The sequence below is a fragment of the Hibiscus syriacus genome, unplaced genomic scaffold, assembly GCF_006381635.1.
Source record: "Hibiscus syriacus cultivar Baekdansim isolate YM2019G1 unplaced genomic scaffold, ASM638163v2 tig00110678_pilon, whole genome shotgun sequence".
Taxonomy (NCBI): Eukaryota; Viridiplantae; Streptophyta; class Magnoliopsida; order Malvales; family Malvaceae; genus Hibiscus; species Hibiscus syriacus.
The window spans coordinates 2,387,739-2,459,827 of NW_024062822.1; the positions used below are offsets into that span (position 1 = coordinate 2,387,739).

Genomic DNA, 72,089 nt, shown 5'->3' on the forward strand with positions numbered 1-72,089 from the left:
CCAAATGCAACTGAACCTCATTTTACGACGTCGAGAGTCGGGTGCGACAATGCGGTACCGAGACACGGAATTCATGGATTGTACAGGTTTTATAGTATAAATGTGCCTGGAAATAAATTTCAGAGAGGGGAAAACACCATATTTCTTACACAGACAAGAAGCAAAGATCCATTCGAAGCTGTCATGTATGATTATATTCGATTAGAAGGACCAGCAGTTTAATGAAACAAGAAATAGGAAGTTGGTCCATATTCTTTCTGGTAGTAATTCATATTCACAGGCTTTGGATAAAACTAGAGAATAGAATAGTTATTAATTATATTTGCTCATCGGCTTGCTTTGAATTATTTGATTTTGGCAATCCCCCAAGTGCAAGCTAGATTTAGAACCTCACATGCAATATGCTTAGGAACATCAAGTATGCAAGAGCTGTTTTTAAAAATTATTATGTTTATTTTATATAAAAATTATATATTATGGTAAGTTGACATTATAAATTTTTAAAAATTACTATTTAATTTTTTATTCTTCAAATTCATTCCGAACTTGTTTTTATAATTATATCTTAATTTTGCTTTACTCAATTACATTTTTAAACTTAAAAACAATTTGAGGAATCAAATTAAAGGTTAATAGATGAATGATGGTTTGGTTATATATGCGTTCGAAAAGATAATTTTAACGATATCAATAAAGAAAAAATAATCTAACGATTTAGAAAGAAAAAAAAATTATAGACAGTGATTAAAAAAAGAGAAAATCGCCTCAGTGACCAAAAAAAAGTTATAATATACGATTTTAACCAACTTTTTTTGGATTTGCCAAAATGACCAACAAATTCGCAACGCGAAATAAAAATCGCAACGCGATCCCCAGAATCGCAAATCAGTTTCCAAAATCGCAACGCGATTCTTGAAAATCGCGATGCGATAGTACATATTCGCATTGCGATTTTCCATAATCGCAACGCGAATATGAAAATCGCAACGCGAACACATAAATCGCAACGCGTATCCGTAAATCGCAACGTGTATCCGTAAATCGCAACGCGTATGGGTAAATCGCAATGCGTATCCGTATATCGCAACGCGTATCCGTAAATCGCAACGCGTATCCGTAAACCGCAACGTGTATCCGTAAATCGCAACGCGTATCCGTAAATCGCAATGCGTATCCGTAAATCGCAACGCGTATCCGTAAATCGCAACGATAATCCGTAAATCGCAACGCGTATCCGTAAATCGCAACGATAATCCGTAAATCGCAACGAGAATCTGTAAATCGCAACGATAATCCGTAAATCGCAACGAGAATCTGTAAATCACAACACTGAAATTTTGGGTATATAACACTGAAATCATAAACTAAATCCCTAAATCGCAACTCATTCCATCTCCATCTATCACTCTCTCCGGCAACATCCGTTCCTATATCCAACGACATCCTTCCCAATCCGGCAACAGGTTTTAGTTTCGCAGCTCGTCTGTTTAGTAAATTAATTTACAACCATGAAATCATCTAATGTTGATCATGTTTGGATAGATTTGTGTTTTGGAGGGTCATGGGATAATGTTCATGGTGTTTTACAATATATGCCTTTACCCATGAATCTTCAACTAAAATTGTCTTTACAAAAGTTAACTTATGAAACTCTAATGCTACGTGTTTCAAATAAATTGAATTTAGAGCCCCTAAGTGGATTTAGGCTATCTTATCAGAGAAATGGTAAAGTTTATTTGTTAACCGACAATGAAGATGTTGAACGATTCATTGCTTACATTAGTGTTTCACAAGATGATGTTACATTGTATGTTGTTGAACCTAGAAGTAGTATTGTTGGGTCAGTAGCGGGTAGTAATCAACTAAGTTTTTCTCAAAACCCACAACCTTTCTCTAATCCAAATCCCAATCAACTTTCAGCACCAAATTCCGGTTTTCGTATTGACCAGTTAGACGATGATGAGCCAACAGAAAAAATTGTGAGTACTAGTCAGTATTCGAAATTTGGTCTTGGTCAATATCCGGACTTTGATATTGGTCAATACACGGATTTTGATGATGTTTCAGAAGAAGAAACAGACCATGCGTGTAATGATATTGATATTGGTCAATACCCGAATTTTGATGATGAAACAGCAGTTGCCGAAGAATGTAATGTTGATGATAATGAGGAGGAAGTTACGACTGTGAATGAACATGTTGAACATCCATTCTGTAATTCATATAATCCTGAAGAAGAAAAAGAAGAAGAAAAAGTCCCCGAAGAAAAGAAAATGCCACGGGCGTATAACTGGAATATGCCAGAATTACTTCAGATACCGGAAGAAGAGTTGATAAAGAAAGCAGTTGATTGTTACACAAAAGTTATTCGTATCAAGAAAGATGATTGTTTTGATACAAAGGAAGACTTGAAGATAGCTTTATATACGAAATGTGTGGAAGATGGCTATCAACTAAAAGTTAACAAATCAAGCAAAGATCGTTTCGAAACAAGGTGTATGATTGACAAAAACTGTACGTGGCGTATGATTGCAAAGAGAATAAAAGATTGCAAAATGTTTCAAGTTAGGACTTTTATTGATAAACATACATGTTCAAGAACCCAAGTTTTTCCTCACCATAGACAGGCAAACAAAAAGGTGTTGGGTGGTTTTCTGGCTGAGTTAATGTTTTTGAATGGCAGGGTATATCGGAGACATGAAATTATGACTGACATGAATGCTCGGTTCAAGATTAGTATATCATATTCTCAAGCTTGGAGAGCCAAATGTTATGCCTTGGAATTGTTGAGGGGGTCGCCAGAAGCATCGTTTGCCCAACTGCCGGCTTATTGTCACAATTTAAAGCTGAAAAATCCTGGGTCGGTAACTCATATCAAAACAGATAGAGATGGACGCTTTGAGTTGCTGTTTATCGCCATTGGTGCTACGGTTAGTAAATCAATATAATTTTGTTGACTCATTTTTGTTAGTTACATGCATTTCACATTTAAATGATTATATTTCTTGTGTATATTATTTTGTAGATTCGTTCGTTTATTACTTGCATGCGCCCAGTTATTATAGTTGACGGAGCACATTTGAAAGGTCGATACCTTGGAGTAAACTTATTAGCAGTAGCCATGGATGCTAACAATGGGATATTGCCAATAGCTTACGGGGTTGGCAAATCTGAAACCTCTGATTCATGGACATGGTTTATGGGGCATCTTAGGGATTGCATAGGTCCTATTAGCAATCTGACAATCATATCCGATAGGGCAAACTCAATTGACAACGCTGTTAGAAGGTGTTTCCCAGATGCTTTTCATGGACTTTGTGGTGTTCATTTGTATAGAAATCTAAAATCAAGGTCTGCTGGTATAAAAAAGCAAAAATGGACATACTGGAAGGCTGTAAAAGCTTATCGGGAAGTGGATTTCAATAAGCATATAAATTGTTTAAGACGTGTTTTGCCTCAGTGTGCTCAAACACTAGAAGATGTCGGGTTTGAAAGATGGTCAAGAGTACATCAACTTGGAGCAAGATATGGTTTCATGACGTCTAATAGTGCAGAATCAATCAACGCTCTAAGTCGTCATTCCCGGAAATTACCCATTACTATGTTAATGGAGTTTTTTCGAGCCTCTATTCAACAGTGGTACTACAAGAAAAGAAACCATGCAGGTATTATTTCTTTGAATTCGTAACTTATCATATTTATATATTTACTAAGTATTGTTTATTTAAATTTACAGGAACATTGGAACATCGTGTTACACCATGGACTGAAAAAAAGATAACGAAACGTGTTGTGAAGTCAACGTCATGGAGAGTTGAACCATGTTCAAACACTTTGTTTCAAGTACTGGATAATAACTTAAATGGGCTAGTCGATCTAAATGCAAAGACGTGTAGTTGTATGAAATGGCAAACATCTGGTTATCCGTGTGGCCATGTTATAAAAGTTGCTCTTCATTTAAACCAAGATGATTCAAGCGCATACGCTATGGATTGCTACACTACAGAAGTTTGTCGACAGACTTATGCCGAGATTGTCTACCCTATTCCACATCCTTCTGAGTGGGACATACCAGATGACTTACAAACAGTTTTGCCACCAGCCATGGACAGAAGGCTACCTGGCCGACCAAAAAGTCACGATCGTATACCGTCTAAGGGTGAAGAGAAGAAGAGATCGACATGTAGTCGGTGCAAGGAAAGTGGTCATACAAGGTTGACATGTGGATCACCAGTGCCATCAAAATCATCTTTTCCTCTACCAAAATATGGATCCTCATCAAAATCCAAAGCTCATATGGTGTCAAGCAAAAGGCAATCATCTTTAAAATCCCAATCACGATTGGCTTCACCTTTTGAGACTGTTAACTTAGGTGATTTTTAAATGCAAACGTTGTATTATGTGGATTTTATGTGTGAACTTTTAACATTTTCAGTTGAATTAATGACTCAGGCCAACCATTTTGACTTAACCAACTCTTGTTATTCAGTTGTTATCACTATTAGGCATGCATTTGACTATCGCAACACGGAAAATACAATCGCAACGCGAAATGAAAATCCCAACATGAAAATCGCAATGCGGAAATGAAAATCGCAACGAGAGAATCGCAATGCGAAATGAAAATCGCAATGCGAAATGAAAATCGCAACGAGAGAATCGCAATGCGAAATGAAAATCGCAATGCGAAATGAAAATCGCAACGACAGAATCGCAATGCGAAATTAAAATCGCAATGCGAAATGAAAATCGCAATGCGAAATGAAAATCGCAATGCGAAATGAAAATCGCAACGAAAGAATCGCAATGCGAAATGAAAATCGCAATGCGAAATGAAAATCGCAACGAGATAATCGCAATGCGAAATTATAAACGCATTGCGATTTTCATTTCCGCATTGCGATTTTCATTTCGCATTGCGATTCTCTCGTTGCGATTTTCATTTCGCATTGCGATTTTCATTTCGCATTGCGATTTTCATTTCGCATTGCGATAGTCATTTTTGCCTTCAACATAATGCAGATTGAAATCAACAAAATCAACCATTACATTTCAATCAATTAAACAAGCACAAATAAGAATTATGTTCGCATCAATTACACAAATCAACTTTTACAAATCATCTTTTACAAATCAATTAAACAATCAAAAAATAAGCAATAATTCTTATTTCCGATCATCTACTATTGAATCAACTTTTACAAATCAATTAAACAATCAAAAAACAATCAATTAAACTATTGAATCAACTTTTGCAGCTCGACATCATTTTCACGCAGTTCACTTCTGAGATTAACCTGCAGAAACCAAACATTTGTTCAAACAACACTTTCTACACATCTAAAACCTACAAACAGCAAATTATTGAATTCTAGTTACTTAACCAAACATTTTCAAACCAAAAGTATATAAACTTACCAATTGTTTATGGACATTTTTATAACGCGGATGCAGGTAGGCAGCGTCTCGTATATATCGATTTAGCCATATAATGCCGAAACCACAAGCCTACTGCAGCTTTATCTCTATCGGTGGGAGGTAGATACTTGATGCTTCCCGTCGTCAAACGCTCCAACGCCAAGCATACGAGAGGACCACAATCTCCTCTGGCTCCGCTCGTTTGTTGTGGCGCGGTCTCGTCTCTAATAACTGTAATATTGAGCTTCTTTGGCTTCTTGTTTCCAGAACGAGTCCAATAATTGATCGCATCCAAGAATTTAGCCAAATGAGAGCTCCATCCCTTAATAACATCTCTTAAATCAGCCAATGATATGTAATTTATCATGCTGTCATACACTATTGTCTTAAGGGATGGGAGCTGAAGCTCGACGAGAATCCAATGTTTACGTTCCAAAACAGGGATAAACACCTGCAATCATAAGTAATAATTCATTCATTTGCGCACTTATTTCATAAAACCTTTAAACTCAATCTAAAATAAATACTAACCTTATCGACCTCCCACCATGCAGGATAAAGTTTAGCTTGTCCATTGCCCAAATCAAATGATTCATCTCGTGCATTCTTCAAGTGAACGGCGTGAAAAGACGTCGGCATTATTGTATATCGTATATTTTTATTTTTCTTAAGTTTTCTTATTATTAGAAGACGTGTCACCCACGCATCGATATGCTGTTTTACAAAAAAGACATATATTAGTGACTTACATAAATTTAAAAAAAAAATTAATCAAATTGAAATATAAGAAAAATATAAGACTTACCCCCCCATCGAAATAGCCATTGTCTTCGACCCCTAATAATACGCCCCACCAAGGCCGTTCAAGCAACAAAAAGATATCATCGGTGAGCTTGCATATGTCAGTGAAACACCCCTTGCTCCGCTCATGTAGATAAAAATCAACTGCGGTCTTAGCCCAAAGGGTGTTATCCAAAATTGTGTCCGGTAGTTGTTCCCTCTCCTCTTCAGATACCGGTATGGTACTGGCCGGTAACTCATACGAGAGCCAACTTGAATCCATCATGTCCGGCACGTCAGAGGGTTTCTCAAGAAGCCTACATATGACGCCATGTGAATCGGGCTCTTGAATGGTGGGAGGGACCTCTTCAATGATGACAGTGGCCTCTTGAACGGTGGGAGGGGACTCTCGAGGAATGATATGGGGGGCCTCTTCAACGATAGGAGTGGACTCTTGAGGGATGACAGGCGAGTCGGGCTTCTTCTTGCGGTGTCTTCGCACTATTGGGGTGTACGGAGACTTAATAGCACGTGCACGCTGTCTGATGCGTGAACTCCGTCGTGCAAGCATAACCCGACGTAAAGCATCCACTCTATCGGGCCGCTAAATAATTAAATACAAAAATCAGTAAATAAACAGACATGATATTTAAACAGTGAAAACAAAGACAAATATGTTTCAAACTTGCATTGTATTCACCCAAGTCATTATTCTATCATAGTTCACAAAATGCATCAGATAACAAAGAAAAATATGTTTCAAACTAATACCCTGAAGTTAGTATTTGTCTTTGTTTTGTCTATTGGTTGAAGTAATGCAATCCATTCAAGTTTCAATTTGCAGAAGAAGAAATAGTTTACTTTCGCAACACGAAACTTAAAATCGCAACGCGAAACCAAAATCGCAACGCGAAATTAAAATCGCAACGACAGAATCGCAATGCGAAATGAAAATCGCAACGAAAGAATCGCAACCAACATGAAAATCGCAATGCGATTTTGGTTTCGCGTTGCGATCTTGTCGTTGCGATTTTGGTTTCGCGTTGCGATTCTGTCGTTGCGATTTTCATTTCGCGTTGCGATTTTGGTTTCGCGTTGCGATTTTAAGTTTCGTGTTGCGAAAGTAAACTATTTCTTCTTCTGCAAATTGAAACTTGAATGGATAAATTTACTTTCAACCAAAAGACAAAACAAAGACAAATACTATTTCACAGTGTTAAAGAATACACAGTTTAGCAGAATTGGCAGCAACCGAACAAATTTACTTTCAACCAAAAGACAAAACAAAGACAAATACTATTTCACAGTGTTAAAGAATACACAGTTTAGCAGAATTGGCAGCAACCGAACAAATTTACTTTCAACCAAAAGACAAAACAAAGACAAATATATTTCACAGTGTTAAAGAATACACAGTTTAGCAGAATTGGCAGCAACCGAACAAATTTACTTTCAACCAAAAGACAAAACAAAGACAAATATATTTCACAGTGTTAAAGAATACACAGTTTAGCAGAATTGGCAGCAACCGAACAAATTTACTTTCAACCAAAAGACAAAACAAAGACAAATACTATTTCACAGTGTTAAAGAATACACAGTTTAGCAGAATTGGCAGCAACCGAATAAATTTACTAAGCAATCTAAGTGAAATGGCTAATCTAAGTGAAATTACGAGTAAATTTATCATTAAGTTAAATATGGAAAATCTTAAACTTACCTCGTTGCGTAGAGTATGAACCTCATTCTGCAACGATACTATCATCTCACGTAGAGCGGCAACCTCACCACGTAAAGTTGACACCTCCACACGCCATGCACCATCGTTATCGCGTAGAGTACCGATCTCCTCACGCAAGGCATTGACCTCATCACGTAACTCCCTTGACTCATCCCGTTGAGGTGGAGGTGGAGAACAGGGAGATAGGAGTCGTGGCATCTTTGCCGGTCGCCTATCATGAGGTGATGGTGGAGAAGAGGCTCGATGATGTGACGGGATAGGTGATGGCTCTCGTTCTAGAGGTGTATAGTCGGGTCGATCGGGTGATGGCTCTAGGTGAGGTGATGGCTCTCGAATTGGAGGAAGTGGATGCTGCTCATCATCCGTGCCATCAAAAAAATTCTGACTAGCTTGCCACCAATCAGTGGCAAGCTCTTCCTCCGTGGGTGTCAGTCTTTGTAATGGAATGTTGGCCTCCTAAAATATAAAAACTCAAACAAAGTTAAACGTCTACTATTAATAACTTGTTTATATATTATATGAAAGTATGTGTGTTAACTTACATTATTTATTGTGGCATATGGTATTAAGTCTTCCCAATCCAACAGAGTTTTCCTCTTCCAGGAAATAGCCCTGGGAATATCATTTGACGTTTTTATTGCATATGTACGCATGCTGGGGAAAGCCTCGAATATCCAAATCTACAAACAATATAATAACAAAATTAGTAATTGTTAAATAATTAATTATAATTTTAGAAACATTATATAGAAATTCTTACCTTAAAGGCCCAAACAAAGCCTGACAAAGTGTATTTGGACCCATCGCCCCGCAAACTTTTGCGGTCATCAAAGGCAGACGACAACTTAGTCCAGGTAGCTTTCCATATATACGAACCCCACGGAAACAGATTCCATGCATTCAGGTCCTCTACCAATATTATTAGCTCCCGATGAATAGGTTGTCTGGCCTCTCTGCCTAAAAAGCCGGCATACACAAGTAGTAGAAGGCATACTCGGACAACATCGACGTCTTCCATCCGAGTGAAACCAGCTTTCTTATTAAATAATTTCTTCAGGTCGTCGACATGTAGGTTCGGCTTCTCCATTGACTCATCCGGAAAAACCCGGGATAACCATGATGGGCGGGCGATATGACGAGTGTACCGGCCTACATCATCGTGTCCGAATCGTAGACCAGTGATTAAGCAGAACTCCTTCCGCCCAAAGCAAGTATACGCTGGTGGAAAATGAAACCATATCTCTTCCTCACCACGTTGTATACTGTCGGGTAGATTTGATGTCATGGTCTGAAGCCACAAATGGGTCAAATTAGCATCTCCACCCGGATGCTGTACTCTCAGCCATGGCCCGAAGCAGGTTTCCTCAAACAATTGTCTTTGAGCAGGTGAAAGCTTCTTTGCAATTGTAGTGGCCAGGCTGACTTTATTTCTCAAGGTCAATTGAGCCGAAAAAAATTTCTACAAAAACAATAAACATACCAAGTTAGATATACCAAAAACTACACTGTGAAGATATACCAAAAACAATAAACATAAAAAGTAGTAGTTTATTCTTGAAACTAAAATTTGCAACACTGTTTTGTCTTTTGGTTGAAATGAAAATCGCAACGAGAGAATCGCAACGCGAGATGACAATCGCAACGAGAGAATCGCAACGCGAAATGAAAATCGCAACGAGAGAATCGCAACGCGAAATTAAAATCGCAATGCGATTTTGGTTTCGCGTTGCGATTCTCTCGTTGCGATTTTCATTTCGCGTTGCGATTCTCTCGTTGCGACAGTCATTCTCTCGTTGCGATTTTCATTTATCTCGTTGCGACTCTTCTGCAAATTGAAACTTGAATGGATTGCATTACTTCAACCAAAAGACAGAACAAAGACAAAGACAAATACTAACTTGAAAATCGCAACGAGAGAATAGCAACGCGAAATGAAAATCGCAACGACAGAATCGTAACGCGAAATGAAATCTAAGTGAAATGGTTAATCTATTATTGAAATGACCAGTAAACTTATCATCAGTTTCAATATGAAAAACCTACAATAATGCAAACATTTCAAAATAAAAATAATTAAAAAACTAACCCTCGGAGGTTGATTTTCCATTTCTGAATATTGTGAGGGATTTCTGACCGTGAATGGTTGTGAGGGATTTCGCCGGAGATGGGGACGGAAATCTTCGGAGATGGGGACGGATTTCTTCGCCGTAGAGAGTGAGAGATGGAGATGGGACTGAGTTGTGATTTTAGGTTTTAGGTTATGAGTTGCGATTACGGGATTTTGTCTTAATATTCTTTTTGTAATTTGAAAATAAAATACGCGTAGCGATTATAATGGCGCTTTAAATATCGCGTTGCGATTTACGGATACGCGTTGCGATTTTATGTATTATCGTTGCGATTTACGGATACGCGTTGCGATATACGGATACGCATTGCGATTTACCCATACGCGTTGCGATTTACGGATACACGTTGCGATTTACGGATACGCGTTGCGATTTATGTGTTCGCGTTGCGATTTTCATATTCGCGTTGCGATTATGGAAAATCGCAATGCGAATTTCTACTATCGCATCGCGATTTTCAAGAATCGCGTTGCGATTTTGGAAACTGATTTGCGATTCTGGAAACTGATTTGCGATTCTGGGGATCGCGTTGCGATTTTTATTTCGCGTTGCGATTTTGTTGGTCATTTTGGCAAATCCAAAAAAAGTTGGTTAAAATCGTATATTATAACTTTTTTTTGGTCACTGAGGCGATTTTCTCTTAAAAAAAAGGATAGATTAAAATTTATTTGATGTTTTTTTTATTTACTACTTTAATATATTTGCAAGTCTTCTTACATTTAATCACAGTTATAGACTGATACTATTATGCTAATGTTGTCATACACCAATTTATATGACCTTTTAGACTTTAACTTTCTAGAATTTAACACGACAATCTATATTTTTTTATTCCGTCTTACACATGAAACTTTAATTTAAAATTACTTAATATAAAAATAAATATTTAAACTATATCCAAAATTAATTTTAGATGTGTAAATTTTTTCCATTAATAATAGGTGTTTAACGTTTCTAATGATATCATTTTAGGTGCCCAGACCGTAATCACTGTTAAAAAATTCTATTAAGTGATACGTGTCATGTTCTGACAATTTTAAGAATTTTTATTGAAAATAAAAAATATAATTAGAAAAACTAAAATTTTCTCAAATCTTAAAAAAGAACTCAAAACTTTGTATAAACTATAATTTTAATTCCTATACACATGTCAACCGTCGCCATTTGTTATCATTGTTGCCATCGACTAGATCTAATCCCAACCACGCCTCCACTCGACGGTCAACCACCTGACGAACAACCATCGATGAGCCTCAAATCACGATTTAAACACAACACTGACAAGGAAAAAAGACTACCTTTACGTGACTTCACAGGGCCCGACGGTGCAATCGACAACAAGAAAGACGATGGTCAAGAAAGGAGATGACAATGTCGATGCCGGCGTCGGTGGCAGGGGAGAAATAAGTGTTATTTTAGGCTTAGGAATTTGGGATAATTTTAGGGATTTGAGTTTTTGTTGTTGTAATTTTAGATAAATTAAGGTTTTTTATAAATATAATAATTTTTTAATATATTTTTTAAAATTATCAGAATGTGACATGTGTCCCTTAACAAAAAATTTTAATAACGGTGGTTACGGTCTGAATACCTAAAATGACAACGTTTATAATATTACACACCTATTTTTAATAAAAAAATCTTTAGATACCTGAAGTTAATTTTAAATATAATTTGAACACTTATTTTTTTTAAACCATTTAAATTTAAATAGTCTTATTTACAAGATAAAAATATGAATTTATTTTTAAAATGAAAATTATATTTCTTTATTGTATATAATTTTATAAGTTTAAAGTAGCATTATGATAAATAATTATTAAAAGGGTTAACTACAAAGATGATCATTTATGTTTGTGTTTTTGATCCACTTTTGATCACTGATTTCAAAAAATATATGATATGATCACTTTCGTTTTTATTTAATTAAGACGTGGTCACCCCGATTTAGATGTAGCTAACAACATTTAAATATTTTGATATAATCACACATTTGGTCCTATTATTTACATATTCTCTCAAACCAGTCCTATTTTTAATAAATTAAAATAAATTTAATATTCCAATCGAATGATGCCATGTGTCACCATTCGATTGGAGGACTAACTTTATTTTAATTTAGTATATTTATTTTCACCAATTAAATAGTGACATGTGTCACCCTTTGGTTGAAAGAAAACAATGGAAAGCAAATTGGGGCAAAAAATATTCAAACCTTGATCACTTAGGAAACTAAACATGTATTCAACCTAAGTTAAGATCATTGTTTGGTCTAAAGTAGACAACATGATGTATATATTTTGTATCTTAGTGTATAAATACTTAAATTCATAATATTTTATATATATTAACTTAAAAAAATATTTTTATATTAACTTATTAAATGTATTTTATTATTAACTTAATTTAAAAATATTTTATTTTTATTTTGATTTAAATATATATATATATATATATTATTAAAATTTATTTAAAAGTATGACTAAATTGAGAGAATATGTAAATAATAAGGACCAAATGTGTGATTATACCAACTATCACGTCACATATTCTGCTAATTGTTAGTAGCTGTTAACCCGTGATGACTACATCTTAATTAAATAAAAACGAAACTGATAGTATCTTAATCAAATAAAAACAGAAGTGATAATATCTTATATTTTTTGAAATCAATAACCAAAAGTAGACAAAACACAAACATAAAAAGATGATAGAATGATTGGTTTTGTAGCAAAATAGGCATCCAAGTAACAGAAAGAGAAAAAACAAGCCATGTTAGATTTAATATGTTCAAACAGTCGTGTATGAACACAAAATTGAATGCAACCGACCAGTTTTTGTTGTTAAAACAACATTTTCTAAATGAAATTTAAGCTATTTAATATCGAGATAACACGTTTTTTTTTTGTTATCCTCTAGTTTCAAGCTTAGCTCTAATTAATTTAGATTGATCCAGGTCGTATACATAGTTTTGGTGGGTGAGTATCTCAGCGGAGATTTTTTACATATACAAAGACTCGAATCTAAGACCTTATTTAAACGATATCAATATCCTTACAAGTTGAACTAACCGGTTGATGAGAGAACACGTATTTGTCGATACTTACAAAACACTAACAGTTTGAATGCAAATAATGTTTGAAATATTTTGTGTACCGTCAAACACGAGAAAAGTGAAAGGTGTGGTGGATGAAGCCCACAAAACCGGGAAATGAGGATGTAGATAAGCAAGTAAATGTTTGGTAGAAATAAAGGGCTTTTTATTAAAATAACCCTATTTTATTAATTTATTAAGAAAATGACCTCATGAAGAATCATTTAAAAAAATACATTCAAATCGTCCACGTAAGAATACATCGAGTTACGCAAAAAGCGTTTAAGTACCTCGCGTTCTACAGGGCGTTAGATCTATCCAACGTGGAAGAACTTTTCAGATAACTCAATTTAATATTTGGATAAAAGACTTCGCATTCTGCAAAACGCAAGATCCCCGAAAAATTGAATTGTCTCAAGAATTATCGTGGGAATGAAAAGCCACGTCAATTTAAAAGACCTCGCGCCTACATATACTGAGGTCCTAAATTTTTTAAAAAATTAATAAATCAAAAAATAGATGGACATTAAAAATAATATATTTTTAAAAAGGTCCTAATTGTTATATTTTAAAGTAATAAATAAAACTCAAAAATATAACATTCGAATAAAAAAAGAAAAAAAAATTTAAAAATCCTGGACCTCGCTATTTGCAGAGCTCAAGGTCCCCTCCGGCACGTCCGCGTCTTTTCAACAGACCTTGTATTATGTAGAACGCGAGGTTCTTTGATTCCTCATTTTAGAGGGGTGCAATAACACTTATAAATAGGGCTCATTTCCATATTTTCCCCACACTTCTCTTGGAATTCCTCTTTTTTTCTATTTGTCTACTTTATTTTCTTAGTTATGCATATAGTGAGGTTTTAAAATTCTAAGAAAATTAATAAATATAAAAATATATGGAAATTTAAAAATAATATATTTTTAAAACAGATCCTAGTTATTAGATTTTAAAGGAATAAAAAAATAAAAAATATAACATTCGAATAAAATGAGAAAAAATAAATTTAAATTTAATTTAAAAATCCTGGGATCTCACTTTTTGCAGAGCATGAGGTCCCTTCTGACATATCTGTGTCTTTTCAATGGACCTCACGTTTTGCATACGAGGTTCTTTGATTCCTCATTTCGAAGGGAGTGCGAGAACACTTATAAATAGGACCCATTTCCATCTTTTTCCTACACGTCTCTTTGAATTCCCTTTATTTCCTACTTGTCTACTTATTTTCTTAATTTGAGAGTTTCAATATTCGTGATATTATGGCAGGATTACTAAGACTAGATCAGGTACATGTTTTCGACGATTTACAGACAAATCTTGAGGTAAAATCTTATTGATTTTTACTTAGTGAATTAATTTTTTAGTAATTGCTATTTATTTATTTATTTATTTATTTATTATTTTTCAGTTTTAATTTGAATGGATATGAACGTTTGTTGTATTGTTATCTCAACCGTATCACTTCACCACCTCATAAGGATATTGTTCCATATTTTCATGAGATTGGTTTTGGCTACATCAGCATGTTGCACCCTCAATTGATAAATGCCTTGGTAGAAATATGGAGGTCGGAGGCAAACATGTTGCATCTTTCGTGTGGGGATATTATTATTACCCTTCAAGATGTTGCATTTCATCTTGGTATGTCAGTTGACAGAGCGGTTATAACCGGTGTTGCTAAAGCAAACTGGTACAACTTGTGTGAGGAACTACTTAGAATTCCTACAGACTATTTGGATAGTGGTAAAATAAAGATCAATTTTTTGGATCGAAATTTCACAGAGCTACCTGAATGCAAATGAAGAAATTAAACATGTTAATATAATTTTAATTTTAATTTATAATTTTGACATTTTATTTTATTTTTTATTATTAATTATTATTTTTGAAGCGGTTTGTTCGTGCCCATATTTTACGAGTTATTGGGAGAATCTTGATGCCAGGCAAATCACGTAACATTAAATTCTCTTTCATTTGGTGTTAATATTTCATTGTTTTCTTCCATGAATGGTTGAATTGGTGAATACGGTGGATGAAGGGGAAATTAGAATTTAATGAAATAAGGTTAGTTTTTGATGTTGAGTGCTATGGAACCATATACAAGCATGAAAGTTGATTAAAAATAATTGATTAAAAATCGTTAGAGGGGCTTATAGAGAAATTCAACCTGTAACACCCTCAACCCATATCCGACCCGGATACGAGTCCAGGATGTCACATTGACTATACAAAACAAAATAAAAAAACGATAAAAACATTTGAACTAATATTATTAAAATACAATAATATACATTTGTTGATACAAGTTTATCAAAATATTCAGAGCATACACGACTTGACTCTTTGATTACATGCCAACATTCATTTACATAACAAAAGGACCTACTGATCAAGTTGCCTCTGATCTGATAGTTGCAGGAGTAATTTTGTCCAGCTGCTTAACCTGTCTCGTCTACTTTCTTGAATCCTACGTGTGAAACACTCACACGCTAAGTCATCGACTTAGTGAGGCAATATAATAATAATAACAACAAAGAACTCTAATGGAAATGCCATAATGAAATGGAATGAGATAAAATCAAATGTTTAACCATGCAGTTTATATCACTATGTTATTTACCTGTAAGCATAATGTATTAACATTCATGAATTTATATTAATAAGATTATTGGCCCATGATACCATACTGAGAACCTAAGGTATGTGAGTACTGTGAGGTTGTGCACTATATTGTCACCACAACTCGTATAAATGCGCCGAAGTGCCACGTAGAATTGCACCGAAGTGCCGCGTAGAATTGCACCGTAGTGCCATATAAGGTTGTCCCTAAGGACCACGTAGATAATTCCTTAAGAATCATATACATATGCCAAGGATCAAGTATGTGTCTTAAAAGACCTCACACATGTTCCAAAGAATACATATATGTCCCGAAGGACCGCGTAGACACTCTACTCTTGGCATGCCAACTATACCTATAGTTCTCATCTACATAACATTGGTTTTTCTCAATTCACGTAATATACCAAATAGACATATCATTTCCTTACCTTCATCACATGGCTCATATGACTTTGCATACATATTCATTTAAAACATGTTACACAATGCACATAGTATGAATTCATATCATGCTTCACAATATGAAATGAATCATGCATCAATATATTGAATCTAGAATTCTCACAAGTCTAGAACTAAATATATATTGTTATAATCATATTATGCATATGCACTCACCTATATTTCCTTGCTTTTTCCTCGATCGATCTTACTAGGCAATTGTTCTGGAACTTGTTTAGGCTCTGTATCTACATAGTAATTAATTGATACAAATCAGTATACTAATTAATATATTCTAAACTATCATTTCTTGGGAAAGCCATTTTCATCTTTTAATGAAGGTATGCATCGATGCACCACACCCTGCATCGATGCATAAATCCTATTAGATGTTTACATTTAATGATGGTATTCGATGTTCGTATTTTAAAAGAGTGCATCGATGCACTTCAGGTGCATCGATACACCTTGAACAATTTCTGGGATTTATCCTTGATGCATCGGTGCACATTGAATGTGCATCGATGCACATAGCCCAGAAATGTTATTTTAGCACGAAAAATCTCTTTATAAACCTCTCAACACTTTATATTTCACCTCCTTTTATATCCCTAACTTGCATACACTTACTTAAACTAATTATTATCCATTCAATACATCTAAAACTTAGAAATCCAATTTTCCATATGGAATTTAAGAATCTCACTCAAATTTCAACATGTTCCAATTTTAATTCTAACACTTCTTATTCCTTAATTAGCTTGATAACAAGTCAAATCTCACTTTCAATTCTTATTATGAACTCTATTCCAAGATTTCACTTTTCTACTTCCTTTCTTTAATCCTTCATGTATTCCTCATCTTATTGTTTTAAGATAATCTAAGCTTTCCTTAAGCTTAGTTATCATCTAATGATCAATAAGCAACCTTAAATTCATCAAGAATTTGCTCAACAAGAAAACTCACCTTTAGCTTGGTCTCACAGGGAAGAAGAAGAATGAAGAAGAGAAAGCTGGAAACTTTGGTCTTTCTCCCTGGCTTCCACGTGGTTATAAATATAATCAAATAAGATTTAATTATTTCCCTTGTAAAAAGACTCATTTGCCCCTTTAATTCCCCCTTCTTTGCTAATTGATCCTACACCAAACATTTCAACCAATTCATTGAACCTTTCAATTTATCCAATTTGGTCACAAAATTTTTAAATCTCACAATTTAACCACTAACCCGGTATGGAGGATGTTACAAATCTCCCTCCCTCAAGAAAATTCGTCCTCGAATTTTCATTGCACGAACAGATGAGGATATTGAAGTCGCATATCTTCTTTACGTTCCCACGTGGATTCTTCTACCTTGTGATTCCTCCAAAGAACTTTGACCAAGGGAACTGTTTTATTTCTCAATTGTTTAACTTCGTGAGCCAAAATTTGTATTGGTTCCTCTTAATAGGTCAAATCAAGTTGAACTTCTACTTGTTCTGGTACAACAACGTGAGAAGGATCGAACCTATATCTTCGTAACATGGGCACATGGAAAACATTATGGATTTTCTCCATTTCTGGTGGCAAGGATAACTGGTATGCCAGTGGTCCGATTCTTTTAACAACTTCATATGGCCCGATGAATCTAGGACTTAGCTTTCCTTTCCGACCAAATCGTAATACTTTTTTCCATGGTGATACCTTCAGAAATACTTTATCCCCAACTTCAAATTCAATCTCCTTTCTTTTGAGGTCAGAATAGGACTTTTGCCGATCAAATGCCACTTTTAGGTTATGTTGAATTTCCCGAACTTTCTCTTCTATATCTTGAATCAAATCTAGACCAAGTACACTTCGATCTTTAAGCTCATACCAGTTTAATGGCGTACGACATTTCCTCCCATATAACGTTTCATAGGGTGCCATTTTAATACTGGATTGATAACTATTGTTGTAAGTGAACTCTGCCAGTGGTAAATATTTCTCCCACGACCCTTTAAATTCAATGACACATGCTCGCAACATATCTTCCAATATTTGAATTGTTCTTTCTGATTGTCCGTCTGTCTGGGGGTGAAAGGTGGTACTAAAGTTTAAGCGAGTCCTCAATGCTCCATGCAAGGATTTCCAAAATCTCGACGTGAATGGAGGGTCTTGATCAGAAACTATAGAAATAGGCACTCCATATAATCTAATAATTTCTCTAATATATAGTTCCGAATACTTTTCCATGGAGAAATCTGTTCTGACAGGAAGGAAATGTGCTGACTTGGTCAATTGATCAACAATTACCTAGATTGAATCTCTTTTGTTTGGAGTCAGGGGTAACCCCGAAACAAAATCCATCGTTACATTTTCCCATTTCCATTGTGGAATGGACAGTGGTTGCAATAATCCAGATGTAACTTGATGTTCGGCTTTGACTTGCTGACATGTTAAGCACTTGGACACAAATTCAGTAATACTTCTTTTCATCTCTGGCCATCAATTCCGATCTTTTAAATCCATATACATCTTGGTTCCACCCGGGTGCATCGTCAATGGACTATAATGAGCCTCTACCAATAAATCTTTCTTTAACTTTTCATCGTCTGGTATCACAATTCTTCATTTATAATACAATTTCCCATCAGACTTCACCTCAAAATCCTTAATTTCCTTATTCTTTACTTGCTCTATTCTTTTCAAACATATTTCATCTTGGCTTTGCAATTATCCTATTCGGTCCAACGATGATGGTTTACGTTTTAACTCTGCACATAGACCACCATCTCCAGTCAAAGATAACCTTGCATCCATAGCTCATAAAGCTGCAAACGTCTTTCTACTCAAAGCATCTGCTACCATGTTAGCCTTTCCGGGATGATAGTCAATTATTATATCATAATCTCTTAAAATTCGACCCATCTCCTTTGTCTCAAATTAAGCTCTTTTTGAGTCATCAAATATTTCAAGCTCTTATGATCTGTATATAAGTAACATCGTTCCCCATACAGATAATGACACCAAATCTTGAGAGCGAACACCACTGTAGCCATTTCTAAATCATGGGTGGGGTAATTCTTTTCATGTGGTTTCAACTGTATTGATGCATACGCTATCACCTTCCCTTCTTGCATTAATACACACCCCAACCCGTTGTGGGACGCGTCACTGTATACGACAAAATTCTTACCAGATTCTGGTTGAACCAATACAGGAGTTTCTATCAGAATACTCTTTAAAGCTTTAAAACTTTCTTGGTATTCCGAAGTCCAAATGAATGGTACGTTCTTTCTCATCAGCTTCGTTATAGGCAGCACTATTATTGAAAAATTCTTAACGAATCTTCGATAATAACCGGAAAGTCCAAGAAAACTCCAAACTTCTGATACATTCTTTGGAACTTACCAGTCCATTGTAACTTTTAACTATTGAGGGTCCACCCTAATCCCATCTGCAGAGATCACATGCCCCAAGAAAATTACTTCATTTAACTAAAATTCACATTTGGACAATTTGGCATAAAACTTCTTATCTCTGAGAATTTGTAAAACTATTCGCAAATGTGTGCTATGCTTTTCAATGGACTTCGAGTACACCAGTATGTCATCAATAAAGATAACAACAAACTGGTCTAAATAGGACTGAAAAATCATGTTCATGAGATTCATGAAAGCAGCAGGTGCATTCGTTACTCTGAATGTCATTACGATAAATTCATAGTGACCATATCTCGTTCTGAAAGCCGTCTTCGGAATATATTTCTCCTGAATCTTCAATTGGTGATAACTAGAACGTAAGTCAATCTTTGAAAATACTGAGGCTCCTTTTAGCTGATCAAACAAGTCATCAATGTTCGGGAGGGGATACTTATTCTTGATGGTCACCTTATTAAGTTGTCGATAATCAATGCAGAGACGTATTGACCCATCTTTTTTCTTAACAAATAACACCAGAGCTCCCCAAGGTGACACACTTGGTTAAATAAATCCCTTCTCTAAAAACTTTTGCAATTGATTCTTTAACTCTTGCAATTCTTTTAGAGTCATCCGATAAGGTGTCATTACAATCAGAGCTATGTCTAGTATTACTTCAATTTGAAATTCTACCTCTCTATCTGGAGGTAATCCTGGCAACTCATTAGGAAAAACATCAGGGAATTCCTGAACTATTAAAATCTCATCCATTTTCTTCTCTTTAGCTCTGGTATCTATCACATTTGCAAGAAAACCTTGACATCCTTGTAGCATTAGCTTCTTAGCAGACATTAATGATATTACATTTGCTAAAGGATTAAACCTTTCACTGATCACACTTATTTCTGTTCCTCCTGGACTCTTCAGGGTTACCTTTTTCAATCTGCAATTAATATCTCTATAGTAACAAAACAACCAATCCATTCCCATAATCACTTCAAACTCGTCAAAAGGTAATTCCATCAGATTAGCAGGGAATTCAATTCCCTGAATCTTTATGGGATACCCCTTACAGACTTTGTTCACCCGAGTACTATGGCCTAAAGGATTAGTTACTATAATCTCATTACTCGTGGATTCTAAGGGGATCCTTAATTCATTTACTAACTTACTTATAATGTAAGAATAATTAGAAACCGGATCAATCAGTACCAATACTAATTTATCATACAGTTGAAAAGTACCTGCTAAAATATCAGGGTCATCACAATCTTCTATTGTCTTTAAATTGTACACCCGTGTGGTTGACCGAACTTCAAGTTGAGCAGCAGATTCAGACTGGTTCCTTCCTCTGCCTCTTCCCCGACCTCTCTGTGAGGCATATGCAACTCTCTCAGATAGTGCAGACTCTTCAATCATTAATGGACAATCCCGGATAAAATGTCCGGCATCTCCGCATCAAAAACAAACTCCGGAAACCATCCGACATGTCCCAAAATGATTCCTCCCACAATGCTAACACTGTCTTGCTTGACCCTGATTAGATCTCCCTACACCAGATCCCACTGACTGTGTCTGTCTAGGTCTTGCCTGACTTGCTCCTATAGCAGATGATGCAACTGATTCTGATCTAGCTTGTGATCAAAATCCTGAGTCTCTTCCTCTTTTTGATGGTGCTGAGCTAGAAGAAACACCTATCCTCTTTGATGTCTGAACTCTTAAGTCCCAGAATCTCTCATTCTGAGCTCTTTCAAGAGCCTTTGCATGATTGATCACCTCTTGGAACGAGGACAAATTCAATACTATCAATATCTCCTTCAATCTAGGGCGTAAACCTTCAACAAACCATTCACACGTATCTTTTTTAGTAGGCACAAGCTCAGATGCAAACCTACTCAGCTTGTTGAACTCGCATTAATACTCATATACAGAGCGATTCATCTGTTTCAAGTTCATAAACTCTTGCTTCATCTGCCGAATAAATTGATCTCCATTGTACTTGTTTTTAAATTCATCTAAGAATAAAGACCAAGTCAACTGGTCACTAGACATCCTCATGGTGATGTTCGTCCATCATATTCTCGCATGACCCATCAGTAATGAGACAACTCCATCTAACTTCTCCACTTCAGAGCAGTGGAGACCATCGAACATGATTTTCAAATCATTTAACCAAAGATCCGCCACAACCAGACCTTCCTCAGCTTCTCTCTTAAATTCGGGAGCTCCCAAACTTCTCAACTCTTTTGTTACATTCATTCTTTGAATTGGTGGGACAGGAGGTTGAAGACGCGTTAGAATAACGTCCAACGTCCTGAAGAAAGTGTCTTGGTCTGGTACAGGTACTCCCTGATATGCTTGTCCTTCACCTTGCCTGGCTAGGGCAGGTGAATTGCTGTTTCAGCAGGCATATCTTCTCCCGCTTCACTTCGGGAGCTATTATGTCTGGACATATAATAAAAATAAACATATTGTTCTTTTAGCAAAATGGCATACTCATACTATACCAGATCAGAAGTTCTCACTATATGTTGGCATTTATTCCATTTAAAGTCTCTATAGACTCTGGGTCATGCCTAGAATCAGCTAAACCATAGCTCTGATACCATTAAATGTAACACCCTCAACCCATATCCGACCCGGATACGAGTCCAGAATGTCACATTGACTATACAAAACAAAATAAAAAAAAGATAAAAACATTTGAACTTATATTATTAAAATACAATAATATACATTTGTTGATACAAGTTTATCAAAATACTCAGAGCATACACGACTTGACCCTTTGATTACATGCCAACATTCATTTACATAACAAAAGGACCTACTGATCAAGTTGCCTCTGATCTGATAGTTGTAGGAGTAATGTTGTCCAACTGCTTAACCTGTCTCATCTAGTTACTTGAATCCTATGTGTGAAACACTCACACGCTAAGTCATCAACTTAGTGAGGTAATATAATAATAATAACAACAAAGAACTGTAATGGAAATGCCATAATGAAATGGAATGAGATGAAATCAAATGCTTAACCATGCAATTTATATCACTATGTTATTTACATGTAAGCATAATGTATTAACATTCATGAATTCATATTAATAAGCTTATTGGCCCATGATACCATACTGAGAACCTAAGGTATGTGAGTATTGTGTGGTTGTGCACTATGCTGTCACCACAGCTCGTATAAATGCACTGAAGTGCCACGTAGAATTGCACCGAAGTACCGCGTAGAATTACACCATAGTGCCATATAAGGTTGTCCCTAAGGACCACGTAGATAATTCCTTAAGAATCATATACATATGCCAAGGATTAAGTATGTGTCTTAAAAGACCTCACACATGTTCCAAAGAATACATATATGTCCCGAAGGACCGCGTAGACCCTCTACTCTTGGCATGCTAACTATACATATAGTTCTCATCTACATAACATGGGCTTTTCTCAATTCACGTAGTATACCACATAGACATATCATTTCCTTACCTTCGTCACATGGCTCATATGACTTTGCATATATATTCATTTAAAACATGTTACACAATGTACATAGTATGAATTCATATCATGCTTCACAATATGAAATGAATCATGCATCAATGTATTGAATCTAGACTTCTCACAAGTCTAGAACTAAATATATATTGTTATAATCATATTATGCGTATGCACTCACCTATATTTCCTTGCTTTTTCCTCGATCGATCTTACTAGGCAATTGTTTTGGAACTTGTTTAGGCTCTGTATCTACATAGTAATTAATTGATATAAATCAGTATACTAATTAATATATTCTAAACTATCATTTCTTGGGCTAAAAGAAAAGCCATTTTCATCTTTTAATGAAGGTATGCATCGATGCACCACACCCTGCATCGTTGTATAAATCCTATTCGATGTTTATATTTAAAGGGGTGCATCGATGCACTTGTGCATCGATGCACTGATGGCATTCAATGTTCGTATTTTAAAAGAGTACATCGATGCACTTCAGGTGCATCGATACACCTTGAACAATTTCTGGGATTTATCCTTGATGCATCAGTGCACATTGAATGTGCATCGATGCACATAGCCCAGAAATGTTATTTTAGCAAGAAAAATCTCTTTATAAACCTCTCAACACTTTATATTTCACCTCCTTTTATATCCCTAACTTGCATACACTTACTTAAACTAATTATTATCCATTCAATACTTCTAAAACTTAGAAATCTAATTTTCCATATGGAATTTAAGAATCTCACTCAAATTTCAACATGTTCCAATTTTAATTCTAACACTTCCTATTCCTTAATTAGCTTGATAACAAGTCAAATCTCACTTCTAATTCTTATTATGAACTTTATTCCAAGATTTCACTTTTCTACTTCCTTTCTTTAATCCTTCATGTATTCCTCATCTTATTGTTTTAAGATAATTTAAGTTTTTCTTAAGCTTAGTTATCATCTAATGATTAATAAGCAACCTTAAATTCATCAAGAATTTGCTCAACAAGAAAACTCACCTTTAGCTTGGTCTCACGAGGAAGAAAAACAATGAAGAAGAAGAGAAAACTGGAAACTTTGGTCTTTCTCCCTGGCTTCCACGTGGTTATAAATATCATCAAATAAGAGTTAATTATTTCCCTTGTCAAAAGACTCATTTGCCCCTTTAATTCCCCCTTCTTTGCTAATTGATCCTACACCAAACATTTCAACCAATTCATTGAACCTTTCAATTTATCCAATTTGGTCACTGAATTTTTAAATCTCATAATTTAACCACTAATCTGGTATGGAGGATGTTACACAACCACTAGGGTATTTATGGAGAAATTGTTGAATTTGATTAGTTTTGATATGGAATTGATTAAGAATGATTGGAATTGAATGGAAATGATGTATAGATGATGAATTCATGCTTGAATCAAACTAATGGAAATATATTCCCTAACATTCGACCATGGTGAAATTAATTGGGAAATTTTTTATAAAAATTTCGTAATGGTTTATAATGGTTATAAGAATGATTCTATATGCTTTGGAAAGTTGTTGGGACCAATTTGGAACTTGGTTGAGTTATATGGACCATTTCACATATTTTGAGAAATTGTAGGATTAAGATGCATTTGTTTGAAAGTTGGTATATTGTGTTGAAATTTGATATTAGAAAGCTCAATTGGATCAATTTGGAAAGTTTTATAAGTTTAGGGAGCAATTCAAAAGTCTTGGGAAAAGTTGATAGTGAAATGATAAATATGCAATGTTGTTGTACTAGTTTGACAGTATTGTGAGATTGGCTGAATATAGTGATTGATATGGAATTAAAGTGAATAACAAGGGACCATTTTCGAATATTTAGAAATGTTAGGTTGGAATTTAAAGAAATGATTATTGGTGGCTAAATATGGAGTATTGAAAAGTTAAAGTTAGCTTTGATTAAGAGAACAAAAATTAGTATCAAATATGTATTATCGTATTTTTAGAATTTTTATACGAATACAAGCTTATTATGTTAGTTAAAGTACTAACATAAGTTTGAAATTGTATATGTTAGGAAAACGATGATAGTGTAGATCATGATCAAAATCAAGATCAAGTGAGTTAAAAAAAGGGCAAAGTTTGAGAGTAAAAGCAAAAGTAGCAATAAAGTTCACTAGTGAGGCATCATGTAAGTGCATCTTATTTATTTTATATACGATATGAGGACGGCTTATGATGAGTTAACCTTAAGTGTTTTCTAATGAAAATGATTTGAATTATTTTATATTGATTTACGAAATTATTTTCAAATGATTTTGAGTATGAATTACCTAATATATTTTATGAGTTCTATTACATGGTATATGAATGTTTTTAGTATGAACTGCCTAATGCATAGATTTTATGAGACTTGGATATTTTCTACATGGTATATGAGTTCTATTAATTTATATGATTTTGTTGACATATTTTAGGAAAGGGATATGTAAATGGAAAATCGTGTTCATTCGGAGTTCAGACACAATCAATCGCCTAAATCCACCGCAATACGTTTACACGAAGCAGATGCTCCATCCTTTTCAAGCAGTCCTTGCCTTTCTGTTGTCACCCTCAAGTTCCAGTAACTTAAATATTAACTTTAAATCTTTTACTTTTGATTTAAAATTTTAAAATGAATTACAGTGAAATTCAAAGGAGGTAAACAAAACACGTGGCATGATTTTTTAAGGGTCAAGAAAATTATGAAGAAAGTGAACATTGACAGACATTTTATGACTAACTGAAAGTTAATAATTAAATAATGCTTTCATCGATCCTACAAGGTCAAAGCAGACGAACCTTTATGATTAAATAATTAATTAAACATCAAAATCAAACGAGGAATGAAAAATTAAAAGGGAAAAACTATTTCTTTAGACAAAAAGTAGGATTTATTTATTCTATTGCATACTAGCGTTCTGCCTCTGAAATACCATCCAGATAAGTTAAAAATAAAAACTAAGGTAATACTAGCACATGATAAAATATGGACTGGTACTTTGCATGTTTGTTTGGTAATAAAAACTTCAAGATGTGGCCTTCAAAGTTTTCCCGACGTCAATCACAAATCGGTATTTGACATCAGCTTTGACAAGGCGTTCCATGGCGGTGTTCACATACTCCATTGCTATAACTTCAATGTCTGGTTTTACGTAATGTTTGGCTGCGAAATCAATCATCTCTTGAGTCTCCTTCATCCCCCCGATCAAGCTTCCTCCCACCACTTTCCTCCCTGCACCCAAATTTACGACTCTAATTTAGGATATCCGAGGAGATTTGGAGATCCCATATCAACAAAGCAATGATGGCAACAGATTCTTTTACCTTGGAGCAAAGGAAAAACAGGCAACTCAAGTGGTTTCTCTGGTGCACCAACAAGAACAAGTTTCCCATGAGACTTCAACAGCCCAAGCAATGGCAGCACAGGGTGTTGAGCTGATACTGTGTCGATGATCCCATCCAATGTGCCACTGGCACCCTATACACCAAATATTGAATTTAGAGAACAACTGTATACGTATAAATCATAAATCATTTAAATAGTACGTATATAAACCTGAAGCTGATCTTGGTCTCGGCTGAGCAAAAACGAATCGGCACCAAGATTCTCCAAAGCTTCCTTCTTCTTATTAGGAGAAGTGCTAATCACTGTGACTTTAACTCTCATTGCCTTGGCGAATTTCACTGCAACATGACCAAGTCCACCCAGTCCGACCACACCAATATGCAATCCTGGCTTATCCAGTCCGTAATATCTCAATGGACTATACACCGTAATCCCAGCGCAGAGCAATGGGGCTGCCGCATCGAGGGGCAGGTTATCAGGTATGCGGACGATAAAATGTTCATCAGCAACCATTGTGTCGGAGTAGCCTCCATATGTAATAGTTCCGTCACAGTCTTTTGCCCCATAGGTAAGTATCATTCTGGGGCAGTAATTCTCAAGATCGTCTTTACAGTTATCGCAGGAACGGCATGACCCGACCAGGCACCCGACTCCAACTCTGTCACCGACTTTGAAGTTTTGGACCTTATTTCCCACCTCGGTCACTTCACCAACAATCTCATGCCCAGGAACAAGAGGGTAAATGGAAGTGCCCCATTCATTCCTGACCATATGAAGATCCGAATGGCATATCCCACAGTAAAGAACCTTGAAAGCTACATCCTTTTCTCCTGTTGCTCTGCATGTGCAAAACATACATCATTTTTTTTTATCTAAAAGAAGATGAAAGATGAATTAATAATAAGAAGTTGAACAAAAAAAACCTTCTGGAAAACTTGAAGGCAGATAAAACACCAGAACTGTCTCTGGCTGCCCATCCAAAAGCCTTGTTAGGGTGTTCTTCTTCAGGGAATCTCGGCATCTTCGACTTCTTAAATGTTCCGATTATTTCCCAAGCAAACGAGTGTTGGAAGCATGGGTGGGGGAGCAAGGGTTATTTATAGCCAAAGATTTAGCGTCTGGCTGACGTATTGGGTGAGCGAAAGAAGTATCTAACCCATTTCAGGACCAGTACTACTTTTCACGGATTTGAAATTTTGTAATGTCGGTCCAAAGCATTGTTTCAACCTTTTCAAGCTACCTCGTCCAATTAATTAAATCTTCCAATTTTTGGCCGAAATTTAGATTTTCTTTTTCATTTATATATGGAAACAAATATTCATATCTGGAAACAAATAATAGTATTCACATACATTATTTGTGCACAAAATAAATAATATTTCATGTATTAAAAACCTGTAAATTATATATTATCAACAAACTATACAATATTATATGTTAATTTTTTTAGTTTTTTACTTTTACTTTTTAATGCTTATGTTTTAAAATGTAAATTAAATAAAAATTATACACATGTTGAACACATGAAAAAAGACAGCCGTTTTATAAAAATTAGAGTTCTCAATTTTCACCATGGGTTGACTGTGTTGTGTGAATGGTTAGCTTAAGTAATTGATAAAACGTTTTAATTTTTTTAAAAAAAGGGTAAACTACACAGTTGGTCACTAATGTTTGAGGTAGTTTTCGTTTTCCCCATTGATGTTTCAAAAGTTACAAATCGGACACTAACATTATCGATTGGTTACAAACTGGTCACTCATCGTTAACCGTCGTTAATAGATGTGACCTGGCACATTAACTGCTTACATGGATCGTTGAAAGCTTACTTAGACCGTTGATTGGTCACCCTACTACCAGGGATTCAAATAGCGACCGTGTCACGGTATAACAGTCGCTATATCACGGTCACGACGCCGTTCGTTACTATTATTGTCCAAAAAAGCGGTGTGAAGCAGTTTCACACCAATAGTGGTCGATAACGGCCACAACTTAACGGCTAACGACGATCACGATGATAATAGATTGTTATTGCCGTTTTTTTCCCGTTACACCAAATCAACAACACACCAAATCAAGAACACGGATTCAATCATTCAAAACAAAAGAAAAATAACCCATCTGAATAAGTACCTGATCATGTTGTTTCTTGCTTTAACTACTTCTTCGTTCTTGTTTTTCTTTTGGTGTAACAAGCAAAATTTTGAGAAAAAATTTAGGTATTTTAGGTGGGAATCGAAGTAGAAAGCAAAATAAGTTTAAGAACTTAAAAATTAACAAGAAAATGGACGAATATTTTTTTAAAAATAAGCCCAATTTTCCTTTATTTTTTGCTCTGCCTTTCTGTTTCTGCCTCCCCTCTCTCACTCAATCACGCGATAGAAGAAGAAGGGATTTGGGGAGTTAATAATATTTTATTTTATTTATGTTTTAAATAACTTTTTTTTACTTTTAATGTTTTAGGTTTGGACCAAAACAAACCCAATAATTTAATTAGATTTGGGTTATAAGCTTATAGTATCATGGGTTTTCTTTTAAATAAATGATGGGTTATTTTTAATTTTATGGTTTTTAAATTATAATATTTTTATTTTGGTAAGTGAATAATAATGGGTAATTTTATGGGTTACTTTTTTTAAATGGGTTAAGATTTATTTGTGAGATTGAATGTTCAATTTAAATTTTATACACTAAAACTATTTTTATAATTTATTATTCTATGCAATAAGCTTATTTTTTCATTATCAGTAATGCTTATTATTTTTATATTATATTATTGATAATAGAACTAATGGATTGTTTATATTTTTGAATTCTAATTCTAATTCTATTTTCATGTTTCTTGTATATAAATAATGGGTAATTTTTTTGTAGTTTTAAGATTTCAATAAACATTTATTTCTTTAATAATATTCAATTGTTGCATTGAAAACTTTGTGCATCTTCCACTCCACGTTGAACTCAATTTTTAAAAATTATGTTCATGTATTAATAGAAGTTTATATGTATTAGAAAGTTCTCCAAAAATCATTAAAAATGATTTTTTATAATTATAATTATAATTATTATATTTTATAATAAATTGTGTAAATTAAAAAAAATATATACGTCCGCAATACTCGCAGACGATAGTATCCGTTACCTTATTTTTCACCTCGGTCACGTCACCAACAATCTCATGCCCAGGAACAAGAGGGTAAATGGAAGTGCCCCATTCATTCCTTTTAATCATAAAGAAATAGTTTTTCCCTTTTAATTTTTCATTCCTTGTTTGATTTTGATGCTTAATTAATTATTTAATCATAAAGGCTCGTCTGCTTTGACCTTGCAGAATCGATGAAATAACAACAATAACAAAACCTTATTCTCATATATAATGGAGTAAGGTGCAGGATCGATGAAAGCATTATTTAATTGTTAACTTTCAGTTAGTCATAAAATGTCTGTCAATGTTCACTTTCTTCATAATTTTCTTGACCCTTAAAAAATCATGCCACGTGTTTTGTTTACCTCCTTTGAATTTCACTGTAATTCATTTTAAAATTTTAAATCAAAAGTAAAAGATTTAAAGTTAATATTTAACTGGAACTTGAGGGTGACAACAGAAAGGTAAGGACTGCTTGAAAAGGATGGAGCATGTGCTTCGTGTAAACTTATTGCGATGGATTTAGGCGATTGATTGTGTCTGAACTCCGAATTAACACGGCTTTCTGACATATCCCTTTCCTTTATTTCTACCAAACATTTACTTGTCTGCTATCTATCTACATTCTCATTTCTGGGTTTTGTGGGCTTCATGCACCGTACCTTTCACTTTTGTTTCTAACATTATTTGCATTCAGATTGTTGGTGTTTTGTAAGTACCGACAAATACATGTTATCTCGATATTAAATATCTCAAATTTCATTTAGAAATTGTTTTAACAAAAAAAAAAAATTAAAACTGGTCGGTTGCATTCAGTTTTGTGTTCATACACGACCTTTGAACTTTAGATATGAAGTCATTCATCACAAGAAGACCTGTTTATTAAAATAATGCCTCGTGTGTATTATTATTCTGCTTAACTGCAATATATAATACACTGTACAAGCAATAATACAAGAGCTAAAAATAACTGCTCCTAACTAATTCTCTAACAGCCTACTAATCAACTTCTAACAAACTAATTGATTATTTGCTATCTTAACACTCCCCCTCAAGTTGGTGGGTAAAAAACATTTGAAACCCCCAACTTGGCTGTCAAATAATCGTGTTGTTGTGTTCCGAGTGCCTTTGTCAAGATATCTACAGGCTGCTCCCTTGAGGAAATGTGTTCAACAGTGATGAACCCTTCTTGAATCTTGTCTCTAACAAAATGGCAATCAATTTCAATGTGCTTTGTTCTCTCATGGAAGACCGAATTAGAAGCAATCTGCAATGCAACTTTACTGTCACAAAACAACTTGGCTGGTTGATCCTGTTTCACACCTAGTTCGCTTAGCAATCCACTTAGCCAAACTAATTTTGCTGTAGTCATAGCCATACTTCTATACTCAGCTTCAGCTGAAGAACGAGCTACTGTGTTCTGCTTTTTTGACTTCCACGAAATCAGGGAATTTCCAAGTTTTATACAATATCCTGTTACAGACTTCCTTGATATTGAACAAGTTGCCCAATCAGAATCACAAAAGGCAATTAGATCACACATACTTGAGGAGTCCAACAAAACTTCCTGCCCTGGATTCTTCTTAATATATCGTACAACTCTCAAGGCTGCTTCCATATGCTCTTTTCCAGGCTGATACATGAACTGACTTAGATGTTGTACTAAATAAGCTATGTCAGGCCTGGTGTGAGTCAAGTATATAAGCCTGCCTATGAGTCTATGAAATTGTGTCTTGTCTATCATACTTTCTTCATTATGCTTCAAGTATTTTGTATCCGAAACAGCAGAAAGATTATTATTTTGTTCCAATGGCATTAAAGCAGGCCTTGCTCCCCCTGTCCCACTATCTTCTATTAATTCCAGTGCATATTTACGCTGGTTTAATATGATCCCCTTCTCTGACCTCAATACTTTAAGTCCAAGGAAGTATCTCAATTCTCCCAAGTCTTTCATTTTAAACTTAGAACTCAGTATACACTTGAGCTCTTCTATCATATCAGTATTACTTTCAATAATTAGCAACTCATCTACATAAACCAGCACAACAACCAACTTGTCTGCTACTCACCTTGTAAACAACGAGTAATCATGCTTGCTTTGTTGAAAACCTGCTGATATAAGGGCTTCAGACAACTTCTTGTTCCACTGTCAGAAGCTTGCTTGAGTCCATATAGAGACTTTTGCAGCCGACAAACCATATGCTCCCCCTGGCTGGAAAAGCCTTCTGGCAACTGCAATTAGACTTCTTCAACCAAATCTCCTTGCAAAAATGCATTATGAACATCCATTTTCCACAACGGCCAGTTAAAGATGGAAGCAAGAGCCAAAATCAGTCTCACAATGGTGAGTTTAGCAACAGGAGAAAAGGTCTCCACATAGTCAACCCCTTCCTTTTGATTGTACCCTTTAGCCACCAGCCGAGCCTTGAATCTTTCCACCTCACCCGAAGCATGGTACTTAATGTTATAAACCCACTTGCAGCCAATGGGAACTTTACCAGAAGGCAAAGGTACCACAATCCAAGTATTATTTAATTCCAATGCTTGAATCTCTTCTCTCATGGCCTGCTGCCATTGCGGGTTTTGACAAGCTTCATGATAAGTGGTGGGTTCATGAAAATGAGAAACAGAGGCTAAAAAATGGTAAGTAGGTAAGGGTAAATAAGAGTAAGAAATGTACTTAGAAATGGGATAAGCAGTAGAGGATGAAGTGGATTGGCAAGTGCAGACATAATCGTTTAACCAATTTGGAGGCTTGGAGATACGAGAGGAACGTCTAGACACAACAAAATCTTGTGCTAAAGGAGGAGTACTAGCTTGAGGAGGACTTGTTGAAAAATTAGATGGACTACTAGATGCACCTGTTGAGAAATCAGAAGGAGAAATTGAGGGAATAGGTGACATAGCATGAAATTCTTGGGAAGAGCTAGAAAAATTATCAACATGAGACATATTAGTTGGTATTGAAGAGTCAAGGACTAGAAAATCAGAATCAGGAATATGAGAATGTGTAGGAAAAAAAAGGAGAAGATTCTGAAACAGGAAAATGAAAGGGAAATATAACTTCATGGAATACAACATCTCTACTCACAAGAAATTGCTTTGATTGAAGACTAAACAGAAGATTCCCCTTTTGAGTTGAAGAATATCCCATGAAAACACAAGAAATAGCCTTAGAAGAAAACTTGTCGGAGTAGTTAAGCTTGGTAGCATAACATAGACACCCAAAAACCCTTAAATGAGAAAGATCAGGAACTCTATGATGAAGGGCTTCAAAAGGAGTTTTGAAATTCAAAACAGAGGAAGGTAACCGATTTATTATATAGCAAGCTGTAGTAACACACTCTCCCTAAAACTTAATAGGAACTTTTGAGTGAAAACGAAGTGCCCTTGCAACTTCGAGAATATGCCTATGTTTGCGTTCAGTAACCCTGTTTTATTGGGGGTCTAAACGCATGAGCTTTGGTAAAGAATTCCAAGTGAACTAAAAAATTCAGAACATTGAGAATTAAAAAATTCAATGCCATTGTCACTACGAATTATTTTAACAACGGCTGAAATTTGAGTTTTGACAAAGGTGATGAATTTTTTAAGAGAGATAATATTGTCATTCTTCAATCTCAACAAGTGCACCCAAGTCATACGAGTAAAGTCATCAACTATAGTTAAAAAGTACCTATGACTCATAAATTTATATGAATGAGACTAAAATGAGCTAGTGAAGAAGTAAGGCTAACAGGAAATGAGAGTCTAGTTTGTTTGGCTAAAGGTCATATGGGACAAGAGTGTAGTAATTTGGAATCCAAGTTAACAAAATGTAACAAAGGTAGTTTATTCATGGTTGAAAAAGCAACATGTCCCAAACGAGAGTGCCAAAGACTCGTATTATTACCAGAAACAACAATCATACATTCAGATACAGGACTACAATCAACCAATTTTGAATCACAAGACAAACTAGAGGAAACACTATAAGACTGCACATTTGAGGAAGTATGTGTAGATGACAAACCAGTAGGTGAAGCTGATGACTAAAAAAATAAAGCCCCCTAAACTCTTTACCAATCCCCTTCATCCTTCCACTTGAGAGGTCCTGCAGAAGAAAAACGTCAGGATAGAAAATAACAGAACAGTGCAGGTCACAGGTAAGCTTTGAAATGGAGAGTAGATTGTGAGTATAATTTTGGATATATAACACATTAGACAATTTAGTGGTTGAATTTAGAAAATAGGAACCAACATATTTAATCGGAACAGTTTTACCATTAAGCAATTGAATTGACTGGGAGGAACACAAGATAGGAGATTGCAAGCATTGTAAATCAGATAATATGTGATCTGTAGCACCTGTATCTAAGACCCACGTTAGTGACTTGCTAGAGGCAGGTAAACAATTATCAACAATACCTGCAAGATTCACAGCGGAATCAACCGAAGCCACAGATGACAGAAGATTAATGATCTGGTTGTACTGCTCCTGAGTAAAGGTCGGTGCCAAGGGAATCGATGAATGCGACTTGGCAGAGGCACCAGTAGGGTCAGATGCAGCAACAGGGTCATAGACAACTACTACAGCCTGGGCGTTCTTGCGTTTAGAGAACTTGAAATCGGGTGGAAACCCCATAAGACGATAACAACTATCTCATTTGTGACCTTTAACCTTGCAATAGTCACAAACACCTTGAAACCGGCGACGATCAGGAGTCCCAGAGCTTTTGGAGTAAAACACCGACGAATCGAGACTGGAAGGCGCAGTAGAGAGTTGAACTCACTGAGACTCCTCTTGAGCAACCATGGAGTATGCCTGATTCACCGAAGGAATGGGTTGCATCAGTAGAATTTGACTTCGAACCGATGAGTAGGTCTCATTTAAGCCCATCAGAAATTGAAGAAGTTGCTGCTGAGCAAGGTGCCTGGAGTATTGCTGTGAGCTTGCACATTCACATGATGGAATCAGCACAAGCGTATCATATTCATCCCACAATATCTTCAATTTAGTGAAGTAAGTCGAAGCACTCAACTCACCTTGAGAAATGGTGGCTATTTCATGATGGAGGAAGAAAATTCTTGAACCGTGTACTTTATCAAAGCGTTCCTTCAGGTCACTCCAAATTGAAGTCGTATTTGAGGCGAAAACTATGTCAGCCGAGAGCTCCCTACTCACGGCGTTGAGAATCCAGGATAATACAATGGCATTACACTTCTCCCACTGAGGATGTAAATCAAGATCATAGTGCTCCTTCTGGCAAGTACCATCAACGAAGCCGAGTTTGTTCTTCGCCAACAGCGCAATGCGCATCGATCTGCTCCAGACGTTGTAGTTCTCTAATCCAGTGAGCTGATGAGAGATTAGCAGAGTACTTGGAGTATCTGATGGATGCAAGAAGAGAGGATGATTGAAATCAACAGTAGCTGATTCGTTTATTGGAGGCATGGCAATGGAGATAGTTGAACAAAATCCCTAGTAGACTGATTTGGGGAAAGACGAGAGAGAAGAGAGCTGGTGTGGAAACGAAGCTAAACCACACTTACTTGGTTTAGAAATGGGCCAAGTAGAGTAACCCAACAGGAGAAAACCTGGTAACTGATACCATGTTAAAATAATGCCTCGTGTGTATTATTATTCTGCTTAACTACAATATATAGTACACTGTACAAGCAATAATACAAGAGCTAAAAATAACTGCTTCTAACTAATTCTCTAACAGCCTACTAACCAACTTCTAACAAACTAACTGATTATTTGCTATCCTAACACTGTTCAAGTAATCCAAGACTAATGTGACTTGTTTTTTCAAGTCCTTCTGTTACTTGGATGTCTATTTTGCCGCAAAACCAATCATTCTTTCTACTAGGGCTGTAAAAAGCTGAACCGACCTGCAAAACTGAATGAAACCAACTCGAGTCAAAACTATTGTTGACCTGATATGTAGCGATCTGAAACTGACTCGAGTCGGAACTAGTGTTGACCTGAACCTGAGTTGGACCTGGAAATTATGGATCTGAACCTGACCTGCATCCGACCTAAACCCAAATTGAACCGAAAATATGATACCCGAACCCGAACTGCATCCGACTGATATGACCAGAACCCGAGATTAACCTGGTAAATAACTGGTATTACCCGACCTGTTATGAACCTGACTTGTTATGAACCTGATCTGTTTTTAACCTGACCTATAAATGATCCGACTTGTCAATGATCTGATCTGATATTTACCTGACTTATATATTACCATGGATGAAATTATAAGATTTTAATAAAATTATGAGTTTTTTAGCTTATGATTTAATTAAAAAATTAATATGATTACTTTTTAAATATTATAATAAAACATTTATTATGATAATTAAATTAATAAATAGACCTATTATATAAAATTATTTAATAAAATTAATAAAATTATTTAAATGTAAATTAGATAAAACATAATTAATAATGGAAAGGAAAATTAATATAGTTTCATTTATATAAATTATATAGTTTAATTTATATAAATTATATAGTTTAATTTATATAAATTATATAGTTTAATTTATTAAAAAAATAATATTAATAATGAAAGTATTTATTATGTAATATATATTAATGTTTTACATTATTAATATAAATAATTTTGGCAATAAAATGATAATTAATTTGATAATAAATGAATATTAGTATTGAATGTGATTAATTCTCTAAAATATAAATATAAACTATAACATTTAATTTTTGTACAAAAAAATATCTAACAATTATAACATAAATAAAAAATAATATAAAATATAAATTTAATTGGTAATGATAATTTAAATAACATTTAATATAAAATTTGAATAACATTTGAGTCAATTCAAGTTGAATACAATAAGATGAAAAAAAAATTAAGCTCTCAGATCTTATAACAAAAATGTTATAAGGCTAAAAGCATAACTTTGCTACCAGAAATTTCTTCATCAAACTTTTATATCAAACATTCAATATTGTTTATGAAATTAAAATTAATATCAAACAAAATCAGAATGTGTTACTTTGGACAGAAACATCCTACAAAAAAAAAACAAAAACATCAATAAAAATTTGTTTCAGTTAATGTTAAACATAATAAATACAATAAGTAATTAATAAGTAAAAGTTACCTGTAAACGGAAGAAACAAGACTGAATCGTAAATTCCAGTGGTTTCACTTAACGTTAACACCCTAAAAAATTAAAATTAAAATTAAAATAATCAATAAACTGTTTGAAATATTGAGATTAAAATAAAAAATAAAACAATTATATCATACCTTTACATAGCAGAGTCATTAACCACATTAAGGTAGTCTTCATCCTTATCCTCCAGCTCAAAACCATACAACTAATTACGGGTTGTAACAAAACCTCAACAGTTTTTGGTAAGAGTGAATCTCTTAATTTGTTTAAAATTCTACCCCCATACTAAAGGAAGATTCAGATGCAATTGAAGTAATTGGAATAGCCAATATATCTCTCGCCATGCGAGAAAGTACATGATATGAAACACGTTGATTTTTCCAATACTCCAAAATATCAAAGTCCGATTCTCCAGTACGAGGGACAAGGGGCAAACTGATGTACAAGTTAACATCAGATCGTCCACTCCTTGAAACAGCTAAATTGACATCAAAATTCTGAAAAACAAAATACAAGAAATTAGTAAATAAAAACAGGAAATAAATAAGTTAAAATTCAACTAGAAATTATATTAACTAACCTGAAATAAATCTGATTTTTTAAATGTCCGAGGCCGATTGGAACTTGAGTCACTTCTGTCCAAGGATGTGCTACTTTGGACAGAAGAATAAGAAGAAGAAACACAAGGTGCATTTTTTTTAATAAAATACAACTCAAGAAACTCATCATAAATGAGACTTACCCTCCGTTGAACCTCATCCTCAACATAAAGAACATTGTACAACTCCTTAAGAGGTTGTAATTTATATCGAGGATCAAGTAAAACAGCAAAAGACAGAATCATAGAGTGACCAAACTAATATTTCTCATAAAGTTCAAGCATGGGTCCTGCCATTGCAGAAATACCTTCACAAGGATCATTATGAGCATCACACAACAATTTTTCAATTTCAACAACGTTAGCCAAATACAAGTTAGAAGTGGGATAATTAGAACCAGATAATAGAGTAGTAATTTCATAAAAAGGCTCAAGAAAATCACAGATTGTTTGAATTGTTTCCCATTCATAATCAGTAATGATATCCAACTCATTTTCCCTATTAACAAATAAGTTAATTCCTAATCTAGCCTCAAGTTTCCTATGAATCATCAAGTAAGTCGAATTCCAACGAGTAGGAACATCCAATACTAACTTACCATAGAAAGAAGAATCACACTCTTTAACAGCTAATTCAAAGGCACAAAGTCGAGAGTCAGAAGAATCAATAAACTTAACAATATGACGTAATTTATTAACAGAAGAATCAATTACCTTCAAACCTTTTTGAACTATCAAGTTCAAAATGTGGGCAACACACCTTATATGGAAGTACTTACCATTGCAGGGAAGAGGAGAAATGACATTCAAATCATCTTTCAGTCTCTTAACCATTCTATAATTTGCAGAAGCATTATCAAGTGTAATGGTAAATGCTTTTTTTCAAGACCCTATTCACATATCATATTTTTCACAAACTTAAAGATAGACTCAGTATCATGAGGAGGAGGGAAACGACGAAAATTAAGTATTTTATACTGAAGTTTCCAGTTATTATCAACATAATGAGCAATAAGGGCAAAATATGAACGTGAAGTGCAGGCAGACCAAGCATCACATGTAAAACAAACACGATTTGAGACAGAATGCATTGAATCAAGCAGTAATTTTTTATGCTTTTCATGCTCCAACATGCAATACTTAGTAACAGTATACCTAGATATATCCTTAACAGAATAATTAAGGTAATGATGTAAATCCCTAAGTTTGTCATGCCCAACTATACTATATGCATAACCATGACACAGAATAGCCTCAGCAAATAATTCACAATATTTGTTTTGATAAAAAGAAGCTACACTATCTAGATTTTCTGCAAGAAAATCCTTATATGCTTGGCATTTCTCAATATGCCTTCTAGGGTTAGATGTACCAATATAAGAATCAACTTTATACCTTTTCAATTTGCAATACTTACACTTGGTATAAAGAGAACCATCATCTGATTTGTTGAATGTGTAGTGGTCCCAAACAGGAGAGGTTCTTCTCCCAAATTCGAATGAACCAGTGGACTTCCTCTTAGAGGATTTATTTAAATCAACTGCTTTGGACAGTAAATCATTTAAATCCCCTTCTAAAAAAATTTAGGGTTAGCAACCAACCTTATAAAAGCAATCCGAATGAACAACCAACAGTAGCTACAAATTAAACAGTTTATTTAAAATATAAATAAAGACAGCTAACAACCTTATAAAAGCAATCCAAATGAATAACCAACAACACAAACAAATCAACAATATCTACAAATTAAACAATTTATTTAAACAGTAAATAAAGGCAACTAGCAACCTTATAAAAGCAATCCGAATGAACAACCAATAACACAAACAAGGACTACAGAGGAAACAAATCAACAATAGCTACAAATTAAACAGTTTATCTACCTCTTTCAGAATGCCCTTCATTCTGATTTGTTGGGTTTTCTCCTACAAAAGAAATGAATAATATATTAATAAAAAAATATTAAAATAAAAAACAAAATAATAAAATACTAAACATACTTGGACCATTCAACTCGTAAGAAAAGTTATCCATGAAACCCTTGAAAAGAAAGGGATTCAAATATCAACAGAGATAACAAATGAAGATGCTCGATTAGGGTTTTTAGGTTTGGTTTGAATTTAAGTTAGGGTTTGGGTTCAGGTTTTAGGTTTGGATTTGGGTTCAGATTTAGATTTGGGTTCGGGTTTGGGTTCGGTTTGTGTTTGGTTTAAGGTTTAGGTTTAGGTTTGGGTTTATGTTTAGGTTAGGGTTTGGGTTTGGGTTTGGGTTTAGGTTTGGGTTTAGGGTTTGGGTTCAAGTTAAGGTCAGGTTACAAAAAATGAACATGTTTCAGGTTTGATAGAAGAAAACAAAATAATTTAAGGGTTTAGGTGTTTATAAGGATTAACGAGAGGTTTAATCTAAAAAATATGAAGTGGCATGTGTTTTGGTGTTTGTGAAGAACAATTATGAATTGGGATGAATACGGACGAAAAGGGAGAAAAGTTTGGGTGTTTGATCGAAAAAAACAAGAAAACGTATGGGTTTTTGTGTTTATGAAGATCAAATAAGGGTTTTCCTATAAACAAGGATGAACAAGGACGAACAAGAATGAAATTTCGAGTGTTTGATCCAAAAAAAATAGAATTTTTTTTCTTTTTTTTGGATTTGGTGTTTTTGAAGATCAAAACAAGGTTTTTTCAAAGAAAAATGAAGAACACTGATGAACTTCTAGAGAGAAGGCAGAGAATTTGAGAGAAACATAGAGTTAGAGAGAGAGAGAGCAAAATGAGAGAAATGAACAGGAAATTGAAAATGAGAAGAAAAAAAACAAAAATTTTGACCTTATATAGCGATCCGTTCGGGCCGGGTTAAGGATCCGCGTGTTTCTTAATTTCCTTTCGCATTGTAGCGCTGTCCCCTGTTGAAACATTTTGATATTTCGATATAACAAATTAAGTTAAATGGATTTTAAGATTTTCCAAATGATTTTCTAAGTATATTCGATATAACTATTCGAATATCAAAACATTACTCCAAATATTTCAAAAATCATTTTTAATCCTTACTTAAGTGTAAAATTAAGTTTTAATCATAAAACAATTTCAAAATAATTTTACAAAGTATTTCGAACCAATTCAAAGCCAAAAATTACAGATTGCTCAGAGGGAACCGATTCCCCCCATAGGAGGAACCGATTCCCCCTAAATGGTTTTGGCCCCGAGATTTCCAGAATGCTCAGAGGGAACCGATTCCCCCTATAGGAGGAACCGATTCCCCCTAAACAGTTTTGCTCCGAGAATTCCAGTATGCTCGGAGGGAACCGATCCCCCCCAAGGGGGTACCGATTCTCCCCTTGTACAACGGTCGAAATATTTGAATTTTACACTTAGGAACCGATTCCCTTCAAGGGGAAACCGATTCCCCCCACGCTCCAAGCTGTTTTATTAAATGTTTTCACACTAAAACGGCTATAATATCTTCTCTAATCATCCCCAACGTTCAGAAGTGATCCAAGGTGTATTTAAGCAAGCTTAGAAGTCATTGATCAACAACAAGAAACATCAAGCAACTAGAATCAAGAGAGAGTCAAAGAGAAAGCATCAAACCTCAAGTTTGAGCATTTCAAGCCTATTTTCATTCAATATTCATTTTGCTTTCAAGAACACTTTTTGTGCTCAATTGTATTCATCTTTGAGTGTTCTTTTCTTTGTTCTAGAATTGTGCAAACATCTTACCTTGTGAGGTTTTCTTGTAAGTTTGCAAATTTGTAATCTTCTCTTTGGGAAAAAGAGTGTTCTCAAGAGTTGGGGTATACTCTTGAGGGAATTGTAAGGTTATCTCTTTGGCCTCAAAAGAAAGAACAAATTAGTGAATTTGTTGGAAAATCCTTAGTGTGGATAGCTAAGGTAGTGGACGTAGACTTCATTTGAGAAAGTCGAACCACTGTAAATCGCTGTGCAATTACTTTCAATTTTCTGCAAAAGCTTCCACAAAAATTTTAATTGCCAATTCACCCCCCTCTTGGCCGATTCCGTCAATCGATTAACTCAATAATTGGTATCAGAGCCTCACTCATTTGAAGGTTTAATCGCCTCTTGAGTCGATTCGGGAAGAGTTACATCGATTACCAAGTCATCAATGGCCTCCACTTCAAATTACGACTCCGGTCTTGATTCGATGCCCGTCAACAAGCCTCCTTTCTTCAATGGAGCTAATTACGCCTATTGGAAGAATAGAATGATGTACTTCATTCAAGCAAGTGACATGGGAGCATGGAATGCCGTAGAAGAAGGATACATCAAGCCTATCACTCATCCAAGGTTGTGGAGTGAAGGAGAGACAAGAATGTTCCAGCTCAACTCCAAAGCTATCCATATTATTTTTTGTGCTCTTGGACCAGATGAATACGGAAGAGTTTCATCGTGTACAACCGCCAAAGAAATATGGGACAAGCTTCAAGTCACACATGAAGGTACATATGAGGTAAATAAATCAAAAATTAGTATTCTAACGCATAGCTATGAAAATTTCAGGATGAAACCAAATAAAGACATCAAAGCTATGACGGATAGATTTTAAACGATTGTCAATGGTCTCAAATCATATGGAGAGATCATCTCAAATGAAAAGCTTGTGAGGAAGTTAGTCTACTCTCTCCCAAAATCATGGCAATCAAAGAAGACGGCAATCATCGAGTCTAAGGACCTATCGTCCTTAACTCTTGAAGAACTTATCGGTTCACTCCTCACTCATGAGATGATGCTCGAAGATGAGGTGGACCTTGATAAAGTTGAAGAGACACCAAAGGAAAAGGAGAAGAAGAAAAATATTGGAGTTGCTCTCAAATCCACAAAAGATGAGAGTGATTCTAATAATGATGATGATGACGAGGAAATGGCATTGTTTGCCAAACGGTTCAGAAAAATGATGAGACCTTACCAAGGAAGAAAATTCAAACGAAACGAAGGCCTCAAAAATGAACCAAAAGAGAAGGACCCAATCATTTGCTATGAATGCAAAAAGTCGGGGCATGTCAAATATGATTGCCCATAATTGAAGAAAAAGGGTCAATCAAAGAATAAGCACAAGGCTCATGTGGCTACATGGAGCGATGAAGAAGGTTCCGATAAAGAGGAACAAGAAGTAGCAAACTTGTGCTTGATGGCATTCGGGGAAGATTCTAAGGTAACCTCTAACTCATCCGATTTTGATGATTTATCTTATGATGAGTTATTTGAGGAGTACAATGGGTTGGCTTCGGATTATGAGAAATTGTTTTTAAAATATAAAAATGATGTTTCAAAATTAAAAAATGAAAACAAACTCATATCCAAAACCAACAACGATCTTGAAAGTAAAATCAAAGATTTGCAAATCAAACTAGAAGAGTTTGAAAAGAAAAATTTAGATTTGCAAAATTTACTTTCAAAGATCAATGATGATCATCAAAAGAAAATTGATGATCTTAAAACTTCTTTTGATAAAGTTGGAACAAAACATTTTGAAAAAGGTGGAAATTCAAAATCCAACTTTGTTAGAAAAAGTTTTAGAAACTACAATCATTGAGGTCCCCAAAGAACCTCTAATGGAAAAATCATTAGAAGTATGTGGGTTCCTAAAGAACTCATTACTACTAAAGATAAAAATATCCTACACAAATGGATATCTAAGGGGACTAGGATTTTGGAAACTAATGAATATGGACCCAAAAGAATTTGGGTACCAAAAATCAAAAATTAATCTATGTTTGTAGGGAAAGGAGCATTGCTACAAGGCACGGGAAACAAATTCAAATTCATGGTACCTTGATAGTGGATGCTCAAGACATATGACCGGAGACAAAAGCCGGTTCATTGAGCTTAACGCCAAAAATGGAGGAGAAGTGACTTTTGGAGACAATTCAAAAGGTCACATTGAAGGTATTGGTACAATAGGTAATACCTCTTCCATACAAATTAAGAATGTTTTATATGTGAATGGATTAAAGCATAATCTATTGAGTATTAGTCAATTATGCGATAAAGGATTCAATGTCTTATTTGAAATTAATGGTTGTAAAGTCATTGACATTGCATCTAATCGGATTATGCTTGTTGGTCATAGAATAGGAAACATTTACATGGTGCATTTAGATTCTATTGATATGACTAATTTATGCCTAGTTGCTAAGGATGAGCATGATAGTTGGTTATGGCATAGGATACTAGGTCATGCTAGTATGAGTGTTTTGCAACGGTTAATTCAAGGAGACTTAGTAAGAGGGTTGCCTAAGCTTAAATTTGATAATGATAAAATCTGTGATGCTTGTGCTAAAGGAAAACAAAAACGAGTTTCTTTTAAATCTATTAATGATGTATCAACTAGTAGAGTATTACAATTGATCCATTTAGATCTTTTTGGGCCAACTAGAACTACTAGCTTGGGAGGAAAACAATATGCATTTGTCTTGGTAGATGACTATTCTAGATACACTTGGGTTCTATTCTTAAGTACTAAAGATGAAGCATTAGAAAATTTCACCACATTTTCAAAAATAATCCAAAATGAAAAAGGTTACTCTATCACTAGTGTTAGAAGTGATCATGGAACTGAATTTGAAAATCTTGGATTTATTGAGTTTTGTAATTCTAATGGTATTAGCCATAATTTTTCAGCACCTAGAACCCCTCAACAAAATGGAGTTGTTGAGAGGAAAAATCGAACTTTAGAAGAAATGGCTAGAACCATGCTTTGTGAAAATAATTTGCCAAAATATTTTTAGGCGGAAGCCACAAATACCGCTTGTTATGTTGTAAATCGAGTAATGATTAGGCCAATTTTAAAGAAAACTCCATATGAAATTCTCAAAAATAAAAAGCCTAACATTAGTTATTTTCATCCTTTTGGATGTAAATGTTTTGTTTTAAACAACGGTAAAGAAAATCTTGGCAAATTTGATGCTAAAAGTGATGAAGGAATTTTTCTGGGTTATTCCTTAAATTCTAAAGCTTATCGTGTATTTAATAAAAGAACTTTAGTTGTAGAAGAGTCTATACATGTTGTTTTCGATGATAATCCCCTTCCAAGGAAGGATTCTTCTGTTAATGATGATGTAGGTATTGTACAAGCAAATGACGTTAGACATGACGTTGGAGAATCATCATCAAAGGAAGAAACAAAAGATGAAGAAACTCATGATCCCCTCGAGAATCCAACCATTGAAGAAAGGGAAGTATCTTTTCCAAGAGAGTACAACTATGTCAAGGATGGTGAAATTATAGGTGATCTATCAAAAGGGGTAACTACTCGATCTTCTCTTAGAAATATATGTAATTATGTTGCATTTATTTCATGCATAGAGCCTAAGAACATCAAAGAAGCATTAAAAGATGAACATTGGATTATGGCTATGCAAGAAGAATTAAATCAATTTGAGAGAAGTAAAGTATGGACATTAGTTGAAAGGCCTAGTAATAAATCTATTGTAGGTACTAGATGGGTTTTTAGAAATAAACTTGATGAAAGTGGTAATATAGTGAGGAACAAGGCTAGACTTGTTGCTCAAGGCTATACTCAAGAAGAAGGCATAGACTATGATGAAACATACGCTCCCGTAGCTAGGATGGAAGCAATTAGAATGTTATTGGCATTTGCATGTTTCAATGAATTTAAATTATATCAAATGGATGTTAAAAGTGCATTTTTAAATGGTTTTATAAAAGAAGAAGTGTACGTGGAACAACCTCCAGGTTTTGAAGATTCAAATTTTCCGGATCATGTTTTAAAATTGACAAAAGCTCTTTATGGTTTAAAACAAGCTCCTAGAGCTTGGTATGAAAGATTGTCAAATTTTTTAATTGAAAAAGATTTTTTAAAAGGAAAGGTTGACACTACATTGTTTTTAAAGAGAAAAGGTAAAGATTTATTAGTAGTTCAAATTTATGTTGATGATATAATATTTGGTTCTACTAATGATGTTCTTTGCCAAGAATTTTCTAAGCTAATGCAAAGTGAGTTTGAGATGAGCATGATGGGAGAGCTCTCATTTTTCTTGGGACTCCAAATCAAGCAAAGAAAAGATGGCATCTTCATTAATCAAGCTAAGTACATCAAAGATATGCTCAAGAAGTTTGGACTGGAAAATGGGAAATCTCATAACACTCCAATGAGCTCTTCAACAAAGCTTGACTTAGATGAAGGAGGTAAATGTGTAGATGTTAAATTATATAGGTCAACGATTGGCTCTTTGCTTTATCTAACTGTAAGTAGACCGGACATTATGTTTAGTGTTTGCTTATGTGCTAGATTTCAATCATATCCTAAGGAATCACATTTACTAGCTGTTAAGAGAATCTTTAGATACCTTAAGGACACTCCTAGTTTAGGACTTTGGTATCCTAGAGACTCTAGCTTTAGCTTGCATGCCTTTTCTGATGCGGATTATGGAGGATGCAAATTAGATAGGAAAAGCACCTCCGGTACTTGTCAATTCCTTGGAAATATGTTGATTTCTTGGTTTTCAAAGAAACAAAATTGTGTTGCATTATCTACCACTGAAGCGGAATACATTTCAGCCGGTAGTTGCTGTGCACAAGTTTTATGGATGAAACAACAACTTTTTGATTATGGAATTGAAGTAGGTACCATTCCTATCAAGTGTGACAATACTAGTGCTATTTGTCTCACTAAAAATCCCATTCAACACTCTAGAACTAAGCACATTGAAATAAGACATCACTTCATTAGAGACCATGTCACTAAGGAAGATGTAGTTCTAGAATTTGTTGATACTTTGCACCAATTAGCGGATATCTTTACAAAACCCTTAGACAAGGAAAGATTTTGGACACTTAGGAGAGAATTAGGTTAGACCAACCTATCTTCACTTAGTGTTTAAAATAATTTTAGCACTTTTAATAAATCTTGAAAAATGCTTATAATAATTTTTGATTGCATTCTTGCTATTAGTTAGGGGGAGTTTGTGATTCTTAGTGAAAATTATGTTCAAAAATCGATTAAAGATTAATTTAATTGTTTGAACATAATTAATTTTTGATATATGAGTTGCCAATACCACTAGAAAAGATTAATTTAGCATTTTGTGCTTAAAAAATTGGATTTTAGCATTTTGGTGCAGAGGGAATCGATCCCCCCCTTGAGGGAACCGATTCCCCCTTTGAAGGGGAACCGATTCCCCCCACAGGGGAATCGATACCCCCCCTGGGGTTCTGTTAAAATCGGGCAGAACACCCAAAACCCCCAAATTTTCAAAACCCTCTCTTCCGCCGTTCCCTCTCAACTCCTCTCAAATCTCCTTTCTTGCCTCAAATCAACGATATTAATCGGAATTCGAATCAAATATCATCTTCTAAACCTGTTGGAATCATTAAAATCGTGCAAACAACATCTAAATCCCCTCAATCTTCATCTTTCAAGGTAATTTTTCTAAACTCTCTATTTTATTATTTTTGAACATAGGATTAGTTTTAATTAGTTCTAGGTTGAAATAGTGATCGGGCATTGATTGTTTAGTGAATAGAAACTAGATGTTACAACTAATTTCATCAAAAACACAAGAATTTTAAAAAAAAAATCGAAATTAAAAAAAAAAATTGTTTTTAAATTATTGTGTTTTGATTAAATTATGTTGTTATTATGAAAACTATACATATATTGTTTCTCAAAATCATATTTTTCAAAAGTTTCTCAAAAGCTTTGCCCATTAGGATTGATTTAGAGAACCTTGAAATATTGAGGACTCAATTGAGTTTTTGGGATTAATTGAATTGCATACATTTGTTTTAAAATTGCAGGTTATTCTATCTATTCCGATTTCCTTCACCATGTCAAATCCTAAACGTCCTAGGTCTTCATCTAGTCGTTCTAGTCGTCAACCAAATCCTCCTCCTATTCCTCAAAATCCTATTCCAAATCTTGATCCTAACTTGACTATCCAAAATTCTTGTTTCAATCAACCGGGTCCTAAAGATTATCGTTATTGGTTTTACCAATATTTTGACTCATATAAGATTAGGGAAGAACGTATCCCATCTCTTCAAACTATGGTTGATATTAACTTTAAATATCTCCCTATCTTGCACGAATGGAAATTTGATAAACTTTTCGAACTTGAACCCATTGTCTATCATCAACTTGTTCGTATCTTCTACTGTAATGCCGTTTGTATCAAAAATCGTGACAAAACCAAAACCATAGGAGTGCGTTCCTACCTCCTAGGTCAATATTTCCATCTTGATACGGATTACATAGCCAATGCCTTAGGCTTGGACAATGAAGGATTATCAAACGAAAAACAAGTTTTAGGCTCACGATATAAACGGAATGATAGTGCAAGTGTTTTAGATCTCCATGAGCGTTTTCTTCATCTTATGATCACTTGGTGGTTTCGACCATCCGGGGGCCGTTATTCTACTCTTAGAGCTTTAGACCTTTGGTGGTTGCATTGTTTTGAAAACAATATAAAAATAAACCTTTCCGAGATTATCTTTGCTGAGATCGTTGAAACCGTTAACTTAGTGCCAAATAAGAAACTCTGTTCTTCACTAGTTTACGGTTGTATCCTTAGTAATCTCTTTTCTAAAGCCGAACTCCGAGTTGGTCTAGATGCCTCATTTCCTCTTAAGAAACAAATCAATCTTCTTTCTTTAACAAGAGCGGGATGGGTCAAAAATAAGGAAACCGGTGCATGGGTTCGATCTTCTACTCCGGGAGCTAGTTCTTCACAAGCTCCACTCGAAGCTAACGAAGATCCCGAGTTTGAACAATTAATGAGGGATATCGATGAAGCTGAAGATGAGCCTGAACAACCCGAGGAGCACGCACAACAGTCGACTCAAATGCCTCCATATTTTCAATCTTTTATGGAGACATTTGATTTTCGATATGCGACCATGGACTCGCGTTTTACCTCTATCGAGTCTCATTTATCCACAATGGGAGCTCAACAATTAGAGATTCTTCGGGAGATGCGTGCAAACAATGAATCAACCAACGCTCGTATCAATGAACTCACACACGAGATGGCCGCTATGCGAGCCCGTTTTCCTCCTACCGATCCGGATGTTTGATTATGTGTTTAGTTTTAAGACTTTGAACTAAAAGAATATTGTTTCAACATTTTTGATATTTTGGATTGTTTGATTTTGTGGATTGTTGGATTTTAAATTTATGAATAGTGTGAACTTATATGTTTTATTCATTTTTTGCATCATCATTAGCAATATGACCAATTTTGCCATATCACATTATTTATGAATATTGATTTATGAAACTAATGGCTAACCTCTCTTTTGATTGTGATCTCAGCAGCTTAAGCTTATAATTAATAAATCAATTGGCTAAATGATTTCAAAACCTTGTTTTACAATGTCTTTTTGATTTAACAAAAAGGGGGAGAAGAATAGGTGTTAAATGTTTTACATAATAAATTGAAGGTGTTAAATGTTTTTACATAATAAATTGAAGAAGTGTTAAAGTAAGGGGGAGTAATTTCAAAACTTGATTTCAAAAATCTTAAAATTACTAAAATGTTTTGTTATATCAAAAAGGGGGAGATTGTTGAAACATTTTGATATTTCGATATAACAAATTAAGTTAAATGGATTTTAAGATTTTCCAAATGATTTTCTAAGTATATTCGATATAACTATTCGAATATAAAAACATTACTCCAAATATTTCAAAAATCATTTTTAATCCTTACTTAAGTGTAAAATTAAGTTTTAATCATAAAACAATTTCAAAATAATTTTACAAAGTATTTCGAACCAATTCAAAGCCAAAAATTACAGATTGCTCAGAGGGAACCGATTTCCCCCCATAGGAGGAACCGATTCCCCCTAAATGGTTTTGGCCCCAAGATTTCCAGAATGCTCGGAGGGAACCGATTCCCCCCATAGGAGGAACCGATTCCCCCCTAAACAGTTTTGCTCCGAGAATTCCAGTATGCTCGGAGGGAACCGATCCCCCCCAAGGGGGTACCGATTCCCCCCTTGTACAACGGTCGAAATATTTGAATTTTACACTTAGGAACCGATTCCCTTCAAGGGGGAACCGATTCCCCCCACGCTCCAAGCTGTTTTATTAAATGTTTTCACACTAAAACGGCTATAATATCTTCTCTAATCATCCCCAACGTTCAGAAGTGATCCAAGGTGTATTTAAGCAAGCTTAGAAGTCATTGATCAACAACAAGAAACATCAAGCAACTAGAATCAAGAGAGAGTCAAAGAGAAAGCATCAAACCTCAAGTTTGAGCATTTCAAGCCTATTTTCATTCAATATTCATTTTGCTTTCAAGAACACTTTTTGTGCTCAATTGTATTCATCTTTGAGTGTTCTTTTCTTTGTTCTAGAATTGTGCAAACATCTTACCTTGTGAGGTTTTCTTGTAAGTTTGCAAATTTGTAATCTTCTCTTTGGGAAAAAGAGTATTCTCAAGAGTTGGGGTATACTCTTGAGGGAATTGTAAGGTTATCTCTTTGGCCTCAAAAGAAAGAACAAATTAGTGAATTTGTTGGAAAATCCTTAGTGTGGATAGCTAAGGTAGTGGACGTAGACTTCATTTGAGAAAGTCGAACCACTGTAAATCGCTGTGCAATTACTTTCAATTTTCTGCAAAAGCTTCCACAAAAATTTTAATTGCCAATTCACTCCCCTCTTGGCCGATTCCGTCAATCGATTAACTCAACATCCCCTTTTTTTTATTTTATTCAATTTAGTCCAACTTTTATGATTCAATTTAATCGTTATATTTTAAATTATTCCAATTTCATCCCTATATAATTTTTATTAATTAACTATTTATAATTAATATTACAATAATTATATATTATAATTAATATTGATATAATTAATATTAATATTAACTTATATTAATATAATATAGTTTATAATTTTTAATTAATATTAATATAAACTATATGTTATAAATTATATAGTATAGTTTATAAACTATAGTTAATATAATTAATATTAATATAATATAGTTTATAAACTATATACTATATTAATATAAATTATAGTTAAGATAATTAACATTAATATAAACTATAGTTTATAAATTATATACTATAGGTTATAAAGTATATACTATATAGTACACTAATATAAACTATTGATTATAAACTATAGGTTACATATATAGTTTATATAACATATAAATAGATTGTATATATACATATACTATAGGTCATATATATACATAGTTTATATATACTATACATAGTTTATACATACATGTACTATAAGTTGCATATATAGTTTACATGTATACATATACTATAGGTTACATATATTAACTATTGTTTATGTATAGTGCTTAGGGTTTTTAAAAACTATATACTTTATTAATTTATATAGTTTATGCATATTGTTTCTATAAACTATATAAGTAATTTACATTATATGGTTTATATATATATATACTATACATAGTTTATACATACATGTACTATAAGTTACAAATATAGTTTACATGTATACATATACTATAAGTTACATATATTAACTATTGTTTATAGAATATAGGTTAATGTTACATATATAATTTATATAAATTATTGTTTATATAAACTATATATGAATTATCAAATGTGTCTATACATATATAATTTATAAAGTTTAGGATTTAGGGTTTTTATAAACTATATAATTTATTACTTTATATAATTTATGCATGGTGTTTCTTTAATATATATATATATATATTACTTATATTAGTTATACATACATATATATACTATATTAATATAAATTATAATATATAAACTATATAGTTTATATAGTTTATATGTATACTATATTAATATAAATAATATTTTATAAACTATATACTTTTTATAGTTTATACATATATAGTTTATATACATAGTTTATATATATATAGTTCACATAAACATAATTTATATATATAACTTATAATAATTATATAGTTTATAATATAAATATAGTTTATATACATAGTTTATATATATAATTCACATAAACATAATTTATGTATATAGCTTATAATAATTATATAGTTTATAATATAAATATAGTTTATATATAAACTTATATATTATATATATATATATATATATATATTAATTTTTTCAATTTTTTAAATGAATGCAATTTACTATATTTTTCATTATTTTTTAACATTTTGCATTTATTTCAATTTAATCCTTTTGTGTTTTTTTAATTTATTTCAATTTTAAGTCTTTCACTTTTATATGTATTCAATTTAGTCCTTAAATTTATAATTGCATCTTTATTTGGCCAATTGTTAGTTGTTATTTATTTATATTTTTGTAACTGTCCCATAATTTTTTAAATGTGTTTAATTTAGTCCTTTTTTATATTAATTTAATCCTCACATTTTAAATTTATTTCGATTTAGACCCTGACCTATGTGTGTTGTTTAATTTATATTTTAAGATTTTATTTGTAATTTTACATTTCTTCAATTTTGTAATTCAATTTATATTTTTTTACAAAATTGATCCATGAATATTTGTTTTTCTCTTAATTTACTCGAAATCATATACAATTACAACTTGCAATTCAACAATCACAAAAGATGACAAAATAATTAATCCAAAAATAAAAACGACCCGACCTGAACTCAATCTGTATCCAATAAACATCCGACCTGAATTATCTGTCAATGATGTGACCGGATCTGAACGAGATCCGACTGAAGTCCACCTGAACCTGAATTAACCTGGTCTTTATCTGCTTCGGACCTGAACTAATTTTACCTGAACTGACATCGATCTGAACTGAAAATGACCTGACCTGAACTCGATATGGATATAGTGTCAAATCAACTTGAAAATAACCCCGAACTAATTTGATCCGTACTCGACCTGATCCGAGTCAAACCATCAAGTTGACATGTACTCGATTTTACCCGACCTGCCAAGATTCGACTGAAACCTGTCCGATTACCTGATTTTACATCCCTACTTTCTACCATCATCTTCCTTCATTTCCATGTGAAGAATAATCGACATGTAGAATATTTAATGTAGAATATTTTCCTATTTCACAACTTAGTCCAAAATCCTAATAAAATAGCTCAAAAATGAAGAAAAAAAAATTCTCACCTTGGGGAAGCTCAAGGCAGCAAGGAGGAGGAAAAAGAAAGGTTCTTAAACTTTCTCCCAAAAAATCTCACTACACTTGGTATTTAAACTAATTAAAATGAATTTAAAATTCATTTTAGTCCAAAAGTCCTTTTTACTTTTAATGAATCTTGATAATTATCTCATGTCATCATTTCATCTCCATTTTCATAACATTAAATAAATATAAAAATCATATTTACTAATTTTCACATTTTCCCTTCCATTTTTCCAAAATTTTGAATTTAGTCTATTAAATTCAACTATTCACTTTAACATGAAACTTCTGATTTGATCCGGTTACTTGAATATTTTATCGAACTTTATCGTTTAATAGCTTTTTACACAAACTACGGATAAAAATATGAATTCCATAAAAGCTCCATTCTTCAGGATAAACTATCCATTTATAGAATAAAAATTCTTTTTGGGAAATTATCACTTTGGACCTTGAACTTTTCCCAAGTTTCTATTTTGGCCACCAAACTTTCAAAATTTACATTTTAGTCATTTGTCAAAATTTTGGGGGTATTACATGTATTGAGCTTATTGTATACCTTTATAATTCATTCTTTATGAGCTTAATTCTTGTGAACACCTACCTAGAGATATCTTCTTGTTTACACAAAGTAAACCTTACAAAAAGAGGAGAGGTTCTCGTTTATCTTTTAGAAAAAATATAGAGTTGTAAATGTTGCACCTTATCCTTGAAAGGTAAGAACAAATTAGTGAATTTGTTAGAAAATTCTTATTGTGGAGCTAAGGTAGTGGATGTATACTTTGTTGAAAAGTTGAATCATTATAAATCATTGTGTCAATTTTTCTATCTTTTATTTCTTCTATTCAAATATTTTTAGAGGCCAATTCACCCCCTCTTGGTGATTTTCAGTTGGTCAATCGAGCCTAATGTTGTACCATTGTATGTAATTAGATGTAACATTGTGGTTAAAGATGGGTTCACAAACTGGTCACCTATCAAATCTTCTGATCCACTCGATCATGTACACCATATGATGATCTGCCCAGTTCACGTTCATCTTACCTTGTCGCGTTAAGCGACACAATTCGTCCAAATTTACGGGTGCCGACGGAATCCTTTGGACAAAATTAAATTGTCGCAGCACACGTTTGATAAGATAACATTCTACTATTTCGTAATGTATCAGAGGCACCGATAATATCCAAATGTTGGAACTCTTAAATATTTCAGGCGGAATATATATGCTAACATCATGATCAACGTACGACCTCCACATGAATTACACAAAATTTTTGTAAACTAAGTTAGATAAATTTAATTTTAAAAAAACAAATAATTTTAAAATTAAAAAAATTAAATTAATTAAAAATATTATCTCATATCTCCTCTTGATCATCAGTCTAAAATCTAATAAAGTTATTGGTAGATGGGCGTGAGATAGTGGACGACACCACCTCAAAGATGTTGATTAAGTATTTGATCATAAAGGTTCGTCTGCTTTTACCATGCAGGATCGATGAAAGTATTATTTAATTATTAACTTTCAGCTAGTCATAGAATGTCTGTCACTTTCTCATAATTTTTTCAACCCTTAAAAAATCATGCCACGTGTTTTGTTTACCTCCTTTGTATTTCACTCCAAACTAAATATGCTTATTCGACTTTCCTCCTTTTTTATGTAAATAATAATTAGCGTATTTTAATAATTATTTATCACACGATCACTCCAAACCTATTGTAACGGCACCCATTTTTACCCGATTATTCCATATTATTATTTTAAATAAATAAAAAAGTTATTATATTTATAAATCAAATCCACCAAAAAATAACAGTCCATAGATAATGTCCATCTTTTCTCCTATTTCAGGGTATTAATGTTCCTATTGCATCATGTAATGAGGATGTAATTGTTTGGGGCAACCATGATTCTGGGACATATTCAGTGTGCTCGAGATATTGGTGGTTGGAACGAAGGATCCATGTCAATGAAAATAAGTCCAAGGTGTGGTCGATTATTGCCAAAATCCATGTTCTTTCGAAGATCCGATTTTTTTCTTGGCGAGTAGCTTGAAACGCTTTGCCAATGGGGAGTCGCCTCAAAGATGTTGGCTTATCTAATGGAGTTTGTCCAATGTGTTCACTGTCAGAAGAAACGACGATACATGCAATCCGTAGCTGTCCAAAGACGTTAGAGGTCCTTCGCCTTGCCGAAATCCCAGCACTACTCTACCTAAGCTCCGCGGATAATCCACTGATACGGATGGAGGAAGCTTTCTCAATCCTTGGGCGTGATTTATTTGCTGGTTTTTTTGGTTATATTATGAAATATTTGGAATAATCGAAATTCTTTTGTTCACGGTGATAGGTTACAACCACCTTGGATCTTGGTTACCAATGCGAAGATTCTACACCAACATTACTTGAAAGCGATTGCTAAGGAGAAGATGAAAAATTGTTTGAGCGTTAAGGAGGTTAATCGAGTGAACTCGGATGTGGATTGTGCTTGATAGATAGCCCATATTGCGGGGGTAATTAAGATAAATACCGACGACACCTATGACGGATCTCGAAGAATAGTAGCTGTTGGTGTTATAGACCATGATCAAAGTGGCCAAGTGTGTTGTGGACTTGCTCAACCATCTGTTGGTTGCTTTGAATCTGGGTTTGCGGAGCTCCATGCATTGCATGCTGGATTAAGATTCGCTTGTGATATGGGATGGACAGTTGTTCAATTTGAAACTGACTCGTTGACATTTGTTCACAAGATTACAAGAGATTTTGGTGAAATTTCAACTCTTGGTGTTTCTGTGCAGGAAGCTCGGACGATTTTTTTGAAACCATTCGCAGTTTCATATTACTTATGCTAGTCATTCTTGTAATCATGTTGCTCATCGATTAGCTAATTGGGCTCTTAGAACTGATGGCTCTTTGTTCTTTGATTCGGTTTTTCCTGATATCGTTGCTCATGACATTCAAAAAGATGTACTTGATATTTGATTTATGATAATTGGGTACTTTTTTCCTCTTATTAGGTTAAGAAGGGATTTTTAATGAGTCAGTTTTTCTATAAAAAACTCATTCACAAAATAATTTCTCAAAAAACAAAAAATTTATTTACAAAACCAACAACCCATACATAATTTGAATATCCAACTGAAGCCTGCATACACTAATCCATTAGGCTAGGGTTCGCACATTAACCCTAGTGTCGCAGTGATACCTACTGTTAGATCACTATCCGTTCGACGGTTCAGTTGTCTTAATCTAGGGTTTGTGAAACCCTTACAGATGCCTCTTGCGCCGCCAGTGGCCCATTTGTTCATGAGACTTTTAGTTCGGTTGTTAAACTGGTCACCTTAAGAATAATACTTTCGATTGCTATAATGAGAGGATGGAAGTTGCGACAGGTCGATATTAATAATGCTTTTGTAAACGGGGATTTGACATAATAAGTGTACATGCTTCAGCCTCCGGGGTTTGAACAAGGTACTACAAGCTTAGTTTGTAAACTAAACAAGGTCATTTATGGCTTAAAGCAGGCACCTTGAGCATGGTTTGAGAAGTTGAGAGATTATTTATTTTCGAAAGATTTTCAGCTGTCAAAAATTTTTTTTTTGGATAAGTTAAATTTTATTATCTAGAAGAACATAGTTATACTACAAATAAACAAAACCAATCAAAACAGAAATACAAACAACATACTTACAAAAGACATTGATTGGTTTAAGTAATACCTCAAGCAATACAAAGGTTAGAATTTGTTCTATCAGCTCTATTAATATTTTTACCCTTTAGTTGAATTCGCACGGCTTCAATAATAATCTTGAGCAATTCATCGGTTGATCTATGACGACCTTGAAAGATTCTACGATTCCTTTCCTCCCACAAAGTGTAGATATAGGTTGTCCAAGCAATCTTCAGGATGGTGATGAGCAAGGATTTCCCTTTCCAAGTTGAAGAAGCCCGAGTAACCATTTCTTCCCAAGTAGATGAAGCATTCTTCAAGCCATTAAGCATAAGGGCAAAGCTCCAAAGACGAACAGCAAGAGAACATTGACAGAAAAGGTGATTTCTCGTCTCCTGATCATTACTGCAGTTATCACAAGTCCCATCTGTGGAAATTTCCATTTTGAGTAGCCGATCTCTAGTTGGTAATCTGTTTAACAAAGACATCCAAGCAATCAAACTGAATTTAGGAATGTGCATGGGAAACCAGATAAGATTCTGCCAGGGAACCTTCTCTCTTTTGATACAAATAGATTCCCAAATGTCGTTAAGCCTAAGATAACCAGAAGATGATAAGATGGTGAGTGCAATAGATCGCAGTTTCAAAATTCTATTAACACTCCAGCTCACATTAGAACCTGCAACAAAATTCCAGAAATCTTGATCTTTGAAAACATAAGATTTTAACCAAGCAACCCAAAGCGAGCCATCACCCGCTAGGATTTTCCTAATTAGATCAATAGAACAAGCTTCTTGTGTACGTAGATGATATAATACTTACTGGTGATAACGAAGCTGAAATTCAAAAAGTAATTTCTAATCTGGATAAAGCCTTTTCACTTAAGGATCTTGGCCTTTTAAACTATTTTCTTGCTATTAAAGTATGCTACACAGAAGATGGATTGTTCTTGAATCAAAGCAAATACATTGGAGAATTATTGAGAAAAACTGGCTTTGAGAGTGCCAGAAGTCTACCCACGTCAATGGTAAGTAATTGCAAATTGTCAATCCAAGATGGAAGTGCAATTATGAATGTGGCAGATTATAGGAGCATTGTCGGAACATTGCAGTACATATTAATTACAAGGCCTGATATTGCTTTCGCTGTGAATCTGGTCTGTCAATATATGCAAGCTCCATCTGATGTACATTTTCAAGCTGTTAAAAGAATTCTACTATATCTCCAAGGCACTCTTCACTATGGCTTAAAGTTTTCCAGTTCTTCACAACTAGCAATAATCAGTTTTGCTTATGCTGATTGGGGTTCTGATCCGGATGATCGACGATCTCCTACAGTTTTTGCATTTATTTTGGAGGAAATCTTGTCTCATGGGGTTCGAAGAAACAGCAAGTTGTGTCTCGATCGACTGTTGAAGCTGAATATCGCAGTGTGGCATGTGCGACAACTGAAATTTTGTTGCTTCAGTCTGTACTTAGCAAGTTACAGATTGTTCCGGATGGAAAACCCACACTCTAGTGTGATAATTTGAGTGCAGTTGTTATTTCGACAAACCCTGTTATGCACTCAAAATTCAAACATGTAGAGTTAGATCTCTACTTTGTTCGTGAAAAAGTGATAGCTGGAAGGCTGCAGGTGAATGAAGTTGCAGCTTATGAACAAATAACAGATGTAATGACTAAGCCGTTATCGGTGTTGTTATTTTTTATCGTCTTCGCGACAAACTTCTATGTTACTTATGTCAATATGAATATTGTTTGTTTGGTCACTGTTTCGTTCTTCTCGGCAAACTAAAGCAAGGAAACATGATTTAGAAGTTCAAAGAATGCAAGGAGAATGTTATGAAGTAGAAGTTAGTTAGGGTGGTTCACTGTTGTACTAAGTTGTTAGTATTCCAGTTATGGTTAGTTGGGAGTGGTTAAGGTGATTCTTAGTTTCCACTTTCTAAACTAATATTACTGCTCTCTTGTATATAAGGTGATCGGTCTCTATCAAAATTTAAATTTTGATCACGATTATTTTAAATATTTTAAATTTTAAATTTTATAAAATATACATTTCAAAATAATTTGATTAAAATTTTTTATTAGAACTCGTTACCTCGATGTGACGAGTTTCATAAACAATGTAGAAAATACCATAGATTCCAAAATAAAAACCCGGGTGCCCTAATGGGCTAAATAAAAAACCCGGTTGTCCTAATGGGCAAAAAAATCCAATAACAGCAGCACTTGATCTTTGGACCGATTCGAGTTATTTGCTTCCTGGACTGGCCCTTTTTCTTGATGTAGACATGAGTTTGCTAGAGAATCAGACCGTATTTGTAGGTATACCTAACAAGCCTTCCACTGTTTCAACCCAAAAGATGGCATTCATCATATTAATAATGTTTTTCTGCGGTGGCTCAAAAAGGATTTCAATTACATGTTTTTCTTAAATATTTATAAGGATAAACTTCTCTAAATATTATTAAATTTTAATGTATTTTTCGAATTTACCATTAAAATTTAAATAAATATATTTATAGACTTATAGCACTAAATTTTAATTTAGGATTCAATTATATTATTAGATCTATAACTCGTAAATAACATGATAAAAAGGATATTAATTTTGTCGATATGATGATTAGATAATAAAAATAATATTATTGTAATTTAAAAAATTGATAATACAAAAAAAAAGTAGTATTGAATGGCAAACTCACCATTTCTTTGTCTTCTAAAAACGATAAGACAGTGAGTTTATTGTTGGCGAGGATCGACGTTTGAAGGTAAGGGTGAGCCTAGATGAGTATTGTGCATTATTCTTAACTCGGGCCTAAACAAGTTCCATGTCTTATTTTACAAATTTTTTTAATCTGCCCTATTGGGCCAAAAAACTGCTATTATTAACTATCAAGGCCCAGCAAAATCATCTGGGTAATAAATGGAATAAACTAATTTTGAAATGGATATTTCATTTCTTCTTTTAGAGAAAAAAAATTATCATAGGCATATTTGAAAAAAAAAAATGAGACAACGTCCCAATACATATGGTTTATAAAAATTGGTTCAATCATTGAGATTTTGAAAAGTTGTAACATCTTTTGTTTAGTAGTCTATTAATTAGATGTTAAAAATATATATTTTTGATAAATTTCAAACTTAACCCTATTTAGAGGAGAGAGGAATGAAGATTTTATGAGAAATAAAAGAAGTATTCCTAGTGAGTTTAAAATCTATTACCCAAAATAATATAAAAGAACTGTCGCAACTGTCTTTCGGTTGGGTCCGGAATTGGGCTTCGACTTAAAAAATGTGGATTGGAGTCGCCACCGATCATTTATTTAAGAATAAATAGGTTGATCGGATACCTTATTTCTTACCTGATCTGCGTCTTTCCAAAGATGTGTCGGGTTCGGGAGTCGGTTACAGTCAAGGAAGGATTAGCACCCTTGAACTGCCCTTTCGGTACTACGTAATTTCCAGTTGTCTTTGATTAAGAAAATTATAAGTTTAAATTAAAAGATAAAATAATGATCCAAAATTACTTACCTTTGACGGATTTACAAATATACCCTTTAAAAGTCAAAATATGGGTTAGAAGAGATGAATAAATGATAAATAAAGTAAAACAAATAAAATAAGGAGATTAAGAAAGAAATAAAGTAAATATAAAATGAATAGAATATATAAAATAAAAAATACAATAACACTAGTATATACATAGCAAACAACTAAATAAAAATAAAATGATAATGCAAATAAATAAATAAAACAAGTAAAAGAATATAAAAACATAAAATATAGGATAAAGATAAAAATAAAATAGATAAATAAATGAGTAAAATATATAAAAAAGTAAAAGCATATATATATATAAGTAAAATAATAATAAAAAAAAAGAAAATCAAAAGTAATATACATATTTATACATGTAAAATAGGAAATATATAAATATATATATAATAACACTAAAAAAACATATATACATATATAATAAAATTAATAGAAAGTAACATGCATATATAACAAGAATAATAAAGTAGGAAAAAATGATTTAGGGGGTGAATTAAATATTTTAAAAAAAAGGACACGCCTCGGGGGTAGATCTAGGTTCGAAACTTCGAAACCCCACCCCTTTTTGGTTATATGCGCAACCCACGTTTTTGGTTATTCAAACCAAATCTCAAGAAAAATAACGTGCACATGCGAGAAATGAACGAACCAATGTAAAAAAGATGCTACCTTTTATTTCCTTTTCGAATCGTTTACAATAGCTTTGCATTTGTATTTTCCGTGCTTTCCTCTGTGTTTTGTGTGTAAATCGTGTGTTATAATAGTGAGTTACAATGGCTATTTATAGTGCTTGTGGATCTTATCTTTAGGAGTTTAAATCATAGTAGAACTCTATCATATTTTTAGGAGTTTGAATTCTAGCAAAATTCTATCCTATTTTTAGGAGTTTGAATTCTAGTATGACGAAAAGGTGTGTTGACAGCTGCCCCTCTTTGCCCATAATCGTGTAACGGGGATAGGGCAAAGATTATAAGACACACTTTAGTTCGGTGGAGTTGAAAATTGACTCTGATGTTTCAATAACTCCCTGTCGAATTGAGTTACGGATGACTCCTCCGTCGTGAAGCCGAGTTCATCTTGAAATGATATGAAATTGAAGCCGTAGTTCGGAATTTGAATCAACATGTGGCTTCTCGTTGCCCTTCGGTCTTCTTCTCGGTTTAAAGACCTTGGATCGGAATCGAACTCAGAAAGCTTCATTGACAGATAGCTTTTGCTTGAAAATGGTTGCTTGTCACTAAGGCACGGTTAACCCAGGTCCTCTTCTCGACTTGAAAACCTTGACTACAACCGAAAAGTAGTGCGATTGATGTGTCATCGAGCTGAATGGAATCGAACTCGACAATTTTGAAGGCAGATAACCCTTCTAGCCTTGAGTTATGCTGTAAATGATGTGCCTTGGAGCTGAACGTAGTCGAACTCGAAGGTCTTTGTTGACAGATACTCTTTCTTTGAGTTGGATATCCTTCGTCGTGAAGTTGAAATCTAATCTAAAGATGGATGATGCTTGTGTACATGATTCCCTTCTTCGTGAAGTTGAGCCTGAAATTGGATATCATTCGTCGTGAAGTTGAAATCCAAGTAAGTAGCATTGTTCCGAGTCCAATATCCTCTGTCGTGAAGTTGAAATTGGCTCTGGAACCGGGAAATTGTTTGTTGACAACCAGTCGTCCCTTCGTTGTGAAGTTGAACTTGTGTTGTCTCTAGTCCAATATTCTTCGCTGTGAAGTTGAAATTGACTCTGAATGAAATTTTGTTGACAATCAGCCGCCCCTTCATCGTGAAGTTGAGCTTGTGTTGCCTTGGGTTCAAGATCCTTCGCTGAGAAGTTGAAATTGGCTCTGAAATTGGGAAGTTGTTTATTGACAACCAGTGGTCCCTTCGTCGTGAAGTTGAACTTGCGTTGTCTTGAGTCCAATATCCTTCGCTGTGAAAGGTGAAATTGGCTCTAAAATTGAGAAGTTATTTGACAACCAGCGGTCCCTTCGTCGTGAAGTTGAACTTGCGTTGTCTGGAGTCCAATATCCTTCGCTGTGAAGTTGAAATTGGCTCTGAAATTTGGAAGTTGTTTATTGACAACCAGCAGTCCCTTCGTCGTGAAGTTGAACTTGCATTGTCTTGAGTCCAATATCCTTCGCTGTGAAGTTGAAATTGGCTCTGAAAATGGGAAATTGTTTGTTGGGTCCCTTCGTCGTGAAGTTTAACTTACGTTGTCTGGAGTCCAATATCCTTCATTGTGAAGTTGAAATTGGCTCTGAAATTGAGAAGTTGTTTGTTGACAACCAGCGGTCCCTTCGTCGTGAAGTTGAACTTGCGTTGTCTGGAGTCCAAAATCCTTCGTTGTGAAGTTGAAATTGGCTCTGAAATTGAGAAGTTGTTTGTTGACAACCAGCGGTCCCTTCGTTGTGAAGTTGAACTTGCGTTGTCTGGAGTCCAATATCCTTCGCTGTGAAGTTAAAATTGGCTCTGAAATTGGGAAGTTGTTTATTGGCAACCAGCGGTCCCTTCGTCGTGAAGTTGAACTTGCGTTGTCTGGAGTCCAATATCCTTCATTATGAAGTTGAAATTGGCTCTGAAATTGAGAAGTTATTTGTTGACAACCAGCGGTCCCTTCGTCGTGAAATTGAACTTGCGTTGTCTGGAGTCCAATATCCTTCGCTGTGAAGTTGAAATTGGCTCTGAAATTGGGAAGTTGTTTATTGACAACCAGCGGTCCCTTCGTCATAAAGTTGAACTTGCGTTGTCTTGAGTCCAATATCCTTCGCTGTGAATTTGAAATTGGCTCTGAAATTGGGAAATTGTTTATTGACAACCAGCGGTCCCTTCGTCGTGAAGTTGAACTTGTGTTGTCTGGAGTCCAATATCCTTCGTTGTGAAGTTGAAATTGGCTCTGAAATTGAGAAGTTGTTTGTTGACAACCAGTGGTCCCTTCGTCATGAAGTTGAACTTGTGTTGTCTGGAGTCCAATATCCTTCGATGTGAAGTTGAAATTGGCTCTGAATTTGGGAAGTTATTTGTTGACAACCAGCCGTCCCTTCATTGTGAAGTTGAACTTGTGTTGTCTCGAGTGGCACGATATCCTCCGTCGTGGAGTTGAAATCGCGGATGGCCACTTCGTTGTGAAGTTGAGCCTTGACTTAAATATCCTTCGTCGTGAAGTTGAAATCCAAGTATTGTATGTTGCGGGTGGATACAATTCCCTTCGCCGTGAAGTTGAAACCATGGAGACCCCTTTATTGTGAAGTTTGACTTTGAGCTAGATATCATTCGTCATGAAGTTGAAATCCACTCTCGAGCAAATTGTGTTGTTTCGAGAGAAACTTTCAATCTGTCGAGTTGGTCGAAGTGTAGCTTCTTGCTGCTGAGTTAAGCAACCAACATGAATCTTTAAATGTGCTTTTGAATCGAGTATCCTTCGTCTTGAAGTTGAAACTTGACTCTAAAAGCTGCAAAAAATTATGTATGTGGAAAATGATAAATATGATGCTCTAAAATGTATGCATAAGATGCATGTAACATGAATTGGTTATATTTTATCTCCTGAAAAAGGTCTGATAATTTGCATTAGGATGTTGAATCTAAAAATGCCCCAATATTTGATGTTGAATCTTCAAAGATGCCCCAAATGTTCCTCATTTCTTGCTTCAGTATTGATTCTGAGCATTAGTTTTGTGTCTAAAAGTCATATGTCATTTACCAAGATCCACTCTAGAGAGATTGTCTTGTTTGAAAAAAATGTTTTTCTTTCTCTTTTATTTTCAAAGTTCTGAAAATATCAATAAAGAGTTTCGAAAGATGTTTAATCAAGAGTTTTGAAAGATGTTTAATTAAAAGTTTTGAAAATGTTGTCCCTTTCATGGTTTTACAATTGAGACGAATCATAAAACTAGAGTTCATCGGATATCAAAGAATTAATTACAATGTTAATCCTTCAATAAATTATAGCTATTTGACAAGTCTCAAGATCAAAGCTATCTTTGGGAAATGGTTAAGTAAGGAAATGATTAAAAAAATCTCAGGTTATTATGTTTGGTCAAAGGTTTGGCATTTGATGCTCATAGGTTTGGCATTTGATGCTCAATGGTTTGATGGGGTAGCTTGCATGCTCCTCTACTGGAAGTGTTCTTTGACTCCCAACCTTCGTGGTCACACTCGGGTTGTGTGATGCCGTATCAAGGAATTTGTGTGACCGCCTCAGTTGCACAAGTTTTATATTCGAGCCGCCTTTTCAGGTTTTCAACTCGAACCCTCCTTTGGTTTCAAGACGTTATTCAGGATTTACTTCTTGAACCCCCCTTTGTTATTTTTCTCTACCATGCATTAATTACATTGTTTTTTACAAACAAAGATTAATCCTGATGGGCGGGATGAAATCTGAAGATAGTCTCTTCTGTTTAGAAATCCATGTATGATTAGAAGGGACTTTTAAGGCACGTAATGTAGGCCAGGGTTCATGGTTATGAAAGAAAAGGATAAATAGGCCCAAACAAGTGTTTCAGGGTGTTGAACCAAGGATCAATTCATTCTGATGCCTTCAATCATGTCTTGCTCAAAATGTATCTCTCTTGATGCTCTATGATCTTCGAGTGAAGTGATTTGAGTGATTCGGGAATGTTTGTGCTCGATCAATCTCATAATTTGAAGCTTGATGCGCCATTTGTCTTCAGGGAATCTTTGCATGTGCTTTTTTGTCCCTTTTTCTTTTTGATTTTTGTTCTTTATTTTTTCTTTTGTTTTCTTCTTTTTTGCTTCTTTTCTTTTTTCTTTTTTTTTCTTTTTGTTCTGATTGAATCTTCGCACTTGGCATTTGGTTCACCTTTTGGTATCTCATCTGAATCAATGTCTTCGCTCATGTGAGCATATTTCTTCCACATTGCCCCCCAATGTGGAGGGTGATCCTTGGTTAGGGTTGAATCAGAAGAAAAATACTACAGGCTCAAAAGGGGACACAAGGGATATATTTTTTTCTCCTGTTGTAAAGGGATAAAGAAAGAAAGTCGTTTATCATTTCATACATGTAAATCTTCATAGAAGAGGTATCCTCAGGGGGATAGATTTTCAAGATTAATTCTATTCACATGAAAACAGTGTAATTAATGCATGATAGAATTATTTCGAATGAATTTTTCTTCTTTTTTTCCCCAGATGTCTCAATGTTCAGGCTACCCGCGAGATGCCCCAAGTTGGTTCTTTAGAAGAATGCTCATGTTAAAATGAACAACTCAATGCCTTGGGTTTTAATGGTAAGAAAGGTTATTTTTGAGTCCAAAAAGATAGTGGTGTGATTTTATTGACTCAAAGAAAGGTATGGGTGTATCGAAAAGATAAAGGCAATGTTCAAGAATTTGGTCTTTTTGGTAATGACCATGAGTTATTTTGGGTAAAGAATCGAGGTATTTTATTTTGGGGGTTTGAGACAGGATAAGAAAGGTCTAATCTTGTCATATGTCAAAAATCTGTAATTCTTGAAGAATTAAAAGAATCTTTAATTCATTTAATATTCGAAGAACTAAAGATTAAAATTTGTTCAATTTCTCCACCTTAGAAAGTAGCATAAATTCAATCCTTTAAAAGATTAAGCAAACATGAAAGATCAAAGACGTGTTCAAACAAAGCAATCCTCTAAGTGCAAATGGTATATGCCATGCCCCCTTCTTCGGCAAGCACCTTACAATTTTCAGATGAATGTTTGGGGCTTCTTATGTGGTAACAGCTAACAGCTTCAACATCGTAGCCCTTAGGATATGGGAATTCTTTTCTTAGATCATCCTGGCAGGCTTTGTCCTACAATCACCTGATCAGGCTCCCACTGTATTGTTTTCAGTTTTTTTTCTTTTGATGTTATAATCTTGCTTCCATGTGGTGTCATGTGGTTAAAACCACTTCATCGAATCCTCCATGAAGAAATTTCATGTTTATGAAAATGCTTAAAAATGAAATGTAGATGCACAACGCAAAATGAAAAAAAATGCTTGAAATGTTCGAGGCATTGATCCAGAAAAGTGTTCATTATTATAAATAATCCTTATTTCGACAAAAATGTTTTATCTAGTAAGAGACATAAAAACAATCAAAGGAACATTCGGACTAAATCTTCTAGACCCCGAACAGCTTCCAACAGGTTCACAAGTCTTCTGTTTTCATCTGTCACTGGTTGTATGCCTTGTTGGACCACTCCAACTTCCCTTGCCAGGCCGTGTAGATGGCGAGCTGCCTTCTGTACTGCGTCTCTGGCCTTCACCCTTTGTTGTGCTTGCTCCCAATGGAAACGCCACTGTAAACATCCGTTGAAGGGCATTATCTGAAGCTTGCTTGCTTGCTTCTTGAACCCATCTACAATAGCTTTTAACTCAGCTATTGTTTTTCCATCTCTCTCATGTTGTTTCTCCAGATCAGCCATCCAGATTCTCAAGCATTGGTTTTGATGCTGACTGCCTGCTAAGCACCTCTGGGCAGTCTTCATCTGTTCCTTCCAAGCTCTCTCATTCCAGTATTTAGAAGCCACTTTTAACTTGGAGTTATCCTTGACTTTATCTTGATACCCCTTTCTCAAGTCTTCGAGCTCTAAACGGACTCTTTTTGTTCTCTTTCTAGTTTGTCTGCTCGATCTTTCTAAGAGTCAGCATCTAGATTCCACTGATAGCGCTTAGCCTCAAGTTCCTTTATCCTCTTCCCCAACTCATTGTTCACAGCTTCAAACTCTGTTTTGGCTATCTCAAGTCCATAAGGGACATGCCTAAGACACTCCTCCATGGTCCGTATGTCCTCACAGTTTGGCACCGGGGTGTTGTCATTTTTTCGCAATCTTCGCCACTCTAAATAGTCTGGGGTAAGCATGTCTTTAGCAGCCACAATATCCATCCGTAACACTTTCTTCCATGAATCGACAATCTCTTTGATCCTCTTCTTATAACTGTCACCGTGATACTCAAACTCTGATTTAGCTAGTCCGCATATTGCTGGGATAAAATGACGTGCCCCATAATGTCTAAGTGCTAACAATGGAGCATACTCAACTGCATCCCAAAGTTCAGGTAAGGTCATAGTGTCAGAGTCCCCACATTGGAAAAGAACGTCACTGAGGAACTACCAGGGGGCTCTCCAAGTAATATCTCGGTCTTGATAGATGAGTGAAGACTTTCATCCACTTCTCTTTTGAAGTTCCTTCATGCCATTTCATGGTGATGAACTCTCTCAAAGGTGAATATGTAGTGCTAAATCGGCGGTAGGAAACCCCATTAGTCTTCCAGAAGTGGCTGTGAATCCAGACTTGAAGGAGCCGGACACATCCAATAAATCTATCTCCACTAGCTCTTCGGCAATGGTTGAGAGACCGAAAGGTCTCGGCTAAGATGGTTGGTGATGGGTTGACCCGTTTCGGAAGTTGCTCAAACAGTTACAACACAGCTGCGTCAATGCATCCCAAAATCTTCGGAAATATGATCAAGCCATACAGACCTAGTGCAAAAAAGGTCTATAGTCTTCCATTCATCAGGGTGGTCATTCATTAGTTTCCTTATGTGGATCCACTCAATTCCCTGCCCGTTACCTTTGTTTCGGAGTCGGTCAATCACCCACTTTTCATCAACTCCTGTAATCTTATCCAGTCTGTTCTTGAAAGGTTGACTCTTGACGTTTTTTATGTAGGCTCGCTCCAGTTTAATGCTTTCACAATGCAATAGTGTAGTATACTCCTTGATGGTAGGTATCATGTCCTCCTGGTTAAAAGTGAAGCAACTGTATCCCGGGTTCCAGAATCGAACCAAGGCTCTGATTAAGGGCTCATCGGTCTTAACATGAAGCAAAAGTACAATGTCACCATATCGCTGACTAAACTTCTGTTTCCAATCATTCTTCCAACTGCCCCAGATGTCCCGAAGCTCTTGCACGTCGTTCTGCTTTAGGCTAATAGAGGCGTAGCTAACCAGTTCTGACACATAGCTTCCTTGAAGATTGTCTCCCTTTTCCTTCTGAATCTTCTCGGACCATAGTCGTACCTCGGGGTTTTTAATCTCTTGTATTACAACATCTTTATCCATTAATTCAGATTATTTTGTGTAACAATCACCTTTTTAGGGATCAATGGCCTCTTGTTATGATGCAAATGATGAAAACAAAATAAAAGAGGACAAAATAAAAAAAAATTAGTAAGGTAAATCAAAATAATAAAATGAAAAATCCTACCCTACATGATATCTACTCGAACATGCTTAGTATTCCTACTCGGACATGATCTCTATCCCGCATGCTAATTTCAAATAAATCCTAATCGTATATTTGTCTAGTTCGCATGCTTTGAACAGAAAGTAAAGCATGAAATAATTCTGGCATCCTAGGGTTTGAAATGAGGTTTTGGGGTAGGCTCTAATTCTTCAAAGTCTCCCGGTTTAGGTGCTAAAAAACGGTACCCGAGTTCTCCTTGCTGGTGCCCCCTTGGGCTTGTCAGACCCTTAGTCCTAAACCCATCACAGGCTTGTGTGGACTGAGTTAAACTCGAGAGGACACATTCCCTTATGTCTATGCGGAGAATAAATTCACACGAAGACATAAGGTATATGAATCCCGAAGGCTACTTCCTAGGCATATGCAGTGAATAAATTCACACGAATGCGTCGCTTTCACCCCTACTTAAAACGGGTTCGGAGCTCGGGTTTAGAGCCTTCAATGAAAAAAGACTTTAAGGGCTGAAATCATTGAGAAAACAGTTAGTACAACTATTTACTCGAAAAAATATAATCAAAAGTAAGCAATAAGGATCGAAATGTTACCTTAAAATTTAAACTTACCCTTTCCGTTAAAAAGACAACTGAAAATTACCTTAGCCTGACTCACTTGAGAATCCCCAGCGGAGTCGCCAAGCTGTCGCAATCGTCTTTCGGTTGGGCCCGGAATTGGGCTTCGACTTAAAAAAGTGGATTGGAGTCGCCACCGATCATTTATTTAAGAATAAATAGGTTGATCGGATACCTTATTTCTTACCTGATCTGCGTCTTTCCAAAGATGTGTCGGGTTCGGGAGTCGGTTACAGTCAAGGAAGGATTAGCACTCTTGAACTGCCCTTTCGGTACTACGTAATTTCCAGTTGTCTTTGATTAAGAAAATTATAAGTTTAAATTAAAAGATAAAATAATGATCCAAAATTACTTACCTTTGACGGATTTACAAATATACTATTTAAAAGTCAAAATATGGGTTAGAAGAGATGAATAAATGATAAATAAAGTAAAACAAATAAAATAAGGAGATTAAGAAAGAAATAAAGTAAATATAAAATGAATAGAATATAAAAAATAAAAATACAATAACACTAATATATACATAGCAAACACTAAATAAAAATAAAATGATAATGCAAATAAATAAATAAAACAAGTAAAAGAATATAAAAACATAAAATATAGGATAAGATAAAAAAAAAATAGATAAATAAATGAGTAAAATATATAAAAAAGTAAAATCATATATATATATATAAGTAAAATAATAATAATAATAAAAAAAGAAAATCAAAAGTAATATACGTATTTATACATGTAAAATAGGAAATATATAAATATATATATATATATATATATATATATATATATATATATATAACACTAAAAAACATATACATATATAATAAAATTAATAGAAAGTAACATGCATATATAACAAGAATAATAAAGTAGGAAAAAAATAATTTAGGGGGGTGAATTAAATATTTAAAAAAAATGAACACGCCTCGGGATAGATTTAGGTTCGAAACTTTAAAACCCTACCCCTTTTTGGTTATATGCGCAACCCACGTTTTGGGTTATTTGAACCAAATCTCAAGAAAAATAACGTGCACATGCGAGAAATGAACGAACCAATGTAAAAAAGATGCTACCTTTTATTTCTTTTTCGAATCGTTTACAATAACTTTGCCTTTGTATTTTCCGTGCTTTCCTCTGTGTTTTGTGTGTAAATCGTGTGTTACAATAGTGAGTTACAATGGCTATTTATAGTGCTTGTGGATCTTATCTTTAGGAGTTTAAATCATAGTAGAACTCTATCATATTTTTAAGAGTTTGAATCCTAACAAAATTCTATCCTATTTTTAGGAGTTTGAATTCTAGTATGACGAAAAGGTGTCTTGACAAGAACGAAGATAAATAATTTTACCAACCTATCAAATGTACTCTCTCGTATTGAAAATATACTTCTAAGTCACGTAGATAAAGATATCTAATATTTGTCCTCTACAAAAAAATATTTTTTTTCATATTTAATATGGTTTTTAATTAAATAACCTGGTGGAACCTGAATTTCAATGGATTTTGGTTTACATAAATAATTAATAAATTGTAAGGCTTAAAATAGGGAAGCGGAACTAAAGTTCCTTGGATCCCAAAATGTCAGCCTTGAGACTCGTGAGTTTAAGAGAGCGACTTAAGCTTCACAGGCAATTAACTGCGAAATGACGGAAACGCCCTCCTAAGACGGAGAACGCTCGACCCCACAACTGGGACAAGCCGGTTAATTGAATCGAGAGCGACTGAGCGAGACAGAGGAGATGAGTTATGGGGTGCGTTTCAGTACAGTGCATGATCAGCAATCATGTTCTACTATAGTATTATAAAATGTAATTCTTCTTGAATCTTGAGTAATAAATGTTTGTTCTGGTTTTTAAGGCCCGATTTGATCGCGACTTAACATTTGACCAACCTCTGTGGTTATTGCGCATAGTAACTTTGTGCCTTGTATTGTTTGATTGTTAATTGACTGCTACTATCTGACTATTAAACACTCCTAGTACAGATTTACCCTCTGACAGGCATTTCAACTGCCCATCTTATCTTATCCCATATATATAAAATAGTTCGAATCGACGGCTTGGAAGTCCGAAGAAGGGGAGGCACGTGACGGGGAGATTTTGTTTTTATTTATTTATGCTGTTTGGGTCTCACGGGAATGGAGGCATAGCCGTCCCTCTTCGACGGACAATCACGTGTTCCTCTGGTTGGTTCATTGGGATGAACGTGTAGCCAACTGTTCTGTATCTGGAATAGTAAATTTGGTTACGGCACTCCACGTTTCTTCTCATCCATGCATTCTCCCTTTCTCCCTTAACGTCTTTGCCCTTATTTTGGTCGGTTCTTTAACTGCCACTTGCAAGCTGTTCCTCTCCACTATCAACCCTAATGCCATCGGATTTCCTTCAGCCGTATTCATAAATTAATCCAACTTCAGTTTGGCTTTAGAACAACAATGAGACTAGTAAATCAATTATGACTCGTTGCTTAGCGGGCCTTGACAAAGTTAAACAAGAGTACAGATGAGGTTAAAATGGACATTACGATGCAAGGAATTAGACAATGCTGGGGGCTGCAGTGCAGAGGCAGCAATCACACCACCCCTGCTACTGTTACTATGTTTTTTCTCTGACTCAACCCTACTACTACCACTATATACCCTAGTTTCCAATTTTAGTGCGACATTCCTTTTTTACGTATACTTTTTTAAAAATTTTCAATATAGAAATATGATAGTTTACAAATTTTATTTCTATAAACGTGAGATAAATATAATATAATATTTGTAGATTTTTAATTATTTAGTAATAAATATTTATGCAGTACATGTATACGTAGTACTTGAATTCGGAACCTAAAAATATAATAATAATTTTTTAATCTATTTATTAATTATTAAATTATATAATTGATTCTATATAGATTGTTGAATAAAAAATTGTTAATTATATTTTAAATTTTATATTAATTTTCTTAATTTAAATTTTGATGTAGGATTCATGTTCTACATCTCTTTTTGAGACTAGACATTTTCTTTCATTCAATCTGGCAACATTCTCATTGTGGATTATCATCACAATTGTTCATCTTGCCTGCCCCATCTTTTATCATTTTAAGATGTGATAATTTACATTGAATTTCTTTCACCTGATTCGTAGTTTTGTTATTAGTTTATGTTAGTTGTAAGTATTACTTTTATCGTTTTCAGAATTTTGCACATAAATTATATAAAATTAAAATTATTTACTTGATAAATTTTATATAGATAAAAGTATTTTAAAATAATTATAACATAATAAAGTTATAATATAACATATTCTCATGTTTATTTAGGAACTTTATATGAATGAAAAAAATTCCTATGCTTATTTTTTTATTCCTCAAATGAAAAACTGTAACACCCTCAACCCGTACCCGATCCGGATACGAGTCTGAGATGTCACATTGACTTTTCAAACTTTGACTCTTGACGAAAAATAAGGAAATTTAAAACTTTCATTAAAATAACATTATTACTTTACACAAGTTAACCAAAACAAGACAAAAATGATCGGAGTATTTATAACTAACACTTTTCTTACATGCCAACATACTATACACCATCAAAATACATACTTTATCAGTTACTTCTGATCTGATCTTCTAGCAGT

At 34.4% G+C, this 72,089-nt stretch overlaps 3 protein-coding genes across 3 annotated transcripts in view; 1 reads left to right on the plus strand and 2 right to left on the minus strand.

Annotated features, from left to right (window-relative positions):
* LOC120138104 (rhamnogalacturonate lyase-like) overlaps positions 1-321 on the plus strand; it is an 8,478-nt gene extending 8,157 nt beyond the window's left edge. The window contains exon 11 of the mRNA XM_039153701.1: positions 1-321. This exon is cut by the window's left edge and continues 15 nt beyond it. Within this exon, the coding sequence (XP_039009632.1) occupies positions 1-222 (222 nt within the window). The 3' untranslated portion in view covers positions 223-321.
* Positions 322-26,122: 25,801 nt separating this feature from the next.
* LOC120138239 (probable mannitol dehydrogenase) lies at positions 26,123-27,509 on the minus strand. Its single transcript, XM_039153776.1, has 4 exons — positions 27,386-27,509; positions 26,673-27,300; positions 26,441-26,594; positions 26,123-26,348 (listed from the first exon to the last, which is right to left on the minus strand). Exons 1-4 carry the CDS (start codon positions 27,481-27,483, stop codon positions 26,143-26,145), a joined length of 1,086 nt encoding a protein of 361 aa, XP_039009707.1. The 5' UTR covers positions 27,484-27,509; the 3' UTR covers positions 26,123-26,142.
* A 28,643-nt stretch (positions 27,510-56,152) lies between these two features.
* LOC120138218 lies at positions 56,153-56,853 on the minus strand. The gene is made up of 2 exons (XM_039153768.1): positions 56,832-56,853; positions 56,153-56,781 (listed from the first exon to the last, which is right to left on the minus strand). Exons 1-2 carry the CDS (start codon positions 56,851-56,853, stop codon positions 56,153-56,155), a joined length of 651 nt encoding a protein of 216 aa, XP_039009699.1.
* Between the last annotated feature and the right edge of the window lie 15,236 nt (positions 56,854-72,089).

What these genes read in the sequence shown, in the direction of transcription:
- LOC120138218 (XM_039153768.1), bottom strand. Translation starts at nt 56,853, where the DNA reads ATGGCTCGCTTTGGGTTGCTTG. An exon ending in GGCTCGCTTTGGGTTGCTTG is followed by an intron (nt 56,782 to 56,831) that starts GTTAAAATCTTA and finishes ATTTTGTTGCAG; the next exon opens with GTTCTAATGTGAGCTGGAGT.
- LOC120138239 (XM_039153776.1), bottom strand. Translation starts at nt 27,483, where the DNA reads ATGCCGAGATTCCCTGAAGAAGAACACCCTAACAAGGCTTTTGGATGG. An exon ending in GCCTTCAAGTTTTCCAGAAG is followed by an intron (nt 27,301 to 27,385) that starts GTTTTTTTTGTT and finishes TTGCACATGCAG; the next exon opens with AGCAACAGGAGAAAAGGATG. An exon ending in TGTTTTTCCTTTGCTCCAAG is followed by an intron (nt 26,349 to 26,440) that starts GTAAAAGAATCT and finishes ATTTGGGTGCAG; the next exon opens with GGAGGAAAGTGGTGGGAGGA.